General features: G+C 33.5%; 11 protein-coding genes, 1 long non-coding RNA gene and 2 other non-coding genes across 18 annotated transcripts; 8 read left to right on the top strand and 6 right to left on the bottom strand.

Annotated features, from left to right (window-relative positions):
• The first annotated feature begins 3,001 nt into the window (after window positions 1–3,001).
• On the top strand, window positions 3,002–9,145 carry LOC110608976 (delta-aminolevulinic acid dehydratase 1, chloroplastic). Its single transcript, XM_021748267.2, has 13 exons — window positions 3,002–3,160; window positions 3,287–3,619; window positions 4,751–4,862; window positions 4,979–5,052; window positions 5,770–5,838; window positions 5,938–6,021; window positions 6,117–6,186; window positions 6,670–6,725; window positions 7,152–7,273; window positions 7,448–7,519; window positions 7,619–7,700; window positions 7,781–7,858; window positions 8,757–9,145. Exons 2-13 carry the CDS (start codon window positions 3,308–3,310, stop codon window positions 8,922–8,924), a joined length of 1,299 nt encoding a protein of 432 aa, XP_021603959.1. The 5' UTR covers window positions 3,002–3,160; window positions 3,287–3,307; the 3' UTR covers window positions 8,925–9,145.
• A 264-nt stretch (window positions 9,146–9,409) lies between these two features.
• Window positions 9,410–15,321, bottom strand: LOC110608975 (IAA-amino acid hydrolase ILR1-like 6). The gene is made up of 5 exons (XM_021748266.2): window positions 14,714–15,321; window positions 13,750–13,875; window positions 10,418–10,732; window positions 10,181–10,309; window positions 9,410–10,067 (listed from the first exon to the last, which is right to left on the bottom strand). The coding sequence occupies exons 1-5, from the start codon at window positions 15,203–15,205 to the stop codon at window positions 9,702–9,704; spliced, it is 1,428 nt and encodes a 475-aa protein (XP_021603958.1). The 5' UTR covers window positions 15,206–15,321; the 3' UTR covers window positions 9,410–9,701.
• A 15,533-nt stretch (window positions 15,322–30,854) lies between these two features.
• Window positions 30,855–35,623, top strand: LOC110610038 (F-box protein 7). Its single transcript, XM_021749907.2, has 11 exons — window positions 30,855–31,060; window positions 31,470–31,556; window positions 31,665–31,777; window positions 32,241–32,357; window positions 32,441–32,537; window positions 33,028–33,101; window positions 34,063–34,116; window positions 34,223–34,324; window positions 34,511–34,569; window positions 34,836–35,031; window positions 35,341–35,623. Exons 1-11 carry the CDS (start codon window positions 31,051–31,053, stop codon window positions 35,398–35,400), a joined length of 969 nt encoding a protein of 322 aa, XP_021605599.1. The 5' UTR covers window positions 30,855–31,050; the 3' UTR covers window positions 35,401–35,623.
• Window positions 35,624–37,184: 1,561 nt separating this feature from the next.
• On the bottom strand, window positions 37,185–38,006 carry LOC110608480 (acetyltransferase At1g77540). The gene is made up of 2 exons (XM_021747720.1): window positions 37,689–38,006; window positions 37,185–37,505 (listed from the first exon to the last, which is right to left on the bottom strand). The coding sequence occupies exons 1-2, from the start codon at window positions 37,953–37,955 to the stop codon at window positions 37,401–37,403; spliced, it is 372 nt and encodes a 123-aa protein (XP_021603412.1). The 5' UTR covers window positions 37,956–38,006; the 3' UTR covers window positions 37,185–37,400.
• Window positions 38,007–39,280: 1,274 nt separating this feature from the next.
• Window positions 39,281–41,245, bottom strand: LOC110604151 (V-type proton ATPase subunit c4). Its single transcript, XM_021742269.2, has 3 exons — window positions 40,940–41,245; window positions 40,539–40,824; window positions 39,281–39,640 (listed from the first exon to the last, which is right to left on the bottom strand). The coding sequence occupies exons 1-3, from the start codon at window positions 41,016–41,018 to the stop codon at window positions 39,508–39,510; spliced, it is 498 nt and encodes a 165-aa protein (XP_021597961.1). The 5' UTR covers window positions 41,019–41,245; the 3' UTR covers window positions 39,281–39,507.
• A 2,400-nt stretch (window positions 41,246–43,645) lies between these two features.
• On the top strand, window positions 43,646–46,855 carry LOC110609975 (BTB/POZ domain-containing protein At1g21780). The gene is made up of 4 exons (XM_021749829.2): window positions 43,646–43,856; window positions 43,960–44,105; window positions 45,493–45,608; window positions 45,978–46,855. Exons 1-4 carry the CDS (start codon window positions 43,744–43,746, stop codon window positions 46,581–46,583), a joined length of 981 nt encoding a protein of 326 aa, XP_021605521.2. The 5' UTR covers window positions 43,646–43,743; the 3' UTR covers window positions 46,584–46,855.
• Window positions 46,856–46,990: 135 nt separating this feature from the next.
• Window positions 46,991–47,965, top strand: LOC110602958 (E3 ubiquitin-protein ligase RING1). Its single transcript, XM_021740581.2, has one exon. It carries the CDS (start codon window positions 47,227–47,229, stop codon window positions 47,905–47,907), a length of 681 nt encoding a protein of 226 aa, XP_021596273.1. The 5' UTR covers window positions 46,991–47,226; the 3' UTR covers window positions 47,908–47,965.
• A 1,313-nt stretch (window positions 47,966–49,278) lies between these two features.
• On the top strand, window positions 49,279–49,999 carry LOC110608529 (defensin Ec-AMP-D2). Its single transcript, XM_021747776.2, has 2 exons — window positions 49,279–49,489; window positions 49,651–49,999. Exons 1-2 carry the CDS (start codon window positions 49,426–49,428, stop codon window positions 49,818–49,820), a joined length of 234 nt encoding a protein of 77 aa, XP_021603468.1. The 5' UTR covers window positions 49,279–49,425; the 3' UTR covers window positions 49,821–49,999.
• Window positions 50,000–50,357: 358 nt separating this feature from the next.
• Window positions 50,358–51,274, top strand: LOC122723126. The gene has a single exon (XM_043954271.1). The coding sequence runs from the start codon at window positions 50,836–50,838 to the stop codon at window positions 51,163–51,165; it is 330 nt and encodes a 109-aa protein (XP_043810206.1). The 5' UTR covers window positions 50,358–50,835; the 3' UTR covers window positions 51,166–51,274.
• A 133-nt stretch (window positions 51,275–51,407) lies between these two features.
• Window positions 51,408–55,851, bottom strand: LOC110609367 (chlorophyllide a oxygenase, chloroplastic). 2 transcript variants are annotated; one of them, XM_021748896.2, is made up of 10 exons: window positions 55,699–55,826; window positions 55,436–55,516; window positions 54,895–55,131; window positions 54,554–54,658; window positions 54,012–54,287; window positions 53,561–53,708; window positions 53,255–53,439; window positions 53,034–53,146; window positions 52,575–52,869; window positions 51,408–52,033 (listed from the first exon to the last, which is right to left on the bottom strand). In XM_021748896.2, exons 1-10 carry the CDS (start codon window positions 55,774–55,776, stop codon window positions 51,863–51,865), a joined length of 1,689 nt encoding a protein of 562 aa, XP_021604588.1. In that variant the 5' UTR covers window positions 55,777–55,826; the 3' UTR covers window positions 51,408–51,862. The 2 variants fall into 2 exon arrangements, with proteins under 2 accessions (XP_021604588.1, XP_021604589.1); XM_021748897.2 differs by lacking the exon at window positions 55,436–55,516 and having other exon boundaries at window positions 55,699–55,851.
• A 1,320-nt stretch (window positions 55,852–57,171) lies between these two features.
• LOC110610006 lies at window positions 57,172–57,850 on the top strand. The gene is made up of 2 exons (XR_002487130.2): window positions 57,172–57,383; window positions 57,478–57,850. It is a non-coding gene; the product is annotated as an uncharacterized LOC110610006 (long non-coding RNA).
• Window positions 57,851–58,148: 298 nt separating this feature from the next.
• TRNAQ-UUG lies at window positions 58,149–58,220 on the bottom strand. The gene has a single exon. It is a non-coding gene; the product is annotated as a tRNA-Gln (tRNA).
• A 149-nt stretch (window positions 58,221–58,369) lies between these two features.
• On the top strand, window positions 58,370–58,454 carry TRNAM-CAU. The gene is given in 2 exon segments: window positions 58,370–58,407; window positions 58,419–58,454. It is a non-coding gene; the product is annotated as a tRNA-Met (tRNA).
• A 225-nt stretch (window positions 58,455–58,679) lies between these two features.
• On the bottom strand, window positions 58,680–63,325 carry LOC110610051 (filament-like plant protein). Of its 4 annotated transcripts, none has more exons than XM_021749919.2 (5): window positions 63,182–63,325; window positions 62,140–62,295; window positions 61,118–61,310; window positions 59,408–60,831; window positions 58,680–59,267 (listed from the first exon to the last, which is right to left on the bottom strand). In XM_021749919.2, the coding sequence occupies exons 2-5, from the start codon at window positions 62,248–62,250 to the stop codon at window positions 58,866–58,868; spliced, it is 2,130 nt and encodes a 709-aa protein (XP_021605611.1). In that variant the 5' UTR covers window positions 62,251–62,295; window positions 63,182–63,325; the 3' UTR covers window positions 58,680–58,865. The 4 variants fall into 4 exon arrangements, with proteins under 4 accessions (XP_021605611.1, XP_021605613.1, XP_021605614.1 ...); XM_021749921.2 differs by having other exon boundaries at window positions 62,924–63,233; XM_021749922.2 differs by lacking the exon at window positions 63,182–63,325 and adding an exon at window positions 62,415–63,175.
• Window positions 63,326–67,961: the final 4,636 nt, after the last annotated feature.

The raw sequence follows: 67,961 nt of genomic DNA, 5'->3' as shown, positions 1-67,961 counted from the left end.
CCTTTGTAGCTCCTTCACATATTCTTCTAAAATCTTATAACTATCTCTGTGACTGCCTTCATTTTGCAATCTAGCTCTTACTTTAGCTCTGTATAAATTTCATTCACTCACCTCAACTCCCCATTCTTTAACAAGTTCATGACGCATTAAGTCATAAGACATATCACCATCTACTGATAAGGCATCCATTAGTTTACCTGCAACCCACTTAGAATTTGCATTTGCATTTTTATTGCCCATTGCCCTAATACATGTATGATCACTTGCCATTGTTTTAATCATAAAGGTTCTACCATCTGGTATCACTGATGCATGTACTCTCCATGGACAACCAGCGGTGGCACATATAGCTGTAACCCTTTTCAAATCATTTTTTTTCCTTGTAATAACATAACCCCCCTTAATAGCATAATCTCGTAAAGCATTCCTAAAGGCAGAAGCATCAACAAAACATTGACCAATCTCAAATTGGATCTCACCTTCACCATTATATGTAATTGGATTATTGTAAAATCCATGCAAATGATCCTTCTGGTCTGGTGCATTGTCACCATCTGATGATGATGAATCTATTGAAGCTTCTGACTCTAAGTTGCTCAATCCATCACTATCCTTAGCAATATCCATTTCATCTAACTCAACTTCTGAATCTACACGACTATCACTACTTATCTCATCTAATTCATCAATTCCAACAATTTTTGTACAATCACTGCCATCAGAGGACTCAAATTGATATTCATTTTCACTCTCAGTCATTTCTGATTCTGTACATTTACCCTTGCCATTCTTAGTACCCTTAGTTATTCCACTGCCACTAGCATCAGCAGACTCCAAATTGTTTCTACTACCCTTACCCCTGCCCCTAGCTAAGCCCCTTCCTCTGCCTCTTACACTGAAATTGCCTCTCCCATTACCCCTGCCCCTAGCTAAGCCCCTTCCTCTGCCTTTTACACTTACACTAACTCTACCCTTACCCCTGCCCCTATTTTCATTTCTACCACTGCCCATGTTACAATTAGTGCCTCCATCCCCATCAACTAGTATTTCAGATTGAGCCGTCAAGGGTACCTCTACAAAGTCACTTGCAGGTGATTCAGATGTATTATTTTTATGAACAGTTTGATCTCCATCATTTCTTTCCTCCACAAATACAAAATCATCATAAACAGTCTTATTTATAAATTCATTTGCATCATTTTCAGAATTCCCCTCACTATCCTCAACTTCCAAAATAATCTTTTCTTTCTCCTTACTACTTTCACATTTTTCACTATTGCACTTTTCTTTTATCTCATATTGCTTTAACCAGAAGGGCTTGAAAGGTGGAGGTTCACTTTTCCTACCAGATTCTGTGTCCAAAGCAAACTTCAAGGGCCCATCAGCAATCACAGATAATGCATAATGTTTCTCATAGCAATTCATTTTTATCAGAGGATTATCAACATACTTTTCAAACAATTCCTTCACATCATCATCCCCTTTAACATGTATTCCACAACTAGAAATAATATCCATAAAGTCAGATTTAATCCTAAATGTCTTATGGCAATCTGATAATAGACTAAAGTATGAGTACATATCTGGGTTAATATTTCGCACAATGACAACCTCCTTCTCAAAGTGCAGGACCAATTCATATAATGAAGCCACCATTTATGTCAAATAACAAAAAAAAAACATTAATAATAAAACACAAATTGTAAAACAGGTAACCCTAATCCCTAAATCGTCAAAAACCTAATCATATCGTAAAACCCTAACCCTAATCCCTAAATCATAAAAATGCCCAACACCCTAAATCATAAAAAAACCCAAAACCCTAATATTTACTATATTCAACCAAGTAATTCATATATATATTACCTAAGATTAATCTTTATAAAATACGTGCCACGGCTTTGCCGAATAGAGATGAGGTTCGACAGATTGCCGAATAGAGATGAGGTTCGACAGATCTAGATGGGTCAGAGAAATGGAGCTCCACCTTCTGTTTCTTGTTTGCTTTGATAAATCGAATGGGAGAACATGTTAGAGCAAGTTAGAGAATTATATTAATGATGGGTATTTTAGTCTTTTAAATAAGACTAACGGTGATTTAACAGAAAATCTAACGGGAGGGACCAATCGCATAATTTTTAAAAATTACAGTGACTAAATTGAAGGTTTTTTAAAACAGAGGGACGAAAGGTTGTATTTTACTAAATCAGATGGACTAAATTGCAGTTTATCCTTAAATATTAATTAAAAATAATTTTTAATTATGATAAATTATCTTTTAATTTTTAAAGTTTACTAATAAATATATTTTAGTTTATATATTTTTAAATTAAATTATAAAATTTTATTTTATAATAAAATAGTTATTTTAATTATAATTCACTCTTATATTTTTTATAAATTAATTTTTAAATATTATCATTATTTATAAATAGATATTTATATTTTTTACAAATTAATTTTTTATGATTATTATTTTTTAATATATTATATTTGAAAATAAAATAATAAAATAAAAATTAAATTAAATTAAGAATCTTTAACACAATATATATTTAAATTCAGACTGAAGAATTATTTTTAATCTATTGTTTTCTTTTTCTATGGTATATTTTCTTTTATTTAATTAGGATAAAAGGAATTACAGATTTTAATTAATTTTTGTACATATAAAATATTAAAATTTTGGAATCAATTTATAAATATAAAAATTTATTAGTAATTATTATACATAATAACTCATTTATAAAAATTTAATGATTAATTTTAATTAAAAATATAAAATTTAAATTAAAGGATTATTTTATAAAAAAATTTTTGAGAATTAAATTTAAAAATAAAACCATTAACACTTAGAATAGGCTTACTCGCGCATTACATTAAAATGATAAAAGACCAAAAACAGCCCTTGATATTAAAAAGCTCTGTAGAGAAAGCTAATGGCTCTGTGGTCAGAATCGAGGGTAAAAGGGGCAAACGAATTCTACCTAAAACCTCACTTGCCCAGTTGTCCTTGTCAAAGTTGGCGGAGTTCCTCTGTCGACGTACTCATCAATCTCGGCTCTTTCTATTGGCTTCCCTTTCTACCCACATCAGATCGGATTTCAGATAGATAAGCCCCTTTCTCTCTCACTTGACCACGGCTTCTCTCCAATCCTAGGTATCGCTTCTTTTCATTTTCGATTCTCATCGTTTTCTCTATTTTCCTCAATTTTCCCGTGAAAATTCTTTTGATGAAATCATATGATTATCTTTTTATTGGTGACTCTCATTTTGTTTGATACAGACAATTTTTGGGATTATAGTTATGGCTTCGACAAAAACCTTCAGTGCTTCCTCTACTGTCCCTGCCATAAACGGTTTAGATTGCAATAACTACGTCGGTTTAAAGCCAGCAGTTAACAATTTGAGGTTTAATGGTTTTAAGAGCTCAGTCAAGGTGTTTCCTAAGCGTGCTTTGATCGTGAGGGCTAGTGAATCGCAGAGTGGGCCAATGAAGAAGTTGGGGCTCAGTGATGCAGAATGTGAAGCGGCCGTGGCGGCCGGAAATGTGCCTGAGGCGCCTTCTGTGCCTCCTAAGCCCGCTGCACCAGCTGGAACTCCTGTGGTTCCTTTGCTTGTGAGTGTCTGATTTTAATTCGTTTTTGTGCTTCACTATGGAATTTAGTCATTTGGTCAGTGGCAAAGTTTTAAGTATCTGTGACCATTGAGTTTTTCCCTTTTTGATGGGTGCTAAATATCAATCTTTTGTGTTATACATTCGTGTTTTCCTATTTTCTAGAGATAGATAGAATTCCTTTACCTTGTGTCTAGTCTTAGGATTTGATATTGCTAAAATTAAACTTCTTAATACATACGTTGTCTTTAATCGTATAGTTCATGATTTAGGTTAAGTAAAGAATGTGAACGAAAACCGGTTCTCTACCATTTCCATAAATTTCATATTCATTTATAAAGTAACTAATAAAATAATGGGCCTAGTAGAAATTTAAACTTAAATAATGTTTGAACCCTCATTTGAAATGAAACAGTCCGTTGCTTGTCCAAATAACTTTTGAACCCACTTTACACTTCATCCAAATTATTGAGTAGTTTCACCGTGAATATAACATTTTAATTTTTCGTACTCCGCCGATGTGGGATGTGTGAAGCAGCGCTTATGACGTTCTCATCGCAACTGAATCAGATATAATTGATATAATTGCGAAGTCAGGACCGAATCCTCGAGGATTGTGATTTGCTAGTATTGAGATTCGCTAGTACCTTGGACGGCTCCATTGTCTCACACGGGTAACCCTTTCTTCGCAGGTTCACCGGCTTGCACAATTTTTCTAATTCATGTGGCTTTGACACTGTTTTTAATTTTTCTGATCCAGCCGGCTCTGATATCAATTGAAACGGCCCGACCCAAATAACTTTTGGACCCACTTTTCACTTGGCAAAAAATGGTTAACCCAAGTTATTTAGTAATTTCGTGTTACCTATTATATACTATTTTAATTTTCCGTACTCCGTCGACGCGGGACGTGAAAAGCAGCTGAATATCACATGAAATCACAAGGAATCCTCATTATGTAATCTATTTTGGTGATGTGCTTGTGTTTACTGTGATGAACTTAGTCGAGTGTTAAAGTTATATTTATTAATGCCTAATGTTTGGATGGCCTAGTGATTCTATGCAAATTGCTTGTGCACTGCATACTGTGTGGACTTTTACCCTCACTTGGTTGGTAACCCTGGTTTGTATCAGCCACTCAGCAGGCGTCCTCGTCGTAATCGCAGTTCACCTGTGCTCAGAGCAGCATTCCAGGAAACTAATTTATCACCTTCAAATTTTGTCTACCCACTTTTTATTCATGAAGGTTGGCATTGACAAAGAAATTTGTTTTGCTCTTCTGGTCTTGTTCTCGTTAAAAAAGTTTCTTTCTTTAAGGGATTTTTTTGTATTCTTGCATGACATGCTCTTTAAGATTTTCAGGTGAGCAGGACACACCTATTGGAGCAATGCCTGGATGTTACAGGCTTGGATGGAGACATGGACTAGTGGAAGAGGTAGTCACCCCAGCTTAATTTTCTGGCATCATTCTCTGTTGAGAAAAAAAAAACTGTATATTTGTCTCACTAGATTATGTGCATGAGAGTTATTTAAAATTCTTTTTTGTGCTGTAAAGGGTTCTATTTGAGAATTGAAAATTTTAACTCAAACTCTTCACCATAGAAAATATATGACTTGGAAAAAGAAATGTATGATTTCCATCTTAAGTTAAAGGGCAAACTAGATGGTTTGACTTTCCTCTTGCCGTCCTAGTCGTTATCCATCTGGCTTTCACTTTTATGTGCTTACCTTAGCCGATTTGTAGATAAACTGACCGATAATGGTTGTAATCCATAATTGTTATATCTCAACTCTCAGTAGTCAGTACAGCTTATGCATTGAAATAAGTTCATATGGTTAGGAGCCAATGTAATATTGAATTCCTAGTGAACAACCCAATTCTGGCTATTTATTTTTATTTGTTATCTTGAATAGCATAGAGAAACTCCATGCCGTCCACTGCTTGTAGACACTTCTCTTTGAACTTACAACTTACAAGAAGTAAGACAAAATTGATTTGGGTTAACAAAAATACATTTGTTGTTGGATTTTTTTCCTTTGCTATAACTAGACAATGACAACCAAAACGAAACCTTTCAATGTTCTTTTTCATGCATCACAAGCATGACCTATTTAAATGCAGTGCAGTTTAACATAGGTAGCCTCTGATACAGGTAGCAAAGGCTAGGGAGGTTGGTGTTAATAGCATTGTGCTCTTCCCAAAAGTTCCAGATGCTCTGAAGGTATTCTTCTTGTTATGGTTTTCCTTTTATGGAACATCTGGAGTTGCTCTTTTTTTCTTCTCTATAGAATAATTTATGTGATTGGTTCTTCCGTGCTAGTCACCAACAGGAGATGAAGCATACAATGATAATGGTCTAGTCCCTCGAGCGATACGATTGTTGAAGGATAAATATCCCGATCTTGTAGGTCAAATGTTTCAATCTTTCAATTTTCTACCTTTGAGAGCAATTAAATTTTCAGGTTAGGATCCATGGATGATCTGTCTGCCTTTTTGTAGGTTATCTACACTGATGTTGCTCTAGATCCATATTCCTCTGATGGACATGATGGTATTGTCAGAGAAGATGGTATAATAGCTTTAACATTTCAATAGTCGATATTTGAAAGAAATTGTGAGAGTGTCTTATTTTGGAATTACCATGGTTAGTTGTTTAAAAGGCAAGAAAAATAAGATTTTTCAGAATGTAAATTTGGTATCTTACTATATACATATGGGTTTAACTTGCTTTGTACAAGGTGAGCTTCTTTCTTTCAGGTATAGTTGCATGAAGAAACTTAAATTTCAGATCAATGATCAGTCATTGTGAGGAATATTAAAAGTTAACTGTTAAATGTTTATCATTCTAGCTCTGGGTGCCTCCAGCAGTGCTGTGTTCTTGTTATATTATACTTTCATGCAATTGTGTACTGGTTGTTCTATTTTTATAGTGCCATCCTGGACAAGTGCTTGTCCCCATTTCATGGTTCATCGCATAATCTACTCAAAAGAAACCTCTCTTTTATGTGAATGTGAACTACGATTTCTGATTTCTGTACATGACACCTGGCAGGAGTTATAATGAATGATGAGACAGTGCATCAACTGTGTAAACAAGCTGTTTCTCAGGTAAAATTACATTAGAATTTGTCCATTATAATTCACCATTGTCAAATAATCAAGTATTTCTTGGGTGTTCTGAAGATATAGGTGGCTTCTCTTGAGGTTTTCTGATACATAATAGGTTGCATTGAGATTGGTAACAAAGTGCTCATTCCTCTTTTATTCTAACTTGAATAACTATACAAGTTGCACGCATTGTCTTTTGAGCCTTTTGAAGTTTCAATTGCATATAGCTTAAGCTTTTCCAAAGTTTCAATTGCGTATAGCTTAATCTTGACTCCTTAGATCTGGTAGGCCCCTGACATTAGAATCTTTGTTGGAAGTTTCTGGCATTTGTTATTGCATATTAGTGTCTTGCATATGCTATGAATTTGTTGCTTATGTGACTTAAATTATTCTTGGCACTGTTCATGCTGTAACTTCTATAAACAGGCTCGAGCTGGGGCAGATGTTGTTAGTCCTAGTGACATGATGGATGGTCGCGTTGGAGCAATTCGGACAGCTCTTGATGCAGAAGGCTTTCATCATGTTTCAATCATGTCCTACACAGCAAAGTAATTTCATGATATGATGAGCCCTCTCTTTTTCTGGCCTTTTTTACACAAAGCTCAGTGATTAAAAAATAACAATGAATTGTAGAAAAGCAATGTTGATAGGTACCTTCACGTTTCTTTTGGCTTCACCAGTGCAATGTAATGAAGTTACTGTTGTTGATATGTCAATTTCAGGTATGCTAGCTCATTTTACGGTCCATTCCGAGAAGCATTAGATTCAAATCCACGATTTGGAGACAAAAAGACGTATGTAGTTGACTGCAATAAAATGCATAATTTATTTTGTTACAAATAGGGGTGTTTCTGATGCTTACTTTCATACATTGATTTGGCTTCTAACAAAAGCTACCAGATGAATCCAGCAAATTTTAGAGAGGCTCTGATTGAGGCCCATGAAGATGAGTCTGAAGGAGCTGATATCCTTCTGGTTGGTATTACTTCCGTTGGAGCTTATCAATTAGTGGGAATCATCCTGTCTTACTGAAGTTGCTTTGGTTTGCATAATAGGTGAAACCAGGTCTTCCCTATTTGGATATCATAAGGCTTCTCAGAGAGAAGTCTCCTTTGCCAATTGCTGCATATCAGGTAACAAATTTTCACTGACTTAAAAACTTGATTCATGGTTCTCATTCTACATTCAAAGTTCATTCATTTTTTATCTGTTCTATATCTTATCTGAAGACTTAAATTTCTGCCTCATAAATTATTTCAGTTCCTATTGGTCTTAAATTTGTGTTGAACTATGAAGCTCATGCCACTGTTCATGTCTCCTCGGAAATGAGAAATTGGACTAGCATTTGATCTTGTATGCCTAAGGCGCACAATAAAATTTCTATTTTCTAGTTATGGAGCATGACTTAGTACCTTCTGCACACGTGCATTTGATCCCCATACAAAGCTAAGAGTTTGTTTGGCATTGTTGTTATAACTATTATTGAGAAAACAATTTCTTAAATAAATTGATATAATATTATACTAGATATATTTAGTCATAATAACACCAAAATAAATAAAAAAATTTCTTTTCCAGCGGCTTTTTTTCAACAGCATCTAAAATGCCTTTTTTTTCCTCAATCTCAATGCCAAATGGGGCTGTAAATGGAGAAAAAGAAACTGTACAGCTTACCCTAGTTTGGGATTATGGTTTAGTTGAGTTTTAGTCAGAAATGGGTAGAAAGACAAGTTTGCAAATGTAGCCATTTTGTCGTGTTACTGGTTATTCACCAAGCATAAGATTGGTTGACTGGTTGTCACTTGCCTGTATTAAATTTGAGTTGATAGGTAAAATAATAACAACTCCACTGTGAGGTAGAATCAAAAGATGGGACTGGTGCTTATACTTTGCAACCATTTGTTTGTTATGCTATATTGCTATTTTTTTTATTAACAACTAACACTATATACACTAGTCTACATCCATCTTGCTTTTGCTGTTATGTTGTCTGTTTTTCTAAGTTTTTCTCTTCTAATTTTACTAATCCAGGTGTCAGGTGAATACTCGATGATTAAGGCTGGGGGAGTTCTCAAAATGATTGACGAAGAAAGGGTGATGATGGAGTCCCTGATGTGTCTGCGACGGGCTGGTGCTGACATCATCCTAACGTATTTTGCTCTACAAGCTGCTAGATGTTTATGTGGTGAGAAGAGGTGAGTTGTGTATGCTAAATTAAGGGTTTGGTAGTTGTGGAGAACCCATATAGAATATCTTTTTTGTTACCCCATATTACGTTAGTATAAGGTTGGAATCTGAACTGACGTGCTTAGGAGGTCATTTTTTTCCCCTGCCCGTTGTTAGAAAGGACAAGGTGTATTCTTGAATAAAGTATGTACTTTTGTTTCTTAAATATATGCGGCAACAGTTTTGTACAAAAATCTCATATTCTTGATGGTCCTCCATTATTGTTGATCGTTCATGTTAACTATTATTCAGCATAGAACTGGGCACTGGCTTTGTATTCACAGTGCAAAGTTGCTTGGTCCTAAGCGATGTCGTTTTCACATGCAAGATAAAAATAATGTATATCAATTTGACCTTCTGTTGTCCCCTGCCCTTGTTCTTTTTATCCAAAAATTTACTTTTCGTTACTGAGAAAGTTGGCTTTCTGCGTTAGAAGTTAGTAATCAACAACGGGATGCTTAGAAAATGCTACAACTATATTTTGAACAAAGAAAATTAAGTAAAAGCTGATTACTATTGACCTGAAGAACACCTAAATGGAAATTGTAACTAGATCTAGCTAGCTCCAATCACCAATGGATGCCCTTCCATCTCTTCCATCCTTTACACTGGCAGGGAAACCCCCGATCCCCACCGCCCTAACTGGATTAAGACAAATTAAGAGGGCAGGAAAGAAATGAGATTGCAAATTTTCATGCTCTGTGACAATCGTCTAAATCCTCAGACGGCTAAATCCCACATTCTCCATCATTAGCCGTGCTCGATGAGGTATCTTTCTGCAATAGCTGCATGAGTTGCAGCGCCAATGGGGAGGACATCCTCATCTATCATAAAATAGGGAGAGTGGCCTGTGTGTGTTGAACCCAATGTCTCGTTCCTTATGCCAATGTAGTAGAAAGCTGCAGGAACAACTTGTGAGTAAAATGAGAAGTCCTCAGCGCCCATCATTGGTGGTACCACTCTGAAGTTAGTTGGACCTAACAAATCAATCGCCACTTTTCTCACGTGTCCATACATGTCATCGTCATTCACTGTCGGAGGATAGATTGTGTATTCCTGCTCAAAGAAGTCTACTGTTGCTGAGCACCTGAACACATTTGCCTGTTCTACAATCACCTGTGTTAGAGTCACAAGTAGATAAAGTTAAACAGGTCCTTTCTATTAACTTGCTATTTTCAATTTGCTAGGTCTTGAATGAATATGTGTGTATATATATATATATAATAAACCTCTTTTATTCTTCGAAGAAGCTGATAAAAGCTTGCGTTGGAGAAAGCCCTGAAGGTACCGCCAAGTGTAACAGTGTCTGGAATCATGTCAAGATTGTTGCCTCCATCCATTGTAGTAATAGACACGACCTGTACAGTGAAGTGGGAATCCGCACAATTAGGAAATTATTGGAAGGCCCAGAAAGCAGAAAGGGTAGAAAAATACTGTACTGGAAAGATAATTTAGTATATACACACTTGAGAGTCCAGTGGATTGGCTTCACGAGATACGATGCTTTGCAAGCTTATCACTGCAGCGGAGGCTGCCAAAATTGGGTCAACACAGCGGTGTGGGTTCTCAGCACCACCCTTTCTGCCACTAATTTCTGCTCTAAAGAAGCCGCAGCCTGCTAACAGAGGACCAGGCCTGGAACCAATGATGGCAGTAGGATGTTCATGGGAGACATGAACTGCAAATATAGCCTCCACATCCTCCAGAGCACCATCTCCTATCATTCTTTTTGCTCCATTTCCAGCTTCCTCCGCTGGCTGGAAGAGCAAAATTACAGTTCCCTGAGATAGCAAAAGTTCCAGGAAGAATGAGACAGAAAGCTTTATTCTTTAATTTCAGTGGTTCAAAAAAATGGTGGTCAGGTATATATTCTTTCCAGTATTTCTCTTCTAGAGTGATGGAACTGTCATTCTAATTCTGAAGCACAAAATTCAGTAAAACTAAGATCTGTGGCGGCATCATTAGAAACAGAAATCAATTTCTATTGATTTCCTTATTAAATTCAAGAATTGTAGATAGAATTAGCTTGCATTTCTATTATCAAAATCATTTAACTGCACTCTGAGGCAGCTGAATATAAAAATAACCAGAACCCAATTTTTGACCATTGACACAACACTCTAGAGTCGAGAGTCCAGAAAGTGGACATCTCTGATCACAGGCAACAGTTAAAAAAGTGACCTATTTTTCAGTCTGCAGCTTAATTATTTAAGGTACTTGTCTGATTAGCAGCTTCAAAAAGGCCTTTGATGGAACCAAGACAACCTATTTTAGTCACATGCTCTATTCTTTGTGATACAAATAATTTAAGCTGCAGCAGTACCAAGGACTTCTGAATTTAATATTAGATCAGTTAAAGCCGAACAACTTTTCCTTTCTAACGTGCAAAACCTTCCCGGTATATGAAAGTTTAACAGGCTTGTTCATTCTGTACTGTGTATAATTAATTTGAGGGGAGAAAAATCGAATCCTAATCAGCTGGGTATTTTCAAACATGTCTTCAATCCATATAATGCACTGATCCATTTCTGTTTTGACAGGTGGTTTCAAATTTTCAATCTCATAATAACCAACTTTATAATGTTCACTCTATTTTAATTGGTTTTTGTCGTTTAGTAATGCCATTATGATGTATTCTTAAATCAAAATCGATTCTTGGCCGGCCCATTCTCTTTATACGAAGATTCTTAACTAGATCAGTCCGTTTCCTTTCAAGAAAAGGATTAGTTAATAAATAACAATACTATACTTAATAAAATGTCTCCGAGCAGATGAATGATTGATAAATGCTTTTACAAGAAGAAATTCATTAATCAATAAAAACCAATAACAAATTGGAGTTAGTGGGCAACTACTAGATAGGTTCTCTTCCATTATTGCTCTATTTTCCCCTTTACATAGAGTCTACGGTTGAAAATGTGTGAGAAAGTTTCAAAGTTCACTAAATTCCAGAACAATTTCAGCCTACATGCAATTCCATAGACAATTATATCATACTGGTGTAATCGAACAGAACCGACCAAATTTTAATAAATTCAGTTTCGATTAAAAAATAAATTTAAAAATTTGAGTTTAAATTCGAGTTTAACTCGAGTTTTATTTATAAATTCAAATTCGATTTATAAAATAAATATTAAATTCGAGTTTAAATCGTAATAAACTCATTTATCACATTAACGAGTAAACTCAAACTCTATTTAAAATATTTGAATTTAAATTCATTTAAACTCAAATTTAAACTTATTTAGACTCGAATTTAAACTCGATTATAGTATAAACAAGTTAAATATAATTCAAATTTATTTAAATTATAAATAAATTTAAATTAAAAATAAAAGTTAAATTTTAAGATAATTAAGAAACTTTTAAATTAAATTTTTTTATTGAATTGAAATCTCTAAAACTCAAAACTAATGAAAAAGAATATAAAAATATTATTTTTTTATAGAGAATGCACAATTTTTCATGTCTCTCCAACTTTCGACGTGAGATTGGTGTTGTTCGCGAGTCTGTTCACGAGTCAGTTCGCGAGCCTGCTCGAGCTTGTTTGCGAGCCTGTTCATGAGTCAGTTCGCAAGTCTGTTCACGAGTCAGTTCGCAAGTCTGTTCACGAGTCAATTCGCGAGCCTGTTCATGAACTTAAAAATGAGCTGAATACTGTTAAACTCAAGCTTAACTCGTTTATTAAACGAGTCTCCTTCGGGAATCTGTTCACGAGTCAGTTCGCGAGCTTATGTATGAATTTAAAAATGAGCCGAACTCGAGAGCTTAAACGAAACGAGCTGAATACTGTTAAGTTCAATCTTTGCTCGGTTATTAAACGAGTCTAAAAAGTGAGTTCGAACTCGGCTTGTTTAGAAAACGAGCCGAATCTAATGAACTTTTATTGAGCGAATTTCGAATAGTTCACGAATAGTTTGGTTAGTTTACACCCTAGTCATACAATATTATAAAATAATATATACCAAAACTGCTTTAATATGTATAGGTATACTCAAAATAAAATTCTTATTTAATTAGAGCAAGTCATCTAAAAAATTTTTAATTTTCATAAATTAATATATTCCATTTATTTTATTTTGCTCAGATATTTCCATAAAAATAAATAAGTTATTTTTTAAGAAATAAATTTTTTAAACAATAAAAAATTTAAACCAAATAAGGTTAAAGATCCGGACGAAATCAAGCAATCCTTGATCATTAGAAGAGATCAAGTTCTTAGAGCAAGAAATTAAACCCCTGATTGATACATCAGGGTAACATTTCACAAATTCAGGATACAACAGATAAGCCGGTTACAGAAACCTTAAAACCAATCAAATTACTGTGTAATTAAACCAGACAAGTAGAAGTGCACCTAACGCCACTGTGGTTATTTTACATTGAGATTGTCTTGTAGCTAAATCAATTCAATACAGGCATTTATTATGCTGAACAAAACAAATGTTGTGATATCATTTTTAGAACTAGAATAAGAGCACGTGAAAATGCCTTTTTCCCCTTGTGTGTGTTTGTGTGGATGTGATGATTTCACGGTACAAAAGATAATGCTCCAAAGTTGAAAAAAAAAGGAAGAAGAATCCGATAATGCTCAGGTTAATGGGTTCTTCATAAATATGGACAAGCAAAAGAAAGAGATGATGGAAGTGTTGTTGGGCTCAAGACCACAAAATTTAGAAAGAGCTTCTCTTGCATGAGGTAGAAAATAAAGGCTTTGTATTGCAAAAGAAAAAAAAAAAGTGGGTAGATGCTTAATTAGTAGAAGATTTGTTTAAAGATTAGAGATAAGAGATGAAACCTTCAAGAGATGCTCTCGAGTCTTCAAGATCTTGGCAGCTCCAATCAGCATTGCGACATGAGCATCATGCCCACAAGCATGCATTTTGCCTGCAACTTTGCTTTTATGCTCCCATTCTACAGCTTCCTGAAATTAAATTAACCCACCACTTTTGGTCAATTGTTGGCCACATCTAAACCAATTCCTTACAATGTGAGGCAGAGAAAGTCTAAAGGAAATCTCAATCCATTAAAGAAATTGTGAATGGAGGCCTACTGTCAGAGAATCTAGATGGATATATATTCAATTTTGTAGTTATTCTGATTCAATTTTGTAGTTATTCTGATTTGATCTTAATCGGATACGAGAATATTCTCATAATTTATGACTACTGTCTGTTAGAGAATCTACATGGATACTTGTTCGATTTTATAGTTATTTTGAGTCGATCTTAATCGAATAAGAGAATATTCTTATAATTATATAAGATATGAAATTAGATACAAAATTCATAAAATTATTAAATACAATTTATTTATTTCTTGTTAAGACTAAAAAAAGATTTTTAGAAAGGATATGTTATTAAAACAGTTTTTTAATGAAAAAAAATCTCATTGTTGATTGATCAATCAAGATTAAAATTTAGTACTAAACACACAGAGAGACAAGTTAATTGAACCTAATGAACATCATAACATAGGAGAATCATTCTCAGCAAAAGACTTCAAGCACTGAGAAGGGTCCTTTGTTTTACATTTTTCCAATTTTACTTCCAAAAGATAAAGAAAGAACAATAAATTATAACCAAGAAAATCCCAAGAAAAAAGAAAATCCAGCCTTTTAAAAGCTTCTTCCAGGTCCCAACCATGAAGCACATGTACACATGCATTCTTAAATCACACACATGGCGTGACATACCTATATATGTACACATATACGTACAACGAAGAAGAAGAAGAAGAGTAAAATCAATGGAAATACGAACCTGAATGGGGAGCGCATCCATGTCAGCTCTGATGGCCACAAAAGGAGGCCTGCCGGTACCGATCCAAGCCCGAATACCCGTTTTAGCCAAAGGATACTTATATCCAATCTCCATCTTATCCAACTCGTTTCTAACTAACTGACTCGTCTTCACCTCCTCGAAAGCAAGCTCAGGGTTCTCGTGAATCTTCCTCCTCACACTCTTCAACCAGCTCACCGTCTCCGGCCTCCGAGCCAGGCTCAGAATCGCTTCCGAACAGGCCTTAGTCCAAACCTCACATCCACTAGAAGGCTTTCGCTGCCTGAAAGCTGATTGATTCTTGAGCGAATTCAAAGACTTGGGATTCAAGGAAGTTACAGCATCAAAAAAGGAAGAAGAGAACTCATTTTCAGAAGATGAAGAAGAAGAAGAACAAGAGGATGATAATAAAATGAAATTATCTGAAAAAACAAGCGAGAATATCAGAAATAAGAGATACGAATGAGAAATCATCTTGACAGAGAAGAAGATAGGGAGACAGAGAGAGAAAAGAGGAGTAAGAGAAGAAGGAGACGGTGAGGGAGTAATGAAGGCGGAGAATTAGAGCACGTGGGGATAAAGATAGACGAAATACAGCGCCTGGGAGAATAAATGGACGTGAGATGTAAATTTTATTTAAAAATTGATTTTGGGCGTCGAATCGCAACCGAGGGGGTCCGCCACCTTCAGGATCCGTTTTGAATGGGACGGATTGACTCTCTCCCTCTTTTCTTCTCTCTTCTCCATCGATTTTTTTTCTTCATTATTCATTGTTACTAATTTAATTAAATCTAACAAAATGTGAATAGACAATCAAACTTGTAAGAAAATATTGAATTTGAATCTTCTTATTTATCTGTCTTAAAATACTTATTTTTACAGTAAAAAAATATATTTCCATCATTGTATCAATTTTTGTATCTTTTTCATATAAAAAAATATCAAATCAATAAAAAAGTATTGGTTTCTTTTTTCCATTTTATTAAATATTTTTTTAAGAAAAAAAAGAAAAAGAAGGGTAGAGTGCCAGTTTATACCACTAAAATCCTGATGCGACAATTTCTTGGGTCGTTTTCACCAAGCTTTTGAAATTCAAATGTGTGTGAATTCATAAATTTTAGATATTGGACAATGTATAAAAAAAAATTATAAAAAAGGAAAAAAATTAAATAAATTTTCTCAATTCAGTTATGAGATTTATTTCCTTTAAAGAGATTAATTGTGAAATTTATTTATTTTAAGTGAGGGAATTATTGAAAGAAATATGACTATTTACATATATATATTTTTTGAAAATATCCAAACTGATATAGTTATGTTAACAAAATTAATTAGTTTTGTATAAATTATTTTATATATAAATTTTTTTAAATGGATTTATAAATATTTTTTATAAAATAAATTAGTTAAGTTATACCATTTTCCTTATAAAATATTATAAATTAATTATATTCAGAAATAGGGAGGGTTCTAAAATTTCACCGCGGCAATTTATATATTTTTTTAAATAGAAATTAAGAGAGTAAAATTTATAATTTTTTAAATATATTCAGATGTGTTTATTTAATACTGTTTATAATTTAAATACTTTAGTCTAATAATTATTTTAAATAAATTTATATTAATTGATTTTCACAATATAAAATTCATTTTTCAACTCTTATATTTGGGTAGGAAATATGATGAAATGGGAGCCACAGTGGAGCAGCGACTTTTCACAGATTGTACTCTGGATTAATCTAAGCACGTCCGGAGATAAAAAGAAAATCTAATATATAAATAATAAAAATAATTAATTTAATTTATAAGATATTTATTTATAATATTTATACTATATATAAAATAGAAAAAGAAAAATAATAGAATTTCTTATAATGCAGTTAAACTTTTAAATTATTTATAAATTAATTAATTTAATTATTTAAGTAATTGATAATTTTATTATTTACAGTTTAATTTTTAAAATAAATTATAATTGTAATTTTAAATTAATTTTAGTTAATAAGATTAAATTTTTTAAATAAGAATATATATTAAATTATAGTTTTATTATTTTAAATTAATTTTAGAATTTATTAAGAAAATCTAAAGTAAAGATCTAAATTAAATTAAATACTATTAAAATAATTTTAAAATAAAAATTATCAAAATAATGTATTTAAATATTAGATAAATATTAAAAAATTAAAATAATAAATTTATATTTTTTTATTATAATTCTTATTTATAAGAATAAATATTTATATTTAATTTAAAAATAATGAATAATTTAATTTAATTTAAATTTTATTATTAATTTATCAAATATAAAAAAATTCAGTTGAATTCTACTATATTTAAATTAATTCTTAGATTGAATTATAAATAAAATTAAATTTTTTTCTTAAAAGAATCACATATCAAATATTAAATGAGGGCTAAGTGAATTCTGATAAATTGAAATCTTAAATAGCCGAAATAAAAATAAAAATTTGGGATTAATTGATTATATCAGACAAAAGAAGGAAATTACTCATGGTAATCTTCAGTACTTATTTTTTTATAAAATTTTATTTTGAAGTAAAATAACAAAATAGTCTTTATTCGATAATAAAATTATTTAGAGTTTAACTTTAAATAAAAAAAATTAAATTTATTAATAAATTGTCAAACTTATTCAAATATATAGATAATTCTTGATACAATAGAGTTTAATTTAAATATGATAGTAATTTAAGTAATCAATTCAATTAATTTTTTAAATTAATAATAAATTATATTTCTAACCAATAAAAATTAAAATAATAGATATTTTGAATAAATCTATCATCTTCCTGTTTCCATTTTTATATAATTGAGGAAAATTCAGGGTGTAAAAAAGATATAAAATGGGAGCCGCGGAGATGGAGGCAGAGGTAGTGGCGGTCTCGCCGGCTCGGTGATTTGTGATGACCCTCAGCAGTCGTGGTCTACTGGTCTTTCACGTGCTGACCCCAAGGTCATAACTGGTTGAATTTTGTATGTTCTAAAGTTTTGTTTTATTTTTTCCTTTCGTATTTTATAATTTGAAAAAGTCTAATTTATTTTTTCCTTTCTTGTTTTCTTTTGATTTCGATTTATTTTTTAAATTTAAACTTTTAGCAAGTCTTCTGGACCCTTCTAAACCTTATTAATGCAATTCATTTGCATTGTTAAAAAAAAAAAAAAAATCTCTCTCCTAAAGATTTAGCTATCCACTTATATCATCAAGCTTATGTGGCAATTTTATTTAAGATAATTTGTATTATAATTTTGATATTTAATAAAGAATAAAACATCATTCCTATTTTTCTTAAAAAAATAAATTAATTTTTATATTTTATTTTGTTAGTAAAGTATACTATGATTGTAATTATTGAATCAAAAATTTTATAAAAAATAAACATAAATAAAATTTAAGAAATTATATTGTTTTAACTCAAGTAATTTTTATATAAATTAGAATATTTTTTTTAAATAAAAATTAAAAATTAAAAAAATAAAATCGATATCTTTTAAATTTATTTATATATATTTATTATCAAGACTAAATTTATAAATACATACAAATTTAAAATATATATTATTAAAATTATATTTAATTTCATAATTAATTTTAAAATAATAGATTAATATTTGATGCGTGTAGAATCAACTTGATGTAGATAAGAAATTATGTTTTCCTCTATACGTGCGGCGCTAATTTCTTTTATGTCCTCTGTGGTTCTTCTTAGTCCTTATCTTCCCTTTTCTGTTTTTTTTCCTCCAATCGTCTTTTTCTTCGTTTTTGAATGTAATGCTTTGAATTTTCAAATGATTTTGGAAAAAATAAATCAATTATTTTAACTTTATAATGTTAAGTTGTTTTAATGATCATGAAGTCTCGAGACTCAAATTAAAATTAAAATAAAATTTATTTTGAAAAATAATTTTTATAATTAAATATTATTTTCAAAATTATTATTAACATATGATTTGAGATTAATGAGCAGTATTGTTTCACTTCCAAGGAAGATTACGAATGGGACAGGAGACAATGACACATAATAAAATGATGAAACATCAACTTCAAGAAGTGGGCTTCTTCTCTTTTTATTTTTTTATGGATGTTATTTTGCTCTCAAGTAGTCATTTGAATGCATACGGCTCTCACTAACAAGGAGGCTATGTTTGACTGACGTTCTAAATTTAAAAAAAAAAAATGAAAAAATTAGGAATTTTAACTAAAATATATATTTTTAAATTAATTTTAATAATTTAAAGTAATACATTTTCAAAAAAATCAATTAACAGGAATGCAAGATAAAATGCAAATAAAGGTAGTTGCAAAAGGGATGGGATAGGTGATGGGTTACGTGTCCTTTCTTGGAGACAGACGTGGTTGATTGATTGGTTGTTAGATTTAACACAGTTTTGCACCACCATCTTCTGCTTCATGGTATGTCTTGTTTGATGACCTCTCTCTCTCTCTAACCCCACCGCTGGAATTGAATGCACGTGATTATTTTTATATGAGGAAACTTTTATTTAAATCGCTTTCATTCTTCCTTTCATTAAAAAATTAAAAAACGAGAAATTTTTTTTAAAATTTAATTTTACTCTTAAATAAATTTTATTATTTAATTTTTAAATATTATTATTATTAATAAATTAATTTTTATATTTTTAAAAATTTATTAAAATATATTTATTTTTTTAAATTTATAATAATATTTTTTTTCATTAATAAAATATTTTTTATTTAAAAAAAATAAAAAATAATTTAATTTTTATTATATTTTTAATGATAAAAATAAATGAAATAACTATTTTATTGATAAAAAAATATAAAAATATTTTAATAAAATTTTTAAAATTAATAAAATAATTTATTAATAACTATAATATATAATAATTAAATAATAAATTTCTCTTATTATTAACGAGTCTTTCATTCTTGTCGATGAAAAGGAGTTTGGAATGAAAAAAAACTTCAATTATCATTCGAGTAATAAATAAAGTCAGTTCGTTGATATCTATTTTTTTATTTGATTATATATATTAAATCGCTTGCAAGTAATTTAGATAAATAGATTTTAGTGTGTTAAAGAGTTGGAATTTTACTTTCAAATAAACTTTTTAATAAATTGATTTAAATTTATAGAGAAAATTTTAAATATACATAAAATTTATAAATTTTTTATTTTTTATTCAATTCTAATTTTAGTGATTCAAATGTATATAATAAATTATAAATATATCTAAATTATAATTAAATTAAAAAAATCAATAGAGAATTAATATGAATGGATTGATTCAATCAATTGGCTTGTCATATCTTACATGTTTAGAAAATCTACTTCATTTTTTGTCCCCATAAAAAATATACATAGAACATTTCTTTAACTTTTTTTTTGGCCATCCATTTTTTTTCCTTTTTTTAATTAATTTATTAACTAATTATAGTTGTGAACGATAATTTATATTAATACTATTAAAATCTGTTATTTTTTTACCATTTAAATGAAAATATAAACTTGATGCATGACCCATATGACCCACGTCGTACGATAGCTAATTATTGAAAATGTCACGATCTACCGACCTATTTAAATTTTATATCGAGTGGAGGTCACAAAATAGTTAAAAGGTGATATGGATTTAGAGATTTATTAAAGTAAATTAAGTTTAAGGATTTATTTCTTTTAACTTTAGAAATTTATTCGTTAAAAATTAAATTAGGAATTTTTCAAATGAGTTACAAGTGTTTAGTTAATCACTCAATTATCGTTATATAAAGCTAACGACGTTAAATCCATACGAGTATGACACATATCTTTGATTAAAATTAATTTTTTATTATTTAAAATTCAAAATTAAAAGCTAATAATAATAATAATAATATCCTGATTTTATTTTCTTTACAAATTTCCGTAAAGTTATATATTCATTAATTCTCTGGAAGAATGTTTTCCACATGTCATTTGGCCATCTTGCTCTGTTAGGCTATATTCGATTCAAATCATTATAAACAATTGACAGATGTTAACAGCTATGTCGGTCTCAATTTTCAGTGGTATAGTTACAATTTCAAATTAATTTATTAATATATTCCATATTTTAAAAATTAATCTAAACTTATATTTAATAAATATTTTAAGATTAGAATTCACAACCAAAAAAATCTCAACTTAATTAGATCATGTATAAATTACATTCAAATATAATTTTTGATAATTGGAATTAATTTAAAATAAAAAAATAATTATTACAGTAAAGCGTTTTTTAATCTTCATATAAATTGGAATCGATTAAAATAATGTTTTCTTTATTACAGTAGAGCGTTTTTTTCGGTTGATGTTTCAACATTTGAATTATTTCAATGCTCGAAACATAATTTGAGACATTCATAACTTTCCATGTGCTAAATAAATAAATAAAATAATTAATTATTATTTTTAAAGTAATTTTTATTAAGAAAAGTCATATTCAGATCTTATTGAATGAGATGGAGATATTAGAAGCTCATCCATTGAATATAATATAACAATAAACGTAGTGCTTTCCATAGGATACTGTGCAGAAACAGAAGAGAGAGGAAGAAAATCAGAACTTTTATTTAAAATCAGAAAATGACGTTATGTCAGTTCTGGAAGCATCGCTTCCTGTTTATACCAAATTGAATCACACGCACAACATGTGCATACAAATAACTCAACCTAAACAAAACGACGCAGTTTAGATAACCAATCAATTACAACCAGTAAAACGACATAGCATAGCTTTTAACACCCCCTCCTCAAGTTGAAGCTGGGAGAGGCAGAAGATTCAACTTGCTGGTTAATGTGCTATGGCGGGAGGCTGGTAGGGCCTTGGTGAATAAGTCAGCCAGCTGTTCTTCAGTAGTGACATGGTGAGGTAATATAAATCCCCGTTGAAGTTGATCTCTCACCAGGTGGCAATCTATCTCGATATGCTTTGTGCGCTCATGGAAAACCGGATTGGCAGCAATGTGGATGGCAGCTTTGCTATCACAGTGCAGTGGAATGGGCAATTGGATGTGAACCTGCAAATCCTGCAAAATATAGCTAATCCAGAGGAGTTCACACACAGTGTTAGCCATTGCACGATACTCAGCCTCAGCTGAGGACTTAGAAACAGTAGGCTGTTTCTTTGTTTTCCAAGAGACAAGACAAGGGCCCAAGTATATGCAATATCCAGATAATGATTTTCTGGAATAAGTGCAAGCTGCCCAATCAGAGTCACAGTAGGCAGTCAGTGATAAATCAGTACTTACAGGAAAATAAAGCCCCTGATGTAAAGAGCCCTTAAGATAGCGAAGCACATGTAAAGCAGCCTCCCAATGAGGCTTTCGGGGCATGCTCATAAATTGACTCAAGTGTTGCACAGCATAACATATGTCAGGCCTTGTGAGATTAACATAAAGAAGCCTCCCAATCAGTCTTCTATATAAATCAGGTTTATCAAAAACCTCTCCTGAATCAGGAGATAAATGCAATCCTTGAGGTAAAGGACAAGAGGCAGGTTTACAATGAAACATCCCTGCATCTTTTAATATGTCTGAAATATACTTAGTCTGACTGAGCAAAGTTGCTTGAGAGGATCTAGCAACCTCCAGACCCAAAAAATATTTCAGGGGTCCCAAATCCTTGATAGTAAATTTTGAATCTAAAGCAAGTTTGCATTCAGTAATGGCATCAATGGAGTTTCCAGTCAAAATAACATCATCAACATATATAAGTAATATCAAAGTTAAAACACCAGTGTGCTGTGTAAAAAGACAATGATCATGGGGGGACTGCACAAAGCCTAAACCCTTCAGAAAAGTGGTAAATTCAATGTTCCACTGTCTGGAGGCTTGTTTAAGCCCATATAAGGACCGTTTAAGCAAGCAAACTTGCCCTGGCTGAGCTTTGTGATACCCTTGGGGAGGTGTCATGTACACCTCTTCATCAAGATTACCATGCAAAAAAGCATTATTTATATCCAATTGAAAAATAGGCCACTGTTTGGAGGTAGCAAGAGCAATCAAAATTCTTACAGTTGTAAGTTTGGCCACAGGGGAAAATCTATCCTTATAATCCAACCCCTCAATCTGGTTGTAGCCCTTGGCCACCAGCCGGGCCTTATATCTCTCTATATCCCCATTTGACTTGAATTTCACTTTATAGACCCATTTACAGCCTATTGCTTTCTTACCCTTAGGTAAATTAGTGAGCACCCAAGTGCTGTTATTTTCCAGGGCCTGAAGCTCTTGCTTCATGGCTTCTACCCAATGTGCATCCTTAGATGCTTGATTATAAGTAGAAGGTTCAGAAACCTTGTTGACATTGCAAATATAAGATTGATGTATAGGATGGAAGGTCATAAAGGATATTTGCTGGGAATCAACATAGTCATGCATCCAGACAGGGGCTTGTCTATGCCTTTGTGTCCTTCTAACTGAAGGATGTTTCTGTAGGTCATCACTGGTGTGACCAGAAGGAGAGGATTCAACAACAGGATAATCATTCTCAATCACAGGAATAGGAAGCACATGATTTTCAATCTGATTGCTATCGTGGAAGGGAAAAATATTTTCATGAAAGATAACATCCCTACTAATAAAGAAGGTTTTATCATTGATGTTGTAAAGCTTATAGGCTTTGTGTGTGCTGGCATAGCCTATCATCACAGCCTTAATGGCTCTTTCTTGAAATTTATCCTTCTGAATTCCCACAGAAGTAGCAAAACACAAGCAACCAAACTTTCTCAAGTGAGAATAGTCAGGTGGGGTCCCATAGAGCCTCTCATAAGGCGTGGACCAGCCAAAATGCTCCATAGGCATTCTGTTAATGAGGTAGGTGGCAGTTAAAATGCATTCTGACCAAAAATGAATAGGGGCTTGTGATTGTATTTTCAAAGCTCTAGCAGTGTCAAGTATGTGTCTGTGTTTCCTCTCTACAACTCCATTCTGTTGTGGAGTGTAGGGGCAGGATCTTTGGTGCTTAATTCCCTTGCTCATAAGCAGAGAACTATAATCATGGCTTAGAAACTCCCTTCCATTGTCACTTCTAATGACTTTAATGGTAGTATTAAACTGATTTTCTACCATGTGTATAAAGTTTCTAGTCAAGCTAAAGGCCTGACTCTTTAAGTGCATCATGAAGGTCCATACAGCCCTACTATAGTCATCAACAATGGTGAGGAAGAACTTAGCTCCAGTGATAGAGCTAGTCTTATATGGCCCCCATATGTCAATATGGACCAACTCAAAAGGTTTTGAGGCTAAAGTGTGGCTTCTGGGAAAAGGTAATCTGGCTTGTTTAGCTAAGGGGCAAACAGGACAGCATTTCATAGCCTCATTACTGATGTTCATGCCTTTAACATGTTTGAGCTTACCTACTGATGCATGCCCTAGTCTATCATGCATGTCATTCATGGTCACTACATGCTTATGTGTCTGCTCAAGTTGCATGGAATGTTCTTTATTCAAATCCATTTGGGAGAAAGTGCTATTTACAAAGCTGTGAAGATCAGCATTAGAGTTCATGATTTCAAACAAACAATTCCTTACATCAGAATGAGAAAAGCTCATTTGGTTCAGCCTGAAGAGGCCTCTTTGTTTCTTGCCTATGGCCACCACCTTCTTATTCAGTGGGTCCTGTATAAGACAATAATCCTTCCACATTACTATACAGTAGCCATGGCTATTCATTAATTGACCAACAGAAATCAAGTTATATTGAAAGTGTGGAACGTAAAGAACATCATCTAAAATCAATTTTCCAAAGAGATTTAGCTTTCCAGATTGAGTAACTTGAGTTGTTTTCCCATCTGGAAAGCACACACAGATGTGCTTGTGTAGTGGATGTAAGGTGGTGAACAGATTGCTGTCTGAACACATGTGATTTGTGGCTCCAGTGTCAAGGATCCAATTAGATTCATTTTGCATATATGCATTGCAAGTGTTATAGATAGTAGACTTACCTGCAAAGTCCATGAAATGTGCCTCAGATCCATGAGATGTGCTTGGGGCAAGAGTTCCTTTCCCTTTTACAAGCTGGGAGACTTCTTGTTTTAAAGAGCTCAGCATGGATGTCAATTCATGTATTTTACCTGATGTGTCCAGGTATTCCAGAGGATTATCCTCTTCTGACTTGTTGCCCTCAAAAGCAGCCATAATTCTGGTGCTTCTATTTCCTTTGAAAGATTGGGTTCCTGCCTTGTTCTTACCCTTGAACCAGTCAGGATACCCAATCAGCTTAAAACACCCTTCTCGAGTGTGACCATCCATGTTGCAGAAGGTGCAGTGGCCCTTCTTGACCTCAGACCTCTTTGGTCTGGACAGATTCTGAGCTTGAGCCTTATTTAATAAGGCAAGAGATTCTGAATTGTCATTCATTGCTCCCAGAATCTCCCTTTGAGACTCAAATTTTACAACCATGGAGTATGCCTTGTTTACTGTAGGTAAAGGGTCCATTCCCAATACCTGATCTCTCACAGACCCAAAGGCCTCATTCAAGCCCATTAGGAATTGCATGAGCCTATTCCTGTTTGTTATTTCAGCTATGTCCCTAGAGGCTCCACAGGTGCAGGTTGGAAGAGGTTCTACTGACCCAAGTTCATCCCACAACCTCTTCAGCTTAGTGAAGTAGACAGAGACAGACTGGTTTTCTTGGGAGATGAGAGACATTTTCCTGTGTAACTCATAGATCATAGGACCATTGCACTCTCCAAATCTCTCACAGATCTCTTGCCAGAGATCTCTGGCAGAGGCGGTGTATATGAAACCATCGACTAACTCCTTAGATATGGAGTTGAGAATCCAAGATGTGACCATGAAGTCACATCTTTTCCATTGTTCATAACCTTCACTGTCTTTACTAGGTGCCGAAGTAGTGCCTTCGACAAAACCTAATTTCATCTTGGCTCCTAAGGCTATTCTAATGGCCCTACTCCAAGATCTGAAATTAGTTCCTACAAGAGGTGCGGAAACGAGACTCATACCTGGATGGTCGGATGTTTGAAGGCTCAGTGGGTCTCCCATCCCTGCACTCGCGATCTGCAATTTTTCTGGAGCTCCAGTCCCTTTCTGTTCCTTGCTGTTACTCGCCATGACCAGATCTATCGAAAGAACCAAGGATCTCTCCTATGCAACCGGCGACGCGCCGGCGTGAGTTAGGAACCGTGCTCTGATACCATGTGCAGAAACAGAAGAGAGAGGAAGAAAATCAGAACTTTTATTTAAAATCAGAAAATGACGTTATGTCAGTTCTGGAAGCATCGCTTCCTGTTTATACCAAATTGAATCACACGCACAACATGTGCATACAAATAACTCAACCTAAACAAAACGACGCAGTTTAGATAACCAATCAATTACAACCAGTAAAACGACATAGCATAGCTTTTAACAGATACTAGCTAGGGCAATAGGGCATATGATTGAGATGGGTAGCAGCTTCACATTGAATTTTCTCATTCTGACCTTTCCTTCAAGGAAAAATTACTATATAATTATTGTGATACACGAAAGTGGAAAAATTAATTATTTTATCTATTTTTTTAAAAAATATATTTTAAAAAATATTTATAATATACATTTTTATGGGACAAAAAAATGATATTCTAATTATTATATAAAAATTAATAATTTTATGTATATTTTTGTTAATAAAATAAATTAATATATTATTTTATTAGTTATTTTATATATCTATTTCCTTTAATCTTTGTTTTCATTTTTTCGAAAGTTATTTTTCTTGCTTTCTACTTTTGGTTAGATTTTTCTTCCCTCTTGCTTGAAGTTTTGTCTTCTAGCTATGTGTGGGACATTAAATTTCTTCTATGGATTATTAAAGTTGATAAAATATGCTACAAGAACAGCAATCCATGTCGGAAATTTATATTTTAATAAATTTTGAAAAATAAAAAAAATTATTCCTGATGCATGAAGCTGATCCTTATCCTATTATATTGGATTTTTTTTTTTACTATTCTATAATTTATTTAAAAGAGAAAACAATATAATTTTTTCATTTTAATATTTTTATTTGAATTTAATTAAAGTTTTAAGTTTAAAAATAAGTTAAATATCATTGAAATAAAACTAATATGCGCTTGACTATTAAAATATTAATTCAGTAAATGTTATATTTGCTAACTATATTTTTTATTTATTGCCAATTAAATTAGATAATTATTTTTTTATTTTATATAAAAATTTATAAGAAAATAATTAAATTTCATATAAAATTTTTTATTTTAAATGGTGAGTTAAATATTTTTTAAAAAATTTATATTAAAATATAATTAAGGATTAAAATATGATTAAGCCAAATTGTCAACTCATTATAATCTCTGTTTTAATCATGTGTTATTATTATTGCTGAGTCACATGATAACTTATAATAAATTATTTCTAATGCTTGCGTGCGTGTATATTGCAGGGATAAAACTGTAATTTAGCTTAGCTATTCTTATCTTAAAGGATGGTGAGAAATATTTATTTTAGTTTTTGACAGAGATGAAAGCCTACCTGACTGGGGGAGTGATGGGATAGTGTAGGGCCCTTTGCATAGCATAGCCTTGTGCGATAATTGATTAATGGAATGTCCAGTGACCCACCAAAGTCTTTTTTTCTCTTTTTTTTTTAGATGAGCATGATGCAATTACTACATCAGAAAAAAAAGCTTATTTATTTAATAAAAATTACTATCAGCTTCTTTATTTTTTAGAAAATTTATTAATTTATTTTCAATTTTTATATATTTTATAAAATTAAATTTTTTAATTTTTATCAAATAAAGTGTTAGCTATTTGATAAATTACTGGTAATAAATAGTTGATTATAATTGATAATTAATATATTTCATATGTTTTATAAATTATTTTTAATTATTATTAAAATGTAAAATAGTTAATAAAATTATATATCAATTTATTATATTAATGGGATAAATATAAAAGTATTAATTTATTATATAACATATTTAATAACTAAAAATAATTTTTTAAAATATAAATATTTCATGCATAATATAATATAATTATAAATATTATAATTTTAAAAAAATAAATATCATAACAAGTTTAATTATTATTTATTACATTATTTATTTATTATATTTTATAATTTTAAATAATTTTTTAAAAAATGATATGATCTAAACAAAAATTAAAATTAAAATAACTATCGGATAATATAACTAATAATATAAATAATTTAATATAACTAATAATTTTTAAATAAAATCAGAAAGAGTTGAATTTTTAAAAAATATATAAAAATTTTAAAATAAAATAAATAAATAAATTTTATAAAAATCCAACCACTTATAATAATTTATGCTAATGAAGCCCTCCAGGTACAGGGCATGCTAAATGGTTATAGGGGACCATCCTTTAGGAGTCACTGTAGTCTTGTAGGCCACTGTCCTTATTTTCACATATAGCTATCAGCTGAAAGAGTATGATATTGACCCCTTCAAAAGGAGGCTTAAATTTTTGCATGTGAGGCTAACTTCTCCAATTTCATTAATATATTAATTCAATTATTTTATTAATTTATTCTAAATGATAGTGTTATTCAATTGTGGAGTAAAAATTATTGTGTTTGAAATTAGACCCTTTTTATTTTTAGTGGATTTAAATGTTGTAATTTATATTTATATACATCTCTATTTTTTTTTAAGGATAAATTATATTTTAGTATTTAAATTATACAATAATTAATAAATTAATTTTTATATTTTTAAAATTAAACACTTAAATTTATTTATTTTCATTCCATTTAAATAAACAGTTTTTTCATCTATTTCTCTATTGGTTCAAAGATTAAATACCGATTAAATCTTTAAAAATTATTTTTATTTTTATAATATATTTATTACACCATGAGTATAAAAGAAATTTTTACATCGAAAAACTCAAATCCACTTTATTCCTTTTTCATTTTCTCCTTCGAAAAACTCAAATCCTCTTTGTTTTTTTCTCATTCTCTCCTTCGAAAATGAATAGCAAGTTGATAGATGTCTATTTCAAAAGGTTCTATGGCATTTTATGATGTGAGGTTATAAAATATTAACTTTAGATGCTAAAGACGGTTTGGATTTGTATTTTAAAATATGTAGATAATTTAAATAAGTAGAGACAATATTTGTGGTATCTTTCATACTTGGTGTAACCCTCTAAATACGATAGCAAATGTTAACTCAGGTGAGAGAATAACTAATTTGATAGTTTTGTTTTAAGAGATAAAGAATGAGGTGAAGAGAGTGAAGAAAAATTACAAATTTGTGTTATAAAATCTTGAGATGATTGAATGTGTATTAGAAAATTTAAAAATTTTATTGTTAATTTGTATAGTTTTATTGCTTGTAATAGCAAAAATAATATAGTTGTATGAAGTGTTTGAATGAATGAAAATATTTATTTTATAATATTTGTTTTGAATCTAAAATATAGAAGGAATTAAAAATAATAAAAATTTTAAAAAAACTGTAGATTTTAAATTTAAGGACTGATTTATTTTAATATACAAAAATTGAAGCATTTAAGTGTTTATAATTTATTAAATTTTATATTCAGAAAATTTGTGAAATGACAGTAAAACAAAAAATTTCAAATTATTTTATTTTTGTGTATGAAAAGAAAAGTGTTAATATTATATATTTAGTTTTATTTTATATTAAAAAAATAAAAATAATGAAATTTTTAAGAAAATTATAAATTTTAAATTTAAAGACTAATCTGTTTAATATATAAAATTAAGGATTTAAGTATTTATAATTACTTAAATTTTATACTTAGAAAATTTGAGAAATAGAGTAAGAGAATTTCAAATTGTTTTATATTTATATATAAAAAGAAAAAAAGTTAATATTATATATTTAATTTGATTTGATATTAAAAAAATTGAAAATAGTGAAAATTTTGAGAAAATTATAAATTTTGAATAAAAAGATTAATCTATTTTAATGTGTAAAGACTTGAGAATAAACTCGAGAATAAAAAATGAAATAGAAAAATTTAAATTTTTAAATGTAAAAATTTATTATATATATATTTTGTATGGTGTAATAAAGATATCGTAAAAAAGAAAAATAATTTTCAGAAGTTTGACCAATCATTTATTTTTGAACTAATTGAGAAATGAGTGGGGAATCGGTGTATTTGAATATAATAAAAATAACAATATTTTATTTTAAAAATATAAATTTTGATCCATTAATTATGATATAATTTAGAGATTAAATTATAATTAATCCTTAAAAATTCTTACTGGGCGAGTTCTCTATTTGAGTCCGACAACGACTCGACTCCCAATGGATGCTCCGATACCAGAAGGTCTAGCACTAAAAAGAGAACTAACATGTGAAGCATCATGCAGCAGAACCAGCTACAGTTAGCAACTCTCTTTTGTTCCACAGCATGGCAATGCAAGTTGTGAACTTGTAGGCCCATATATCAATAAATGATTGGCCAGCAGCAGCCCCCCTCTCCTGGTTTTGTCAAAAATAACTCCACTTGGGCACTTGCGTAACAACTCATGCAGCGAACTGTGCACAAAACATATCTATTGCACGTGAAAAACTATTAATCAGGTTTAAGTTCTAATAAGATAATTCTCGCAGGTCTCACCCTTTACCGGATCATCTTTAAAATCGGATTGTATTGAATCTAAACTTCAAATTTATTCATTTCAAAGAGATGGGTGTCAGTGCTCAATCAACCAATCATCAAAAATGCATATCAGGTTGGTCAGTTTATTAAAAAATTTTGGATTCACTACAAATGAAATAACTTGGATTGGGCCAGTTTCCTCCAAACCGACCAAGGAACAGCACTACTAGTATTCAGAGTTCGGTTTGATTAATTCTGCTGATTTTTGGGTGGGTTGGTGCAAGAGATGAGGATCCAGATCTGTTATGTTGTTGGGCTTTAGGTTCTCTAATAAGCTGGCTGAATATTTGGGCTCTAAACTAGTAGACTGCGCGAGTCTTTTGCTGTTGGGCTTATAAAAATTTGTCCTTTTTAATGAATTTTCCCCTTTTTATGGTCACAATTGAAAACGTCAAAAATAGTGTCGTTTTACATATCATGTCCAAAGACCCATGGTTCGTTAATCGACGGTCGGTTAGTAGTTCCAGCAGTAGCCAGGCGGTGCCCTTTGATAAGCTCGCTTGTATACTAACGAACCTTTTCCTTTCCATTTTTCTCTTCTTCCTTCCTCGTTTTCTCTTTCTTTCCCTCTCGAATTTTACCGAGAAAATCGGAAGGAGAGGTAGAAGCTTTTATTTGTCTCAAACAGGAAAGAAGCAGGCCTATCCATCATCGACATGGCTTCAGGTAATCTGACTCTGCCATGATTTCATTTTCCCTTTGCCCACGTAATTTTCGGTTTCGTATAATTGAAAGTTGTGAATAGATACAATATTTTATTTTTTGTCTTAATCAACAAGGTGTGGTTGGTCGGTTAATGGAAGTACATGATCGAGCTGAGATATATATATAAGGAAAATCAAATTTCGATTAGTGTATAGCTAATGCAGATTTCTTGAATTTGATCCTTTTTTTTTTCTTAAAGAAAATTTTCAAGTGTTTTAGATTATATGGAATTTTATAAATTGACGCTTTAGTTTATGATTTGCTACGTTCTCTAGCAATCCAAACAACTGCAATGGTTTTTTTTTAAAATTTAATTATCCTGATCATATTTGTTTCTTCCGCTTTCTCCCCCCCCCCAAATAATCTGTAGATTTTACTTTTCAAGTTCCTGCTGAGCTCGAGACAGCTTTGCAATTGAAGACCGTCCAGTACTTAGTTACACAAAGGCCATGGCTCGGTAATGCCCAATGTCACTGCATTTTTATTTTTGTTTTGAAAAGTTAGGGTTTGGCTTTGTTTTGTGTGGTTTTTATGATTTTAATTGTTTCCAAGGTTTGTTTTGCAGATCTCTATGGAGTTAACATTCGACCTGTTGCACCATATGGGAGTGCAAGTAGAAGACAGAATAATGATCCTGCTTTGATACACCGTTGCTTGCCAGATGAGCTGCTCTTGGAGGTATCTCATGCTGATGATGTTTTTTTCCTTTAAATGCATTTCACATGGTAATGAGACATGCTTTGATCTATTTGGTAATTACTGCCATATCCAATAAGTTGCACTCAGTTGGCTCACACTTGATATGAAGCTTTACTTGAAGGATACGTCGCCAATGGTGGTTATTTCAAAGTAAAAGAAAGATTTGAATTTTTAAATTTGCTGATCAGATTCCAATAACAGTTTTGCAATGTATTTAGGCAATGTGAGGTATAGAATAAGAAAAGGGGAGATGATTCTCATGAGTCAGATTCTGGCAATTCAGCTGGATTACTTTTAGTTTGGTTCTACAACATAATGGAATGTGATAAAGAAAGCAATATAAGTTAAAAACACAGAAGTTATCTAACCAAAACCCCCCAGGCTTTTCCCAATAGTAGAAGAGGAGTTAGAGCTGATATCCATAATGTATGTTCATATGCAGGTCTTTTCCCGAATGAATCCATATGATTTAGGAAGGGCTGCTTGTGTATGTCGAAAATGGAGATATACTCTTCGTAATCCTGCATTCTGGCGTACTGCTTGCTTAAAGGCTTGGCAAGTAAGTTTCAAATTGGTAGGATTCTTGTGAACTGCTTTACTCTTTTCATATCCAATTTTGAATATGGTTTCTATTTTATGCAGCTATCTGGAGTGGTTGAAAACTATAAGATTTTACAATCAAAATATGAGAGCTCGTGGAGGAGAATGTGGCTTTTAAGACCAAGAGTCCGTACTGATGGTATTTTCTAATTTTATATTGCACGGATCTTGTTCTTCTTAATGACAAATTAAGAACTTACTATTTCATCTGGATTTACTGATCTTTGTAATGTTTTATTCAACTTATTCTTTCTTCTGTGTTGTGTTTTATGTCCTTGAACTTAATTTGCTGTTCTAATGCTTCTGGAATGGATTTTATTTGCTTTATTTAGTTCCAAGCCAAGCAATGACATTTGTCAGAAGGAATTGACAGAAAGAGACAATTAGAAGACAACAAAAAAAAATCCTTGAAGTTAAAAAGGAAAAAAAAACTTTGTTATGTATAAGCAGCAGCAACTGTGCTTGAAACTTCTTGGCAAAATAATAAAAAGAGAGCCTTTTAGGATATGAACAGAAATCCGCCTGGGAAATTCTGTATTTTTTCCTTGAATTTTTTAACATCGGTTCTCGTTCTTTTTTGTTTTGGGATCTACAAACAGTACAAACGTGTTCCTGTCTTTTGGTGTCAGGTCTCTATGTGAGCAGGAACACCTATATTCGTGCTGGTGTGAGAGAGTGGAATGTCACCAATCCAGTTCATTTGGTATGATTGTGTCCTATTGAAGGGTTCTTGTTAATTTGTTTTTCATGCTTGAAAAGTCTTGTCCATGCATGGAGAACCGTAAGCAATAAAATTAGGCCATAAGGTTACAATGAAACATAGCTTTCATAGAGAAAGGAAAGTTAAAAATCTTTGAAATTTTGTATGAATTTCTACTGGAAACTAGGGTTGAATGAATATGGAAAGCCCATTTTAATCTTCTAACTCAAGGGAATCATCTTTGATTTATATTGTGAAATTATAAGTAGAGTGGCTAATGTATTCTTCCATACATGTCAATCATTTAGATTTATTGTTTTCTCTTCAGCCTTAATTCTATCTACTTATGATGATACATCAGCCTTTTTCCAAAAAGCTTACAGATTTATTTTTTTAATTATAGTTTTTTAGGCTACATTGCTTATGCTTTTAATTGAATCATAACATTATATATATATATATATATATATTTACTTTCAATTTTCTTCCTAGTATGAAATCAGATACAGCTAAAATTTCTTTGTGAGTCTTTCCATATTATTATGGTATATTCCTCTTGGCTATTGTTGAGAATGATTTTATTCTGAATGTAGATTAATGTACTCTGCATACTTCCTTTGCACTGTAATTCATTGCATTGTCCTTTTATAGGCTAGTATTTGCATGAGATATTGACTGCTCTATTTAAAATATTCTCAGTAGCAACATGATTGCATTTTTCTTTTGCACTGGGCATAAGAATGAGATTTGTAGTACACACAGAACACAAAAATGTGTTTCCAAGAAAATGTGGTTTCATTAAATATTATTTTATGTTCAGGCTTGTTGCATGTCTAATTGCTTTGTGGCAATAGGACTTCTTCAGAGAAACAAAAGAGAAGTTCTCTTTTTGAGATTTATCCATTCATGTGTTGTTTAATTACAATGCAGCCCTGATTCTTCTGCCTGCCTGTTTTTCTTGCAGGTTTGCTACTATCGTTACATTAGATTCTTCCCATCTGGCAGGTTTCTTTATAAAGTAACAATCTACATGGGCTTAACTACATTGATTTCAGATACATAGATAATGTGAATGTCACCTTTCTTTCTCCGACCTTTTTAATCTGTTATTTTGCTACGTATAGACTACTTCTCATACGGTGAAGGATGTTGTGAAATGCATGAATCTCCGGGCATCTAAAGCTGATGATGTTTTTAGTGGCCGTTACACATTGACCGATGACAAGGTACAGTTCTTTACTAGATTGCAATTATTTTGTTTGCGTTATGCAAATTTTCAATATGCTCTTATGCGTTTAGAGTTTTCATTAGTAGAATTAAATTAGGTATCCAACGCATTGCTTGTTTTGTTTCCTTCTTTATTGGTCAATGTGCATTTTGAAGGTCTTCATTCTTTACACATTTATTCTCAGGTTGAAGCTTCTTTCCTGTACCCTGGACTGCGCCCAACTCTATGGAAAGTCTGTCTAAGGTATTGGACATGCTAACCCGAATAATTTTTCTTTTTCTCTTTCTCTATATCACTTAAGTTGATGGTAACTTGAAAGTTTATTGTTTATTAAGCTTATTAAATGTTTGTGAATGGGAAAGCACATGAATTACCCTTGACTAACTGAAAATGTACTGTTGTAACTCATATCGTTATCTGACGGGGTTTCTTATTCCTTCCACTCTCCCCTTTCCCTTCTCTCACCTTTTCTGTTATTGATCCCAATTTGGCTGATCATCTGCTTTTAGGTTAAGAGGAACAACTGCAGGGGCTAACAATCGGATGGATATACTCTCACTTGTTACAAGTAAAGTTGATAGCAATGGGGTCAGTGGGCCTGAGGAGGACATCATTGGAGAAGTTGAGGACTGGCAAGAGGATGAGATTTCTCGCACATCACACAAGAGGGGACTTGCACCTTTTGCATTTGTTCCATTTGAAGAGGTACTTATTGCATTCTCAAGTTCATATCTTTTTCTCTTGTTGCCTTGATGCAACTGTATTAAGAAATAGCAGGTTGAATCTAGTCTATTCTTCTTCTTAATTTTTTGTTTCGTTGCATAAACTGCATCTCAGATGATAAATGATACATGGTCAGAACCATTTATTTTTGTTAATTCTTCTCCTGCAGTCACCATCATGGACACCTATTCACAGAAAAATTAGTAGATCTCTTTTTTCACACTATTCTAGATTTTCAATATTTAATTAAACTAATTTGTGGGAACAATTGGCGTCTTTTGTGTCGCGCAGGTGGAAACATCAGTTCTGAACCTGCCTGTAGAAAAGATGGATTATTATGTTCCTGGCTAGCACCTGGATCTTCATTTTTGTACATATATATTAACACTTGATTACATGTATGATATTTGATGCATTCCGTTTTATTTTGGCTTTTATCGTTTTGCCTTCAATCGGATGTGTTTGCTCGAGTGCCTTCTGATGTAAAATCTGTTGTTACCGTGTTCTTCTGAACAATCAGGATTTTATTTTATTTGGTTAGGAAATATTTAAAAACATGGTGCAGTTTAGTGTCTCTTTGCATTATTTTTATTATTGAAATAAATTTCCTATCCATTGTAACTTCCGTAAATTTTCTGATTCCATTGCTTTTTATTCTTTGAAAAAATGCATATATGTTCTTTCTTTTATAGAGTAATGACAGTGAGGGTAATAGCCATTAGCCAATATCATGTTGTCAATAGGGCTTCTCACACTTGAATTATATTTAGATTTATTGCTCCACGCCACATGGGAGATGGCCCATATAATCATAATTTTAAGGGTAAATTACTATGGGTTGTTAGATTTTAGTAAGATTAACTACTACTTAGTAATTTTTAGAGTCGATTAACATGTTCTCGTCTTTTTGAAATAGAACTGTCATGTTAGTCGTCTTTTCAAAATAGGACTGTCATGTTAGTCAATTTTTAAGATCGTCAGTCAAATGAAAGAGATATATAAAAATTATAAAAATAACCTCAAAACACCACAGTACCTCGCCTCTTCTTCTTCACATCTGTTTCTTCCCTTTTCTCTCTCAATTCCTTTTTTTTTTTAGTGATTTGCTGTAATCAATGGCCTTTGAGGAGTTAGCTCCGAGCAGGTAATTCTAGTTAAATAGATGTTCAACCATTCTGGTACGTTCAATTCGGATTGGATTTGAAAATTCTAATATTATATCTCTGAGTATCCAAAAAAACTGTTCAAATTTGACTCTTCTCATATTGTCGAAAATTTAACTCTTCTCCGATTGTCGAAGTCTTCATTAGTCATCGGAGGTAAAAGTAAGAGCAATCAGTCCCCTTACCCTTAAAATTGGGCCATTCGATCTCCCCTTAAAAGGAGAAAATTAATCAATATTTTTATTAATTTTGAAATTTCATGTAGAAAAAAAAATTATATAATTCCATATGGCAATATAGTGGACTTCTTTTTAATTCTCTGGTTCATGAGGTTTTCTGCGCTTTTATCTTTTTCTTTTGATAATGATCTGGTAGCCTCCCTTCCGATTGTGGTGCTTTTTATTCTTTTCTATCGATAATGATCTGGTAGCCTCCCTTCTGATTGTGGTCTCAAGCGGCAGCGGAACGGCAACAGAGAGCCTCCGCATGTACAAGCTAGAGTTTCAAGGTTCCTTGGATTGGGCGTTTGTCTTTTTAGACTTAGACTTTTATCTTGGGTCTTTTAATAGTTTTTTAAACCTAAAACCCGATTACTTTAGTTTGAACGTTTGTAATAGTAGTCTGTTTAGCCTTTTCAATATAACCATATCTTCGGGAAAAAAAAAAAAACTATGTTTAATTAATTAATTGTTATTATTGTTAACTGTAAAAAAATTCCTAATCATATAATGAAATTTTTTTTTTTAGTATAATAGGCTGGGGCATGTTTTTAAATCTGTCAGTGAAATCAATGTATAAAAACAGAAAGTGCCAGTTACATTGATCCATATGCACTTCTCTCAAATTAAATTTTAAAAATGGATAAACTTGCACCAATCTTGAAAATATGGGCTATTGAATGAAAATTGAAGAATTATTAAATCATCTGAACCTGCAAATGTTTGACTGTGAATGCTTAGAGGCCAACATACGTAGCAAAATTATGGCTGTAAATTGATATAACAAATAGGAAAGCACATGAATTTTGATGAATATAAGAGAAAATGCAGCATAAACATAGTAAATACCGCAAGTAAAGCAGAGCAGAGGAATAATTCTTCTGCTGATGGGTAACTATCCGGAAATAAGCAGAAAACAGGAACAACTTAAAGCTGAAATAAGATAATTTTACAATCACATTTCAATTGCTTACATATTTGATCTAACATCTTCTGAAGTTGCTTCTGTATTTGATTTGAGATCTTCTGAATACACAACAGAATTCCACGATGGGTTCCGTGGAAGGAATGTGTCCTGCCATAAATCAATTGCACTTGGAAGTTTAGGATTTTACACAATTCAGGTAAACAACTCTTCTCGTCATCATAGATCCAAATATAAAGGAACCCCCAAATCAAATAGGACGGACCAGAGAGAGCAGAAATTAAACAAACCCAGAAAGAAAAATGAGAAAATAGAAGAGAAAAGGGGACTTGCCGAGACGTAGGAGCAGGTAGGGACAATGGAAATGGAGTGGGACTTGGCGTGATTAAGAGCAGCAACGCAAAGGTGAGAAGCCATACCTAATCCTCTCTTTGAACGAGGGACATAGGTATGCACTAAATCCATCACTTTTCCATCGTTTCTGAGCACATACTCGATGTAGGCTTCCTTGTCTTCTGTTTCAAATCTGCGTTGGTTTTCGTTCCACACGATCTTCGGCGCCTCAGCTTGTGCTGCTGCTGCTGCCCCTGCTGTTGCCATCTTTCGTTGTTCCTCCCTAACTTCCTCTCTGCTCCCTTCCACATTCTATCATCGCTATTTAAAGGGTTAAAAAAAGATATTTCTGGTCAACTGTGGGTCGATTTGATTAGTAGAATTGTTATATCCAAGTGGGTCAATTTGAATCGTTGATAAAGTAAGTTCAATATTATTCTTCCTAATATAGTGTTTTTTTCAATTCTGTAATTAAAATTATATAAAATTTAATTAAATTTAAGATCAAATGAATTTCACTGTTTAATGTGATATGATTTAAACGATATAATTCAATTAAATGTCTGTTTGATTTAATTTTAAAATTAAAATTTATTTACTCTAAAATTTTAAATTATATTAAAAATAATATATATATAAATCTTCTAACAATAATAAACTCAAAATAAATAATATGAAAATTATATTTGTGTATATTTTTGTATAAAAACTTTTTTATTTTATTCAATCAATTCAAAAAAGTGAAGATTGAAAGTAGGTGGCCGATTATTTAGTAATATATATTATTTTTATTTAATATTTATAAATAATATAGAATATGAAAAATATAATTATGTATTAATATAATTTTTAATCATTCATTTTATAATCATTAATATTTTTAATAATTTATTTAATTAACTAGTAAATAAATAATAATTGAGATAAAAAGTTTTATTAGAAACATTTTAATTTACAAAACATATTATTTAAATTTTATAAAATTCATTTTAAATTTCATCAAAATTGAAAGAAATAATTTTAGTTATAACTAATTTTTAAATTTTTTTAAAACCAAACACACAAAACAAACATGAAATCTAAAATATGTGACTTTAAAATATAAACACTCGGGAACTCAAATTTCATACGAAAGGGACATCCACCAGACGTGCTTGAAGAGTGACCAATGTATCGTGGTTGTTAAGGTCTAGTCAAAAGCAAGCAATTGACGGATGCTTCAAACTTTTCATAATGGATCATTTCATTTTAATCTACCACTCTGCAACAACTTCTCCAATTCTGTGGAAAGGTAACCTTCTTTTTTATTTAACATATTAAATTGATTTTTCTTTTTTTCTTATCTGCAATTACATTTATTTTGTTGCTGTTAATAATTTAATATTAAATTTAGTAACATTTAAAATCTGTTGAGTAGCACTGAGAAAAACATTTTTATACACATAAAAATTATACAGTATAAAAACAGTTAAATAATAATTAGATATGAAGTGTTCATCCTTCAGAAAAAAAAAAAAAAATCTCATCAAAAAAGAAGAAGGAAATCAGTACACAGTGGGAGCTAGCTTGTAAATATGAAGAGAAGGGCGATATAAACAGACACAACATGAACCATCATATGTTCCATTAAGAGTCATCGTCTTAAATAGAATATTTCCATAATACTCTGGATCGATCCTACATATACAAGAGCTGAGCTATTTAAGCAAATGGAGTAGAACAATCTAAAGCAGAATCCCAACAGCTTCTAGTCATCCCATGCTACAAATTCAAATGCTTAACTGAATAGGTGATATTAAGAATCACACACCAATCATTTCTACTCTGCACGAGATTGGCCAGCTCGAGATGAGAGAATGATTCCAACAATAAGACCGTAGAGAGCAAGTGCTTCAGCAAAGATAAGGATGAGAATCATTCCTACGAACAGCTTCGGTTGCTGTGCATTAGCCCTATAAAATGTATGGACAAGAAGGAGGAGGAAAATTTTTGTATCATTTAACAGATAATATCATTTAATCAAAAGCAGAATCCAAACAGCTCATAGTCATACCAATCAATTCAAATGCTCAAGGCAATCCACATATACAGCATATATTGAATTAATGGAGAGTTGCAGCATATGAAAAACAAGTGGAACAACAGGGATTTCAATCAAAATATATCCAGAAGAAAACTTTCATGATAGGCATTTGGTAACCTGAAACTTTTGAACCAAAGGTGAACACAATAGGCTCAAGGGATGTCAAGATTACTATTTAAACTTCTATCCAGTATGCTATCATGGCCAACAAAGCTGTTCCCATTAAATCCAAAATCCAAATACAAAAGTCAGAAAACCGAAATAGACTCTATTGCTAACATAATATCAATCTTTCTTACTTCACTGTTAACAGGTGGATGGATGCAAAGGCAAGCTAAAATTTGATCCCAATACTGGCAAGGAACCATATGAAACTGAGTTCTCCAGAAGAAACTTCAAATCCAAAACTATGTTCACAATTTAAATGAAAATGTAGATCCCCAGAGATCATCAGTCTCAACGGATCAGACTATGAACACAATACAGGATCAAAATGGATCCCTCTTCAGAAACGATGAAAACACATCAAGTTCTAGTCAAAGCTCCAAAGGGTGACAATGAGGGTAAATTTGCATCTACCCTAAACAACACATATGGTCAAACTCCTTCAGCAATCAATTTTAAAAGTTTACTCCTTTGATGATCCACAGAGAGGCAAATAGGAACTAATTTATCCACATTATATTCAATCAAACTACATATAAACAAAACAATAATCCAAAAATGTCATCTAAAAAAAATTAACAAAGGAAAATTTGAAAGATTACCGGACTCCAGCATCACCGACGATCCCAATTGCCATACCGGCAGATAAACCAGCAAGCCCACAAGCAAGACCAGAGGACAAGTGAGCATACCCATCAAAAAGATAATAAGATTTAGCCTTGGGATTAATACCAGTACTAATAATAACAGCTATAATTAAACCGTAAATCCCCAAAACTCCAGCCATAACTACTGGAACTATCGACTTCATTACGAGCTCGGGTCGCATCACTCCCATGGAAGCCACACCCACCCCACTCTTTGCAGTCCCATAAGCCGCACCCATGCCTGCACACCCACATATCAACAATACCCATCAGTTTTTTCCCCAGAAACAATCCAGAAATTAAATACAAAAAAAAAAAATTGAATGAAATAAATCGAAAGGGGAGAGATTACGTACAAGAAAAGACGAGAGCTGCGGCGGCTCCGAGGAAGCCGAAAAAAGGAGCAGTCTCATCGCCGCTGAAACCCGAAGACATTATTGGATTGGGTATTTGGTAACGGAGACGAGAGAACAACAGCTCTAATCCTATGCTCGATCTTCGTTGTCCAGTTTCTATATCTGGTTTTCACACAGTAGCAAAGATCGGATCAGCGAAGCGTGACATGATTAACGTGATTGATTATTCGTTCATCGCTAGCAAAAAGGGAAACAAATTGGGTAGAAATTCTGTGCCGTACGGCGTCGTTTATCTCGCACATGTTTACCGAGTGAAACTTTCAATATACTAGAAAAAAAAAACCCTAAATATTGAGTCCCCCAATCTAACATGTTTTCCATTTTTTTTAAATCTAAATTACCTCAAAACTTTTAATCTAAACTCAGTTTAACAATTGTATAAAAAAAACTATTTTTTATTTAGATAAATTAAAAAATTTAATTTCATAATTTTAATTAAATTTTATGGATATCTTAATTTAGTTTAAAAATAAAAAAGATTAAATTTCTTTTTAAATAAATTGAATCGAAATTTAAATTTTCTATAATGATGAAAATATGCAACAATGGAGAAATCATGAATCCAATTTTTATTATAATAAAAATTAACCAAATAATATTTATATCAATAAAAATATTTATTATTAAATTATCTTTTATATACATATATTACAATAAACATAACGATTAGATTTCATAATTTTTTAATTTTAGTTTCATTTTTAAGAATTTTTATTTTAAAAAAAATTAGATTGGATCAAGTAAAGTATTTCCTTTTTTTTTTTTTATCACAAGTAAAATATTTCTTAAATCTTTAAAATTAATATGGTGAGCTACTACAAGCTTATTATCGTATAAAAATAAATTGATTATCATTTATATCAAATTTTTATTATAAAATTTATATAATTATTTATTAAAAAATTTAGTTTAACTTGCAATAAAATCCCGATATAAATCATTTAAATGTTAATAATTTTTTTTTATAATAAAATTTAATCAATTATAATGCAAATGTTAATAGATTTATTTAATCAATTTTAATTTAAATGAAATATTAAAATAATTAAATAATTAAATTAAAATTTTTAAATAATAATAAAATTATAATTAATAAAATAGTGTAAGAAGTTTCAAAATCTTCACCTTTCCCACTTTTATATCTGATATAGAAAATTTAGCTATAGTTAAATCTTAAAAAGTATTATCATATGCTGTTATTTTTAAGAAAAAAATTAAAAATTTATTTTTAAATTTTAATTATTAATATATATTTGTGTATAATCGTGACTTTGAGAAATACATTGATATTCTAATGATAAATTGAGAGAAAAAAATTATATTACTATTTAGAAGTTAGTATAAAAATTTCATGTCAATTATCTCAAGATCTTTTACATTTTATTATTAATTTAATTTATAATTAAAAATATATAATGATATTCTTTGATTCAAAATATAGGGTTTACAAAGAGTGTGCATAAATTTAATCCGAAAGGATCACCTTTCTCTTTTTTTATTATTTTTTTATTCTCTAGTTATGCATAACCGCTTTTCTGTTACAGTGCCATCTGTTTCTGTCACTCAGATCTATACGTACAGACGGATCAGAACACTCCTTTATGCTAAACGACCATTTAATTTCTTCCGATGTGCATGGTAACAGGACTGCGAAGTGATTGAACTTATTTCTTTTACCTTTTGCTACGTCACTGAACTAAACTTTCATCGGATAGATCCGCAAGTCCGATCCACTTCACATTACAGGACCGGATCGTGAGTTGTTGGGCCGATCTAATTGTGCGTAGTCTAATAAATTTTAGACTTATATATTTTTTTTAGAGTCTTATTTTATTCGAAGGTCCAATTTTATAATAAAGTGTGAGAAATCTGACGATTATTTTAAATAAATTAAATATTAATTAATTTTTAAAAAATTACTATAAAAAAAATAATTAATACAAGAATCATAAACTAATATTTATTTCTCTTGTATAGTCTAGCTTTCCCATAATAGAAAGCACATCATTTATCCACGAATTTCATATTTCTAATTCTTTATTTTTAAAAAGATATATATTTTATTTTTCAATCGTGACTTATAATTAGTCTATAATGCTGACATCAAATTAAATGATTATTTAAAAAAAGTCGGCTGTGCTTTAGTGAATAAAAAGAAAAAGAAAAACATCAACCACCCTACTATAACTGCTAATGAAAACGAAATACATATTATTATTTTTTTTTATATTTATGGAAAGTTTATGAATATGAAGAAATTAACAAAAAAATATTTTTTTAAATAAAAAATAACAAAAATACTTAGTCAATAAAGATTGTAAAAGTATAATATGGTTAGTAATGGGAGGATAATATTCCCTTGTCAATTTTTTCAGAAGTATGTTGTTCCTTCCTATACAAAATTTTAACAACGGATTCACTAATTAATTTTTAATTTTTAAAAATATATTAAAAATTATTAATATTTTAAAAAATTTATTAATTTTAATTATTAAATATTTTATTATTAAATTTTTATGAGTAGATTGAAGCAGGAGAATTACATGTTTTTAAAAAAAGATAAAATAGAGAGAAAAGTTTAAAAAATAAAGTATCCTATACGGAAAAAATTGTTCCTTTCATGTTCGGATTTATTTATGTGTACAATAAACGAAGAAAAATGCTTGCTTTTTTCCTACAATTACACTTCCAGAGTCTCCTGTCTTTCAAAAGCTCCAGACCGATTTAGCGAGAGAGAGAGAGAGATGGCAGATGCAAAAGTGGAGACGATCTCTAGGCTAGCCCAATGGAGGATCGAGAACTTTGGTCCTTGCTCTTACAAAAAGTCTGATGCTTTTAAGGTCGGAATCTGGAACTGGTATGGTTGCTGATTTTATGACCCATATAACTCACTACTGAGTTACCCATGTTTATTTTAAGATTTTTATCTGGTAATTTTTTTTTCTTTTTTGTCTTGGTAGGCACTTGTCTGTGGAGAAGAATCGGTATCTGTATATTCGTTTGTTTCCAGAGGCATCTCGAACTTCCAAAGAGCAGCCTCCTATTGCTAGATTTGTTCTTCGTGTTTCTAATGCTGGTGCTAATCGCAGGCCCTATACCTCTCCTGGTGTGATTTCTTCTTCTCTTACTTGTAATTTTGGTGTTTGTTGTGCTAGTCTATTTTTAATTTTTAAGGTACGAAAGATCTTTTTTTTGGCCCCTTCTTCTGATGGTGTCTGTGGTCTCAGTTAGAGATTATGTGGGGACTTGTGATTGTAAGTTCTGCTTGTTTTGATGGATGAAACTTGAGATAGAAGCTTTTTTTTTTTTTTCCTGATGGGTGATCATGTAAATTGTTTACAATGTTATTAGTTAGCACAGAACAAATTTATGCTCTTGGTTGTCTGGGATGCACCTGAAATTCTGTTCAAATGTGATTCTAAGTTTTTCTTTTCTCTGAATTTTTCTTTATAAAGTTGCGTATACGTTTCAGGCTCTTTAGAAGAAAGACACATACAGAGGGAAGCCTCTTGATGATCATTATCACGTGTTTTTTTTTTTTTTTTCATGCCCACATCACAAACCCTTTCATTTGGCATGATTCGTTTTGAAAGAAATGAATTCTTGCAAAATCATGCAAGAATTCAACTTCCTTTAAAATGAAAATTTTTTAAGTTAAAAAGTATTGAGTTCTTGCATTCTAAACAAGAAGTTTGAAAGAAAAGAATTTAATTCTTGTAAAAGATTCCAAACAAGGGCAAAAATAAATGAGCTAAAGGATTGTTCTGCATATTCTATGGGTGATATGTAGATGGGGAAATAGTTTAAATCTTTCATATGGTAGTCAGGGTGTTGTTTTTTCAATTGGTTGGAAGAAAAAGGAATCCTACTGAGTGGTGATCCTGCAGTACACTGCCGACTTTTGCTAGGAATGTAGCTGTTGTTGGTAACAATTTATTGCTTTTCTAAACAATTGATTGGCGTCTTTCAATTGTTAATTAGGCCTTTGCTGTTCTCTTTTTTCCCCTCTAGTTTTTGATGAAGATATGGAAGTCCTTGGTATTTCTTTTTTATATTTTTCTATATTTTTTATATAGAATAGCTGGGACGAAAGGATTTGAACCTCGAAATAGCAGGACCAATTGCCTTACCGCTTGGCCACACACCATTTATATTTTCTATTCAACATTGATAAAAACTAATATTGGGATAGGTTCTTTGTTTGTTTCTGAGAAAATCAGTGTTCGATTATTATGTATATTTTAAATTGATATGGGAAAGTTCTATTCTATCATCAGCCATTTTTTTGATAACTCCTCTATTTTCATGGCAGCACAGTGCACATGAAAATTAGTGACACATTGTGTTAAAATAAAACTGATGTAATAAAAATCTTTATATCACCTGCTTGGTGCTTCCAATAAGTAGTGAATTTCCATTTGGTATTGGGGAGCTTGTGGTTGATTTGAGTGCAGCAGTTATGAATATGTTTATTTAACACTCTCATCATGCAGTTCATGAGAGATTGCTGCGGACCTCTGATGACTTTGTCTGGCCGGTCGATTCCAATTTTCATGGCCGCTTCATTATTGATGTCGAGTTTCTGGATCTCAAAGTCTGCCCTCTGAATGTGAGCTCCTTTATATCATCACGTTTAATGTAATGTGGTGTCAGTTTGCAGAATGCCTTCTTTAATTTCTAATTTTTTCTGCTTTTATGTCTAATCGCTTTGTAGTGTTTGTTTAGGGATACTTACAGGGGCCTAATTGAAGTTGAAATGGAAAAAAATACTTGGCAATAAGTGTAAATTTAACATTGTTCCTCTTCATGTAAAGCAGAATCTAGAATGAAACATGCACATCTAACGAGTAAATTTAATATAATGGTAGTGACATTATACACGATTACACACATTTCTGAGAGTGTAAATTAGTTGAAGCACTAGATATTTGACCTCCTTATTGCTTACCCTTTTGACCTATTCTTGCCAAGAAAACAGGGCGGCGAAGCCAGTTCTGTATGGCCTAATGAAGGTATGATGCAATCTGTTTCAACCCAAAACACGCTTCGATGTCTCTCTCGCATGCTGGATGAGGCCATCCATGCTGATGTTACGATCCACACTGCTGATGGCACTATAAGAGCACATAAAGCTGTTCTTTCTGCAAGTTCACCTGTTTTCCAGAGCATGTTCCACCATGATCTCAAGGAAAAGGAGTCCTCTACGATCTACATAGAAGACATGTCAATGGAGTCTTGCACGGCCCTTCTAAGTTACTTGTATGGAACCATTAAACAACAGGATTTCTGGAAGCACCGGTTGGCGTTGCTTGGGTCTGCAAACAAATATGATATTGCAGACCTTAAAAATGCGTGCGAGGAGAGCCTTTTGGAAGACATTAATTCTGGAAATGTCCTCGAGAGGCTGCAAGAAGCCTGGCTTTACCAGTTAGACAAGCTGAAGAAAGGATGCTTGACTTACTTATTTGATTTTGGCAAGATTTATGATGTTAGAGAAGAAATCAACAACTTTTTCAGACAAGCTGATAGGGAACTGATGCTGGAAATGTTCCAGGAAGTGCTGACAGTTTGGAAACCTGTATAATTTACCTTGTGAAGTCACCTTTATGGAAGTACTTAATTTTAAGTTGTCCATTATGTAAATTTCTTCTCCTGTTATGGTCTTAAGCGAATGTCAGGCATTCCAAGTGTTTACATTTATGTCTGAGCAGCGGTATTCAGGATGTGAAGTTTCGTTTATGCAGTAGTAACTAATGCAGAACTCTGGGTTTGATCTTAAAAGATCAAGTAATGTACTTGTTGATAATCCGAAGACATGGCTCAATATCTGATACGCGCATAGGGGATTATTTTTTCTACAAGTTTATCCTAGGTTTCACATCATTATCTATCTACCAAATGAGATCACCTGCTATCAGAAGCAAAATGAATGCCACGTCGTCAGAGAGTTCATTCTGGTGGGGATAACAAAATAAGAATCCTTCTTCTAAACGATAATTGATTCATTCTGTTTTTGCTCGTTAAAACACTGAATTAAAATTAAAATAAATTCTTTTCCTTGCAGGTTTAAGTATATTAATTAGGTCGGTTTATCTGAAAAATAAACGATATTGTTTCCTACTAGGATACTAATTTTACTCTTATCATCACCTTTCAAGAAACCCAGTTGCCAACAACTTCAATAACTCCATCAGCCCTAGCCAAAAATTTATCTACTCCACTGCGCTATGGCATCCATCTACCAGTACTACATGTGGCAAGATTCCTCCGCCAACGCCCACCATTCTTTGCCAGACAATTCCGCAGGCCCTACCGCTACTGATAGCGACACAATCGATATCCATCTCCACTTCCACCATCTTCTTGAAATACATTACCCTGAGAACACTTCAATTCCCTTGGCCACAACCCACATATCATACCCTTTTCCACGCAACCTATTCTTGTCCCAAGACTCTCGCTCAGCTGCTGTAGACGCTCTTCTTTCCACCATCGGTGCATCAAGAGACTTCATTGAATCTGTCACTCCTGATGTTTCCTCGTTCGCTTTCGACATGGTTACTCTTCCATGCAACAGCAAGGTTAAGGTACTGACCATGGGTTTGGCTATCTTTGTTGTTACCCCTTACGATGATCGACAAGAGATAGATCGTGCTTTAAGCGAAATAATGCAAGAAAATCCAAGGTTTGAGCCTGCGAGTAAATCTTGCATTGAGGGTTTAAAGAGGGTTAAGCTTGTTGGCGATTCGACGATGATGGAGAAATGCATGATATGTTTGGAGAAAGAAATGGTTGGTCAGGAGGTTATTTGCTTGCCTTGTGGGCATATTTTCCATGGAGATTGTATCGTTAGGTGGCTAGAAACTAGCCATTTGTGCCCTTTATGCAGGTTTTCGATGAACTTGTGATGATTGGCCAAAGCTAATTGCTAAACACCAACACAAAAACTCAAACTTACTATCTTAAGGCACTGTTCATCATACTGATTTCTTTAGCTGCAGTTTGATATTCGTACTTTAGCAATTTTGTCCATTAAGCACCTTACTATTTAATAATGACTTACTAAATATCTACATTTCAGAAAAAATATTATTTTTAAATAAAATTATTTTTAAACATAATTTTAGGTGGATTGTGTTTAAAGTTTATTAAGTTTTGATTAAAGTTGAAAAGTATGCTTTAGTCTTTAGATATTTTAATAGTTTTTTGTGAAATGTTAAAAGAAAAAACAATTTATAATCTATAATCTAATGACTCTAAAGTCTAAATAATGACCAGTATGAGTTTCTTATAATCTTAAGGGAAAACTTTAGTTTTGTCACTGCAAAATTTTTAACAATGTCGTGGATCCCTTAGTTTTGGAATGTTTAACCTGTAGAGAGGCTCTTCTCTTGGCCTCTTCTCATAATTATCTAGACATTATTGTTAAAGGAGACATCTCAACGGTGGTTCAATCCATTGTTGATCATATTAATTCATTACTATTAAAGGGTTGATTAAGGACATTCATGAACTTTTAAAATCTCTCAGATCGATTTCCTTCGATCATGTTAAGAGAGGGACAATCAAGTTCTATATGATGTTAATTTTCTTTGTAACCAGTATATTCAAATGAGTTTTGTATTTGGCCTTTTGCCTAGTAGATTTCATTTCGGCAAAAATAAGTTTGAGTTTCTGACTTGATGAAAGGCTACCTTTTAGAAATTAATAAACTATTAAATAAAGGGCGATTAGCCCCCCACAGTGGAATCACGCTTTTACTCAAACAAATTTTTGCACGGCATTCCTTGCTTTTGTGGCTTTGTTCGTCTTCTCACCTTTTTTTCTTGTATAAATATTAAATTAATGGAGTTAACTTTTTGTGTAAAAATTAAATATTTTTCTTATCGTGCTACTTAACTAGAAATCCTTAACTAGAAATCCTAAAAGACGCTGTAAATCTGCTCCCCTTCATCATACGCCCTGGTCATGTGGTGCCTTGTGCAGAACACTTCGGGCAGGTTATCACACAGTGGCCGCATGTTTTGGACAGTGAGAGCACACCTTGCCACCGTTGATGCCGCATCAACACATAGAGACTCAGGTTTATGTGAATTTGATTCTTTAATTACTTATTAGATTTTACTATTAATGGGTTCCATCTGTCAAACCAATCAATATAACTTTCGAAAACATATAATGTGAAAGCACTACTGCGGGTTTTCTTTTTCATTGCTTTTTCTCTTCTTTTCTTTTCTTTTCTTTTCTGTAAATCCCTCTGCTTTTATCTGGAATAATCGAAGGAAACATTATGATCTGTCCTATATACCTCCATTATCAAAAAGCAAACTCGGTACACCTCTATATATAGCTCCTCATATGGATGCTCTCAGTGCACTCACTGGCTATAGTAGCCTTCTTTCTCTCTCTCTCTGTGTGTGTGTGAGATGAAGACTCCAGTCCGCCTATTCTCGGCTGTTCTCTTCCTCCTCTTGCTGCTTGTGGCCACTGGTATATATCCTCTCCACTCATTACATCTATGCATATACATGTATAAACAAAATAAACAACCATCCGCTGTAAAACAATAGCTAGTATTGTTTGATTAGCAAAATCTCCCCACAAAGTTTACTGACATAAATTCTATATTGTTTGTTTGATGGGTTGAGCAGAGATGGGGCCAATGGTTGCTGAGGCCAGGATATGCGAGTCTCAGAGCCATCGGTTCAAGGGTGTATGCGTGAGGAAGAGCAACTGTGCTGCTATTTGTCAAACAGAAGGCTTCCATGGAGGACACTGCCGAGGGCTGCGCCGTCGATGCTTCTGCACTAAGCATTGTTAGTTGACGCATCACCACAGTTTGTCTATGTGAAGAGACAATCGTGGGTTGTCCTCTTCATGTAGGATTTTATGTGCTTGAGAATAAGATTATGGTGGTTCTGTTGTCTTATGTGATCTTTATTTTGTGTAAATTTGATGTCTACTTTACTTCCTTAATAAGATTATTATTATTACTATTCAGACCATAATCTTAGGCTTTTGTTCAAAAGCACCCATATGTAATTATGATCACTTAACTTCTTCTTCCTAATTTGGCAACAATCCTCCTAGATCCTCAGAAAAGTTATTAGTAGCATAAACACTTTTGACTTGCCAAAAAGAAAAAAAAAAATTCAAATAAATCCCTAATTTTTCAACAAGAGAAAAGAAATTTAAATAATAAAAATCTTTATTTTATTTTTTATTTATTATTAAAATAATAATCATAATGATAAATTTATAATTTTATTTATTTTCTACTCCATTTCTAAATTGAAGAAAATTTCCACTCTTATTTTTTTATTCTCAATTTTTCTTCATTCTAAATAAAATAAAAATATTCTTTTCCCTCCTCTTATTTTTCCCTAATTTAAACATAGGTAACCGCTGCTTGAAACAAATTACTTTCGATCAATATAATTTAATCAATTTTAATTTTTAATCCATTTTAATTCTGTTTATAAACGGTTCAAATTATGATTTTGGTCTCGATTCCGCAACGGTTCAAACCATGTGGCACTCTCTGGTGCTGTTATCAGTCGTATTAGTTACGATTCAAGTTCAGAGCCACAGGAGACCCTTAACTGTTAACTCTGACCCTTTAACCTGATTCAGAATTGATTTTAGTCACTAAACCATTGACTTGGATCGATTTCAGATTTAACCCGGGCCCTTCTAATCAACTCAATTTAGCCGTAGAACCAGAAGTCCAGAACCGTCCAGTCCCCTAAGCCTCCACCGCCTCGGCGCCTCCTGTTTTAGTAAAGCGAATCGAGCAACAAAATCCCAACCCAGTAACATACAGAAGACGAAAAAAAATGTTTTTCTTCTTCGTTGGAGGAGTAGAGCAGCAGGTGCGCCAGGTCCTTAAATCAGGTGTCGGAAGGTGCATAAACTGCGGCTCCATGGCTGATCTAGTGGAGTACGAAAAGGTCCTCAAGCTCTTCTTTGTTCCTGTATGGAAGTGGCCCGGTAAGGAGCCCGCTGTGTATTGCAACAATTGTAATCTCATGTTTCCTCGATCGTTTCCTCTCCCACCTCCAAAGACTCATCCATCAGTCGTTTCGGAGAGTTTGCGCTGCCATCTCTGTAACCGGGTTGTGGAGCCTGAGTTCAGGTTCTGTCCTTTTTGTGGGTCTTCTCTGTAGTTAGAATTTTGGTTTTAGGAAGATTGGCGTTTCGATTTGTAATCAAAGTGTTTGCTTTACTAGTAATCAAGCAAGTACATGTCATTAAAATGAAGAAATTTCCCGAGAATGTGTTATATTAATTTTTGTTTTCCATTAATGTTGAAGATGGAATTTGTCTCTGATGATTCCTTACATTTGGGGAGTGAATTGTATCAAAGAAAAGATGTAAAGAGGAGGAGGAGAAGAAACAAGTTGGGAACTTTTGGAAATTTCGTCTTCATTAGATATAATGTTTGCTATGATTCCATCTTTCAAACACCAGCATCCTCAACGTCGCTGGAAAACAATCATCATGACTTCATTGGAATTAAAGGAGATCAGGGAAAAAAGGTGGAAAATTTATCTAACTGTACACAATGGCAGTGCACATTACTGTACACACAACTAATAATGGCAGTGTACAGTTCCTTCTTATCTTGCAATGACTTGTATGCACAGACAATGTCTTCTCTGCCTCAGATCAATCAACAGTTTTCGCCACAAGGGTGCCTTTGACGATGTTCTATCAGAGACCAAAAGCTGAACTGCATAACATTATCTAGCAGTGCTCCATTATTTGCAATCCTGATTCAGAATCTTTACGTTGGATAAAGAGGGGTTGATACTTGAAATGCATCCAGAGAAGTTAAATTCATCAGAGGCTTTCTGTTTCCTTTTACGTTGATTTGCTGAAAGGTAATTGCTTTGCTCCTCTTTCCACAGCATCTCTCCATAGTCTGTATCTTACCCCTAGCTTATCATAAGAAACTGGTAAATTCCACACATTTGCCCCATTGATCATTCGCTCCTGCTGCCCAACTACAAGCCGCAGATCTTCATTTAGTACCTGTTTCATACAGTCAGAAGTATTGAGTCCTAAGAAGCATGGGGCGAAAAATGCTAATTTGTCAATGCCCACAAGGGGAAAATGGTGACCCTTCTTTCTAGTCATCCAGCTAACTTATAGTTTGATAAGCTTAAGCCACAAAATCAACACACAGATGAAAAGCAACCTTCACCAGCAAGCCAACTTCAAGTGAATAATCATTTATCCTCACCCTCAAAGGGGGTTCTCAATCAGCTCATCCCAGACTCTTGGCCTAAGGCTTGTGTTTCTAAGAAACATGGCACCTAAGTGCTGGAATTTCTATAAGGATTCACCATCTAGGATACCAGAGGCATCCTTCAGAAGAAACTCATTGCCAGCAACTGGCAAGCACGGCCTTTCTGGTTGGAAAGATGATTATTGATAATATCAACAAATAAATTTCCATACCTTGACATAGCTGGATGAGACGTTGAATTAATGTCATGCACCAAAAGTTAAAACTACTCCTAATGTCAAACATAAACATAAATGCATAGGTCCATTTAAACATTTTTGTTACCTGCTCAGCAAAATGTCTCCATAGATATTGCATGAAAGGAATGTGTTTTAGCACAGGAGCAAAATCGAGAGACATCCTGTATAATAACCTAGTCTTATTTCTTGATGAAGGCATGCATACATGAAGTTGGTGAAGGTGAGTTGCACATTGCCTAGTACTTTTCCCCTCTAGCTTTCCAGGCTTTGAGATCCCGATGGTTGATAACACCATACAAGGTGGTCGGAATTCCATATCTATTGGATAGGGGTCCCAGTATCCTTCAAGTCCAGATGCAGGCGTTAAAAACTTCACCAAGCTGAGAATTTTGGTCACAAGCAAAAGAATAGACATTTTTGTCAGCAATACTCGTTCCAACAGAAAGTTTAGCATCTTGAAACTATAAAATAACATAAAATAAAATAAAATGCTTGTACTTCAGAAATGATAATTATTTTCAACAATTAAATTAAAGGAGCAAACCTAGGAACACTCCAGCCCTTTGCAAAGGTAGATGTGTGAGTAAAAGGGGCATGTGCAAGATCTAACAGGTTATCCAAAAGTAGCCCATGTTCCACTGGAAGTTCCATGACAATCTGCCATATGAAAGGACACAGCAATATTTGAAATGACGAGCTGCTTTCTAAAAATTCATTCAAACATTCACAAAAAGGTCAAAAGAATCCAAGTGCATCTGAACGTACCTCAGCATGGATTACAAAACCTGGAGGAGGCTGTAATGAAGGAAGTGTTGCTGGTGGAGGGTCGCTACCAGGCCAAACCCATATCATCCCTTCTTTCTCAAAACATGGCAACGACTTTATCTTCACATTAAGTAGTCGTGTCGATGGCATCTTCTCACATTTTCCATCTATTGTGTATTCCCACCCTGATATTTCACCAATTTTTCAAGAATCACTAATCTATCCTTTCTAGCCATACTTAAGTGAGCCACAGTATACAAATGTAGAACATAATATTCAAAATTAGTTCCTTCATTTCTTACTGACCATGGTAAGGACATTGGATCCGACCCTCATTTACTGAACCAAGGTGAAGAGGGCAGGCTCTATGTGCACATGAGTTCTGGACACATCCAGGTTTCCCATCTTTCCCACGAAAGATAACCCATGGTTCCTCAAAGCAATCAATCGGAACCTAAAACAGAGGTAAAATGACTTGTAAGCAGAGATCCAAAAATGGTTAAGGTGCTTAAGCTCGGTAAGATTTCAAAGGGAAAGAATCCCCCTCCACCTCCCAAAAATAATATTTGCCACATACATCATCAAAAACAGGGTTTATGCTGCCTTATACTGCATTCATTTTATTTTATTTTATTTTATTTTATGTGCATTGACTGGAATTTTAATCTGTGATGACACTAGATGGTGTGATTGCTGTCAGGAAAATAAGAATTTGAATATAAAGCATGAATCACAAATACTTGAAAGAGTATCTTACCATGGTATCATCCTTTAGATCGGTAGAGAATGCAACAGGGTACCAGAAATTCTTAAGGTGGGAACTGTAAGGTTGAACTGGACCTGAAACATTCAAGCTTTTCTGTGGCAATCTCCCTTTCATGGTATCCAGAGGTTGAGTAGAAGTACTAGGAAAAGAGGATGTTTGGTCAGACTCCGTTGTGCTTCTATCTTGTAACAGCCTATCATTAACCAATGCTTCCATGTGCGCTAGTTTATCCAAGGCAGTAGCAACCCTTGCTTCAGATATATGAACCTGTTGTTATTCATGAGTCAGACATCATAATGTTGATGAAATTGTAGAGGAACAGAAAGTACATCATTCATTTGAATGATAAACAAGTAAAAAATTTTCTTCACAATATATTGATGAACAGATGTCTCATTGGATTTATAATATACATCCAATCTAATTAAATCTATGAAATTAATTAATGATTAACCTTTGCTCATTTGGTCTATGCACATTATTTAAGTTTTTTTTTTTGGCTCAACTTTCTGTTCTACAGATAATCTGCACACCTGTTCATGAGCTCGGTTTAATTCTTCTTGCAACCCAGCAAGCTCCTTCCTCAAGGTGCCAATAGACTTGTAATCGCGAGCTAGAGGGTTTAGAACTTCCACAACCTGCAGTCATATTTCGCAAAGTGAGAATTCAACTTACAAATAATACACCCACAAAAATTGCAAAAGACAATGTCAGATTCTAAGGTGAAGTGTAAAACAATTTTGGGGGAGGCTCAAAAGAACAAACACATATTAATTACAGTATCAATAAATCAAGCAAAATCACCTCCTATATTGCCCAATAAATAATCTATCATAGCCATGAACAACAGCATATGAAGTAAAAAATACAAGACCTTTTCATGGAGGAGCATAATGGTAAGAACATCTTGTCGAGCTCGCCAATCACAGTACTGAATGTCATATCTAGCCACTTCGAGTGCTTGATTTACATCCAAGAATTTCCCTTTACATTGTGGCATCTTAGATCTCGGATCCTCAACATCAAAGATGTTATCCCATACACTCTTCTTATCCTGCAGCCCACCTTCCTCCCCAAATACTGCTAACACCCGAAACCCACCCCTAACTCCCTGAAAATACACAAATAAATTACAATCCAAGCTACATAAGCAGCTAGAATTTAGCAGTTTTAGCATGAATCTAAATATCCGCAAAGATGATAACTAATACAGCCATATTGACTTGCAATATGCATCTTATACAAGTTAGAACCAATCTAGAAAATCAATCGGCCTAAATAAATGTTATGTTCCTCCAGATTAGCCATTATTAATGTAAGTTTAAGATGAGAATAAACTATAAGAGATTCATTTTTAGATTTGGTACCAGTCCACCACAGGCTGAGGAACTATTCTACTGACAATCATCAATTACCTTAGCCAAACTGTTTTCTGAGGATGCTAACAAGCGGCCATTTAAGTTGCAGCAGTTAAACTCCATTAAAAATCCCTTGTCCTAGAATCATACTTTTTCCATTAATTTTAGCAGATACCCAAATAAAATTCTCACAGAAAAATACGAAAAGAACGCATCTTTGGGCCTGAATACCCAAACTCGAGCTAAAATGTAACAAACAAACAAATCGCGATCGAAATTTCCAGTGAGATTATCAAATAAAAAAACGAAAAAAGGGGTACCTTTTTAGTATTGAGCTTAGATGATCTACACAAAGAAATGGGCAGAGAGAGCGCTGCAGCAGTAGCAACAGTGTTCATGGCGTTTGAAAATCTGCAGTCCAGAACTGGAGAGAGAGCTAGAGAGGGGAAAAAAATAACAAAAAAAATAAGGCAATTTTAGTGAGAGAGATTTATTCGTTGATAAGAGGTTGGTGTTTCGCGCGATCTCCGCTTTCCTGCCATGGGTTGCCACGTGGCAAGCGTGGACTCCATGGCGTAAAACGTGGCACCTCCAGCTTCCACAGCCTTTCACTACAGATCTTTTGAATCTAGCAAAGGTGTGGGACCCTTCTATCTTGCCAGTTGCCACCTCGGATTCTGAAGATATATTTCTCTATCCCTTTGTGCTATATGTTTTGTCTTCGATTGCTTTGTCATGGATTTTCAAAAGACGTGTAGGGTTTTGGGTTAGGATTGTGTGAGGTAGGTGTTAGATTTATTGAGTATGCATAAAAAATTCTTATCTGTTCGTTTAATCTCGTGATTTGATTGGTTGTATTGGATGGGTCTACTAATGAATTGAGATTTGTTTTTTTTCTTCAAAGGAATTGGGGTTTTGAGGACAATTCTCTTGGTCTAGACGATTTTGGAATATTTTCTGTATGATTAAATTTCAATTTAAAAATAACAAATTAATATTTATTTTTGAAAATTGTAATTTCATTTTATAAAGATTTCTGAAGTTTAATTTATGATTCATCTAACCAATTGATTTTAATATGAAAATTGGAAAAAAAAAATTAATGTCCTATATTATTTCTATACTCATGATTAGTTACGGATTCAACCTTTTTAAAAAGAATCTAGAAATAAAGATTCTATATTGAATTTAATTTTTAAAATAAAATAAACTTAAAAAATTAGACATTATTTTTAAAAATTTAGATTTAAGCCATTTAATGTTTATATATACTTAACTAATCAGCTAAAAGACATAATTATTAGTTAAAAAGTAAATATTCTCTTCTTTTTACGGTCACAAAGAGAGTAGGACTTTTTTAAACAAAATTATATATATCTTTGAAAAAAAGAAATTAATTAGGTATTTATAGGTTTTGGTATATGATCTTTAGGTAATAATTATATATTTTAAATTTAATGATTATACGAAAATAATATATGTTTATATTAATTAATAAGTTATACAAATAATTTTGCAAAAGGTACTCATTCTGTCATATTCAATTTAAAAGCTTACGCTATTTTTTCCAATTTATGTTAGTCTCCTGATAGACTTATGAATGGGCAAACTATATGGTAAGAATAAAAAACTAATTAAATTTTGATTTTTTGTTATAACTTTAAATTAATTTTACATTTCATGAGTTCAATTTCGTCAATAAAATTATTTTTCATCTTAAATTTGTATTTAAATATTTTTAATTTATAATTAAAATAATATATAATTTTCTTTCTGCCTATCTCTGTCTGTGTGCAGGACAGAGACGACTATTCCAGTGGCGAGGACCAGTCATAATCAATACGACAAGAGCGAGGGAGCTTTCTTCTGAGCCACTATGATTCTGTGGTTCGTCTCACTTTGGTTCGAGATACTACACGAAAACCGCAGAGAGCTTCTTTGGATCATTGCTGGAACTTGCTTTTTCCGGATAGCCAACTGGGCCGCCGTTCAATTTTCATCTCCGGTGACCCGCCATTTGTTCTTACTACTGTTCCTTTACTCCACTCTACCATCACCTCTGTTTCAGGTTCTTAATTCTTTCTTCTCTATTTTATCAGGACCAATATTGCATACTCAAGCAAACAAATGCAGGTCAGATAGCCAAATGCCTTGAAGGTGTTCGAGATTTTGTGGTAGTTAGCACTGCCAGTGTAATAGTGAAGGTTGAATATGAAAGCTGTTTAAAAGGATGGTTCTCCTGGGTTGCTTGTTGTATAATTTAGGATGGGGGATGTGTATGCACGAAGTTCAGAGATGAAAATCGTAAGCTTGGTGGCTGATAGATAGGGAGAAGAGATATACAAAAGCAAATCAATGTTCAAATCTTACAGTTGAGATTTAAGGGGAATTGGTAGTTTTTGAACTCTGGTGAAAATTTTGGAAGGTCTTGAAAGTAAATGAAGATTTTACAATCAAGAATGTTTAGCCATCTCCAAGTTTGCTCAACCCTAAAACTTTTGCTGTGGCAAAAATGTTTTTTTTTTTTCTGAGATTTGTTGTTATTGATTTGGTATCTATAACTTGAAATTAATTGCTGGAATTTCAAAATTATTAGACCATCTTTTCTGGAGGAATCGTAGCCAGTGGTAGACTATTGGGAACGGATGTGAGAACAGCAATTGATAATAATGCAGAAGGCATTTGATATCGAATTTAATTTAAAATTGGTCCAATCTGATTAGATTACATATCGTCACTAATCGAATAAGTAAAATTAAAAAATTAAAAAAGGTCCCACCGGGAGTCGAACCCAGGTCGCTGGATTCAAAGTCCAGAGTGCTAACCACTACACCATGGAACCATTTCTGTTAAATGGCAGGGTTTATCTTTCATGAACGTACGGGTTAGGAGAATACAAAACTTAATTAACCACAAGTTGATTCAAATGTGTAACTTCCACTCAGTGAGTCAATGTTTCTAATAATTTTATTTGATCCAAGTTAACGGCAAGGGGTGGTGGCGCAGTTGGCTAGCGCGTAGGTCTCATAGCTACTGAGTTATCCTGAGGTCGAGAGTTCGAGCCTCTCTCACCCCATTTAAGTTTTTTTTCACTCCTACGCTGGTCTGCCACACAAACATCCAAAAACACAGCTCAAATGACGATTCTCTTTTTGAATTCAGTGCAGGCCCATTTCCTCGAAAATAGATTTACAGCTCTTTCTTTAACCGGTGAAATAAGCATTATGCTGGTCAAGATTCAAGATGCCAGAATGGAACTCAAATCAGCTCATCTTAAACACAAACAGAAGCCAATGGAATGTTTGACTACAAACTACACAACCATAGCATTTGAAATTTGCTTGAATTCATTGTAGTATTCCTAAACATGATTGATGAACAAGCTGCTGATTAAATAGCATATAATCAACATCCAATAAATTCCTTGTTTTTACAATAAATCATCAATATAGTTCATTTTTCTTCTTTTCTGCTGGCCTGATCCTTGCTAAATTTCTAGTTGTATGCCATTCTTGCTTCTAGAGAAAAATTTTGCGAAACCATTTCGGTTCTTGTCAGAACTGCTGTGGTTTGATGTGGCTGATGAAGTTGACAATGATGAAGATGGGGGTGAGTGCCCTTCATTTTTATTAACTAAAGGGCAAGAATTCTCACTGGCTATTCTTGAAGAGCTGGAATCCCTTTTAGGTGATAATGTGTCACTGCAATGATCTTTCCAAGATTCTCCACTAGCTCTATGCATCAGTAATCCTCCTGCATTGAACTCTGGTAGGCTTGCAGTGTCGATTAAGAAGTCCTCTAGGGTTGCTAGAGATCTCAGCTGCTTTCCTAGAGATGCTATTGTTTTCTGGCATTCAGCAAGTCTCCCAGCTGCTACAGCTAGGTCCTCCTGTCAGATAAGTTTCACATTCATTACATCTGGAACATATGTTGCCTTATTCTGGCCCATGTAATGTCGATAAATGCATGATAGATGACAATGGAACAATGAACATGTAATGCAGAAAATGGCAGTGATTAAATGTTAACCTGCTTTATCTTCAGTTCACTATTTGAGCTTGCCAATTTCTGGCGTTCAACTTCCTTGTTCTTTTCGGATAGCTCTCCTTCCAATGCCCGGCACTTGACTGCAATTCCTGCTGACAGATCCTTCTCCTTTTGAATCACTGCTTCTAGTGAGTTAACCTTTGAAGCCATGGTCCGAGCATCTACTTCTACATTTACAAGTTGTGATTCAATTTGCTGCTTTGATTCATTTGCAATTGATAACTCTTGTTGCAGTGCTTCCAACTTTAGTTCAGCTTCCTTCAGCTGTATTTGAAATTCTTCATTCTTTTCCTGACACACAGTGAGAACCATCTCCAATTCATTTCTCTCTACTTGTGACTTCTCTAGCATTTCTTCTGATTCAACTTTTTCTGCTTCCATCTTTTGTATCTTCTCCTCCAATTTGACCTTTTCTACTTCCATCTTTTGTAGTTTCTCTTCCAGTTCAACTTTTTCTACTTCCATCTTCTGTAGTTTCTCTTCCAATTCAGCTGTTTGATGAACCATACTTTCAAGTTCAGCTCTTAATGAGCTTTCTACATCAATGGATTTTTCTGCAACCGCTTTTGTTTCAGGATGATGACTTTCCCTTTCAGTCTCTGGCAAAGCAGCCAGTCGTTCCATTTCAAGAAAATCATCCATGAGATCTATTTCAATTGCCGAGGATGGGAGACTTCTTTTAACACTTTTTTCATTCTTGAATTGATCAAGCTCAGCAATCAATGCAGATGCCCATGAGTCTGCGCAACTTGCCTCACATCTGTAAGGTTCCGAACAACTCATTTTGCGAGTTTCCAGCTCCACAGCATTAAGCCTCTCCCCACTATCTGATTGACTATCAGTGAGAGAGTCAACATAAAATGAAGATGCAGTAGAAGTTTTATGATCATTAAGTGGTGTTGATTTGCAACCAATGGCTTTTACCCTACGGCATTCAGCTTCAAGCTTTGCCATTTTCTTTATGCTCTCCAAGTGTTGCTTGCTTGCTGTTTCAGCTGCTTGGGTACTCAAGTCCCTTTCAATTGTTCTGACTTCTAACTCCTCAGATAGAGATAGGAGCTCAAGCTTCAGGGAAGCATTATCTTTCTCCAAATATTCGAGCTTATAGCATAGTTCCGGATCAATTTGAGGCAGAGATTCTAACTCAGCAGCTTCTGCTTTTCTCTTCAGCTCAAGAAGCTGGTTCTCAAGTTCAGATTTTGTGGATTCCCATTCAAGTGTTTTTCTTACCACGGCTTCATGGACCTTTTCTTCGTGCTCCTCTCTTGCCTGTCTCAGCTGCCTAACACATTCCTTGAGGGCACCATCAAGATGGCTCACCCTATCTTCCAATGAAGAGTTCTGCTGAATGGCAGCTTCAAGTTGTTTCTTTAGTGCAGCTACTTCATTTTCAGCCTTTTCCCAGCCTAAAATTTTATCAAGGAAATTGCCACATATATGAGTTCAAAATTTAAAAAAGAAAAATTGCCATAATTAATATTGAAGAAAACTCATGATATAGATGTCAAGAGGAAGTGAACTCTTAACTCCATTCCAAAATAAAAAAACTATCTTAGAGAAAATAGAGTTACGACAATTCCTGTGCAATTGCTTCTTGTGAAAAAATGGAGATACCTTCTTATAGTTCATCACGAAAATTCACAAAGAAAGTAATAGAAAATCTGTCCTCAACATTAGTATCTAACTAAATACCTGCAACAGCTTCCTCAGCAACTTTGGAGTGCTGCTTTACCAAGTCGTCTTTGGCACTAACATTCACAAGGGCAGCTGATAACCTTTCTGTTAAAATCTTAACACTATCATTGACATCTTCATTCCTGACATAAGCTTTTGATGTGACTTCAGGAGATTGATTATCAGTATTTGGAGATGCCTTTGAGGCGTCCTGATTCAATAATGGAAAATGGATGAAATCAACAAACCAACAAAGCCAAGGTTTGCAATTAACAAGATGAACCATAATTGTCCTTAGTGAAGAAAGGAAAGAAAAACAAAAACCACTCCATTTGACGATAAGAAACACAGGAAGAAGCATAGCATGTTCTCAGCTAATCATATATACCCAATCAATGACCACCATTGATAATGTGATGTCCAAAGTCTGGCAAGAATTTCTTATGGCCAAGGCAACCATTTCAAAGGAAAATTTGAATCTCTCATTTTAGAAATACATCTTTCAAGGAGAGTCTTCACTAGCTTAAAGTATATAACTGCTCTTTTCTTAATTTAGTTGTCTCATTTACCTGGATAAAAAGAGTTGGTACCTATGCAGTGAAGGAATTATCAATGTGTGAGAGAACTACAGTGGTTTTCTAACTTTATCCCGAAGAAATATAAGGCTTATCACCATGAAGAGCTCAGTTTTATTGGTTCTGAAACACATAGTGTTTGTGAGTCATATTATCTGATGCCTACTCCATGTATCTATCAAAACACATCAACTCCGTCTTCAAACTCGAGTAGCCAACAAAGAAATTTCTTGAGTTATCTACAATTCATTCAAAAGGAAGTATTTCAAATATGAAGCTTGTTTAATAACCAAGACCATTGATATTGTGTGAAGCAAAAGTTAGATGTCAAATTCAACAATCTCTAAAAGTTTTAGTGAAAGATTAAAAGCTTGTATAAGAGACTCGTAGAAAACAAACAGCATAGCTAAAAGACAATCCTAATTCTGGGTACAGTGGGCGAGTTCTTGTGTAATAGCCACCTACTTGCTCATCGGAGAATCTCTCAGAATGTGAAGATAGTGATCCTGAACTCTCGGTTTCACCAGGGCTCCTCTCGGAAGACTTCTTCTTCCATAGCCATTTCCTCTTTTCCATCACAAAATCTTGGAGTCAAGCTTTATCTCATCAATGAATATTTATCTGCAAATAATTGCGAAGCATTAAAATGACGTAACCATAAACACACGCACTGTCTCTCACAGAGCATGAGAGTGGATATCCAGAAACAAATTTCTAGTGAATATTGAGGTTGCAGCAACCTTAATAACCAGAACTAGTTATCCTCAACAAACTCAAACACTAAACGGAAAGATGACTTGTCTTGTCATTTTATCAGAGCTTTGCTTCAAATTCACCCCATAACCAACCCAACTACAACAACAAAAGATCAGACAGTTTTAACTGCCCGACTAGCGCAAGATAAACGGAAAAAAGAATAAAAAAAGGGAGAGATTTTTAGCTCCAGCAACACCCATCAATCGAAGTGAAACGATTTGAACAACATTAGACAGTGAATAAAGAAACCCATAACGTTAATCACAACAAGGGAGCAACCCAACAATTAAAACCGTTCAAATCTCCCCCACGAAGAGAGATGCCTCCAAGTAGAGAACCTCAAATCAGTACCAATGAAACAGTGGCTATTTCCAAAATAAGGGACAAGGAACTAGGAAGTCCTCAAATCTCAACAAAGGGGATCCGAAATATAAGAAACTAGTCAAACCAAAAACCTGTACAGTTTATAGGAACAAAGACTCAGATCAAATACCTTTGCAATGACGCAGAAGCAACTCACGAAATTAAATTGGAACCAGGAAAGTTAAACATGGGAAACAAAAATGGGTTAAAGATTGCAGAACCAGTGAAACCCAATAAATTTTCAAAAACAAAAACTTATTTTAAGAAAAAACCCAGAAAAAAATCTGCGGAATGTCAGAAGAAATATAAATATCCAGATAGACCAACAACTGCTAAAGAAGGTAACAGATGATGTGGGTTTCTATTTCTTGTTTTCTAGCCATATTACCTTCCGCTTTTTCTCTTTGAATATTTAAAAAAGAAAGCAGATGAGAAGAGCATGTGATTGTGAATATGGAGCTGTGAAGTGAAGATGTGAGAATGAGTGACTGAGCAAGCAAGCAAGCAAATGAGAGGCCTAAAAAAACCAACTTTTCAGCTTTTTGGGTAAAAAAAAGTACTTTTTTTAATCCATTTTGTTTTATTATCACTGATTTTGAATTGGGTCTCTCTTATTCCCGCCCATTGATGAGGAACTCTGGAGCAAATGACAGATACAGAAACAGAGATACAGTTAAAAGGAGAGTAATGGAGCTCAATCACAAATATATAATATACATTTTTTTTTCAAAAAGTTGCATAGTTCATAGACGCTCTCTGTCTTTGAAATTTGAGTCCTTTTTCTTTATTTTCTTTTCTTTTTTAATTCAAGTGTTGTGTGCTTGTCTCTGTCAAAGGTGGAGGAATCCTATAATCCAATCCAACTGCACATTTCCTGTCATCTCTTGCTTCTGTTGATATGTGATCTCTTGAGATCTGTGCCCTTAGTTATAGATCGGACGTTTGGGATTTCACGATGTACTAGGAAGGCTTTCGGTGTAGTTTACATGCTGTGATACTAAAATTTCCACTAATAAAATACTTCAAATTTATTTTATAAAGCAACATATACAGTAATGGCCATTACTTGTAAAACTTTATTTGCTTCAAATTTTTTATTTTTTTAAAATTATTTATTAAAAATAATTTATTTTATTTTAAAAAAGTAACATTTTTAAATTTTTAAAAAATTAGAAAAAAATTCTCAATCAAATGAATTAACTTCTTAAAAACTTAAAATTTCTTAATTTATTTAATCCAAACCAAACAAAACCTAAGTTTTGTTATCCTGCACCCTCTAATTTTATTTATTGTACTTGGATTCCTCCTGGAAAACGCTTCAGGACAGCATTGGTTCTCATATTTTTGGATTTTCAAAATGCCAACGAGCTGTTTGTGGGAAGACTTGGCTCAGCTTGGAATTGCTCTATCTTCAATTGGAGAAATCATATCAGAGAAGGTAGCTCTAGAATTCCCCACAATGAAATCGAGCCCCTCGTCGAACGTTTTCTTTTTCGTTGCTGCTTTGAATCCTGAAACTGCCCAAATTTATTAAAATTAAGGGTAAATTGTAATTTAATCTCTCTGATTTAGTGAAATGCAACATTTTGTCCCTCTGTTTTAAAAAATCTTCAATTTAATCACTGTGATTTTTAAAAACTATGACATTAGTCCCTCCCATTAGATTTTCAGTTAAATCACCGTTAATTTTAGTTAAAAAAACTAAAATACCCATTCTCTCTCCTTTTCTTCTTCTTCTTCTTCTCCTTTTCTTCTTCTTCTTCTTCTTCTCTTTTCCGATCTCCTCCTTTTTCTTCTTCTTCTTCTTCTCTTTTCCGATCTCCTCCTTCTTCTTCTTCTTCTCTTTTCTGATCTCCTTCTTCTTCTTCTTCTTCTTCCCGATCTTCTTCTTCCAGATAAGCATGGTGTAAATAAGCAAGGCCTTGTGCTGCTTCCAGAATGATTCGGTACCTCACTTCCCATTCCAAGCAACCTCCACTTCTTTCATGGAGGAGACTGCCTAGGCTTCCATTTGGCATATAATTGTACATAAGCAATCTTGTGTTTCAATTCCAACAGCAACCCAAGAATCTGACAATGTTCTTGTGTCGGATAGAACCTAGGGTTTTTACTTCAGTGGAGAAGGAATCCCGAACTCCCCTAATGTCTAACCTGTCATTTTGAGAGTCTTTCTCTACAACCATTGTTGTTGGCCACAGCTTCTTAACTGCAATTGTAATACCCGGCTAGACTCCGGTATCGGAATTCCTACCGTCCGGTGGAATTTGGATGTCAGAAATCTCTAGAAGGGTAAAAGCATGTTTTCATAAAATATTTTAAAGCATTTCATGGTTTTAAGTATGAAAATTAAATGAGTTTTGCATGAGAAGTCTTTGGAGGAAAACCCAGGTTCGGCCGTCGAAAGTCAAGTTCGGCCGCCGAACATGCATGCGTTTTGGAGGCACGTTAGGCCCCCGAAAGCCTGAGTGAGGAAAGTGCAGGTTCGGCCGCCGAACATTGCATGGATGCGGAGGCACATTCGGCCCCCGAACGTGGCCTGGCCAGCCACTATAAAAGGGTCCCTTAGCCGAAAACGGGCGAGTTTTTCTCCCCATTTCGGCCAAGGTGAGCTCTCCGCCATCTTTGCTCAATCTTGAGCTTTTCCTTCCTTTTTCCATGATCTTTACAAGTTTATAACTTTGGTTTTGAAGATCTTTGAGCTTAGAACGAGTTTTGGAGCTTGGAGACCAAAAGTTGGAACTTCTCCCATCTCCAAGTTTAGATCTCCTCAACCCTCGATCTTCAAGAGGTAAGAGCCGATCTTAAGCTCAATGCATGTTTTAAGTAAGTTTTAAGTGATTTTATGGGGTAGAATGGCATGTATAGGGTTGTATGAGTTTTTAAGCAAATGTTAGGTTTTATGTGATTTTTGAACAATGTGGCATGTTTGAGTATGCTTGAAGTGTTGTAGTTGGGGTATTTGTTTGTTTGAGGCCCCTAGGAGCTTGTATGCATGTTTTGGTTGAGGTTATGTATGATTTGAGAGTTTGGAGGCAAAAATGCTTAAGGGAGCCAAAGTTTCTGCCCTTTGGCAGAAACCAGGTTCGGCAGCCGAAGGGAGTTTCGGCCGCCGAACATGGCTTGAGAGGCAGCTTTAGGCTGCCGAAGCTTGCCCCCGAAAGTTGGAGTTTTGGCTCTGTCCGAGACTTTCGGCCGCCGAAGGTGCCGCCGAACCTACCTGAGTTTCGTCTCTGTCCAGGACTTTCGGCCGCCGAAGGTGCCGCCGAAAGTGCCCTGTTCAGCCACTTCATGCATATCTCTATGTGATATTTTCAGGATGTTTTAGGAGGTTTTTGGGGGTATGTTTAGAGTTATGTTCTTGTTGTTTGGTGCCTCATTTGAGTCCACCTGTGTAGGTTCGGACCCGAGGAACCGAGACCCCCGGTTGTGAGATAGTCGTTCAGAGTTCGTTGTTAAGCTTCAGTCACCAGGTGAGAGGAACAACCCCTTAAGTTTTAAAGTAAAGTAAATAAATAAATGAATGAATCATAAAGCATTGCCCATGCATCATTATGCCATGCAATATTTCAGGATGTTTGCACTAGAATTCACGAATATGCTGCATTGCATAAATTGATGTTGATGTGGATGGTTGTTGGGTGATCCATAGTCCTCTGATGTTATGTTATGATGAGATGTTATGGGAGACCAGCGAGGCCCATTCTACGCCCCTGGCACTATGTAAGAGGAAGACCAGCGAGGCCCATTCTACGCCCCTGGCGCTTTGGAATGTTATGTTATGTAAGAGAAAGACCAGTGAGGCCCATTCTACGCCCCTGGCATTTGGAGATGTTGAGGACTAATGGTGACAATACCATCCTTTATGTGATTAGCTGTGATGTGTTGCATTTCACGAAAGCATGAATAAGAAAAGAAAGAAAAAAAAAATAAAATGAATAATAATATACCTAAAAATGGAGGAATTATAATAACAATAAAATGAATAATAATATACCTAAAAATGGAGGAATTAAAGCACATGTTTTTAGTTTCTGCTCACTGGGCTTTATAGCTCACCCCTCTCCCCTAACCCCAGTCTTGCAGGTGCATAGTAGATAGAGAAGTCAGCAGAGTAAGAGAAGTTTATGTAATAGCTTAGCTGTGGACATGGTTTGTTGGTAATGTAAAAGTATGAGATGTAATGTAATGTAAGTTTGATAATGTGCTTGACTAGAGTCTGTTGTATTCCCTGTACACATGGTTTTGTATGAGATATAATGTTTTTATGATGCCTATGTAATCCAAGCCTATGTTATGTTATGTTTGTGCATGCACAGGCTAGGCTTGGTAAAGAAATGTTTGAAGGAAAGAAAAGTTTTCAATTTTTATGAATGTTGTTGACCATGTATGGGATTAAACAGGTTCACAGGATGTATGTTTGGCTTGCTACGGGTTCTGGCGGCCTTAAGCCGACCTGAATCCTAGCGCCGGTAACGGTCCGGTTTCCGGGTCGTTACAGAGTGGTATCAGAGCCCTAGGTTCATATGGTCGGACCTAGAGTGTCGGGCTCATAGATGTGATAGAAAGTCAAGCACAATAGGAAATCATGTCCACTAGGATAGGATGTAGAGTCCTGTCGAGAATGAAAGTATGATATGCCATGAGATATGCTATGTATATGATGTGGGTTCATGTGTTTCCACATGAACCATTGGATGCTAATGTTTTGTTATCTGTGCTGTTTTTCAGTAAACAGAATGCGAGGAACTCGTCGATCAGCTAGATTGACTAGAGTACCATCGGAGGATGAGGGCACGAGCGCCCGTCCTCCAGCATTGCCAAGGGCAATGTCAAGTAGGTCCAACAGGGACAGAGCAGTGGGAGACCCTAGAAGATCTCTGGATCTGGGTAGAAACAGATCAGTAAGAGGAACGGTTCAAGGAGGCAGGTCAGTGGATGTGGGAGAAGAGATGGATGTGGACCAGAGGAGGGATGGTAGTCTTGGTGTGAGCATGCCAGAAGAGGGCATGGGTGAGTCTCAGGGAGGCACTCAGGCCTCGGGGTTTGTTCCACCACCCCAGTACCCACCTTTTTCACCATACCCCGGGTATTCGATGGGAGGTACATCGGATTACCCCAGTTTTAATCCTTACCCTTCTCATATGCCATACCCACCTTTCTACCCACAG

The sequence above is a fragment of the Manihot esculenta genome, chromosome 2 (assembly GCF_001659605.2).
Source record: "Manihot esculenta cultivar AM560-2 chromosome 2, M.esculenta_v8, whole genome shotgun sequence".
NCBI classification, from domain to species: Eukaryota; Viridiplantae; Streptophyta; class Magnoliopsida; order Malpighiales; family Euphorbiaceae; genus Manihot; species Manihot esculenta.
The sequence above is the reverse complement of the archived record's forward strand: the minus strand, read 5'-3'. Positions and strand labels throughout refer to the sequence as shown.

Bases quoted from the DNA above. Each gene is read 5' to 3' on its own strand.
- LOC110609975 (XM_021749829.2), top strand. From the start codon at position 43,744: ATGGCAGATGCAAAAGTGGAGACGATCTCTAGGCTAGCCCAATGGAGG. The intron at 43,857-43,959 runs GTATGGTTGCTG...TTGTCTTGGTAG, and splicing joins AAGGTCGGAATCTGGAACTG to GCACTTGTCTGTGGAGAAGA. The intron at 45,609-45,977 runs GTGAGCTCCTTT...CCAAGAAAACAG, and splicing joins TCAAAGTCTGCCCTCTGAAT to GGCGGCGAAGCCAGTTCTGT.
- LOC110609367 (XM_021748896.2), bottom strand. From the start codon at position 55,776: ATGAACACTGTTGCTACTGCTGCAGCGCTCTCTCTGCCCATTTCTTTG. The intron at 55,132-55,435 runs GTAATTGATGAT...GTGTATTTTCAG, and splicing joins CAGAAAACAGTTTGGCTAAG to GGAGTTAGGGGTGGGTTTCG. The intron at 52,870-53,033 runs GTTTGCTCCTTT...CAAAATTCTCAG, and splicing joins AAGGGCTGGAGTGTTCCTAG to CTTGGTGAAGTTTTTAACGC.
- LOC110608976 (XM_021748267.2), top strand. From the start codon at position 3,308: ATGGCTTCGACAAAAACCTTCAGTGCTTCCTCTACTGTCCCTGCCATA. The intron at 3,620-4,750 runs GTGAGTGTCTGA...GGTTTGTATCAG, and splicing joins CTCCTGTGGTTCCTTTGCTT to CCACTCAGCAGGCGTCCTCG. The intron at 7,859-8,756 runs GTAACAAATTTT...TTACTAATCCAG, and splicing joins TGCCAATTGCTGCATATCAG to GTGTCAGGTGAATACTCGAT.
- LOC110610051 (XM_021749919.2), bottom strand. From the start codon at position 62,250: ATGGAAAAGAGGAAATGGCTATGGAAGAAGAAGTCTTCCGAGAGGAGC. The intron at 61,311-62,139 runs GTAGGTGGCTAT...TTATTGAATCAG, and splicing joins AGAGATTCTCCGATGAGCAA to GACGCCTCAAAGGCATCTCC. The intron at 59,268-59,407 runs GTTAACATTTAA...CTTATCTGACAG, and splicing joins GTGAACTGAAGATAAAGCAG to GAGGACCTAGCTGTAGCAGC.
- LOC110602958 (XM_021740581.2), top strand. From the start codon at position 47,227: ATGGCATCCATCTACCAGTACTACATGTGGCAAGATTCCTCCGCCAAC.
- LOC110610038 (XM_021749907.2), top strand. The intron at 32,358-32,440 runs GTAAGTTTCAAA...TATTTTATGCAG, and splicing joins CTTGCTTAAAGGCTTGGCAA to CTATCTGGAGTGGTTGAAAA. The intron at 34,117-34,222 runs GTAACAATCTAC...TGCTACGTATAG, and splicing joins CTGGCAGGTTTCTTTATAAA to ACTACTTCTCATACGGTGAA.
- LOC110604151 (XM_021742269.2), bottom strand. From the start codon at position 41,018: ATGTCTTCGGGTTTCAGCGGCGATGAGACTGCTCCTTTTTTCGGCTTC. The intron at 40,825-40,939 runs GTACGTAATCTC...GTGGGTGTGCAG, and splicing joins CGCAGCTCTCGTCTTTTCTT to GCATGGGTGCGGCTTATGGG. The intron at 39,641-40,538 runs GTAATCTTTCAA...TACATTTTATAG, and splicing joins GTCGGTGATGCTGGAGTCCG to GGCTAATGCACAGCAACCGA.
- LOC110608975 (XM_021748266.2), bottom strand. From the start codon at position 15,205: ATGATTTCTCATTCGTATCTCTTATTTCTGATATTCTCGCTTGTTTTT. The intron at 10,310-10,417 runs GTGTGTATATAC...TTCACTGTACAG, and splicing joins CCAATCCACTGGACTCTCAA to GTCGTGTCTATTACTACAAT. The intron at 10,068-10,180 runs GTTTATTATATA...ACTCTAACACAG, and splicing joins TTCTTCGAAGAATAAAAGAG to GTGATTGTAGAACAGGCAAA.
- LOC110608529 (XM_021747776.2), top strand. From the start codon at position 49,426: ATGAAGACTCCAGTCCGCCTATTCTCGGCTGTTCTCTTCCTCCTCTTG. The intron at 49,490-49,650 runs GTATATATCCTC...TGGGTTGAGCAG, and splicing joins CTTGCTGCTTGTGGCCACTG to AGATGGGGCCAATGGTTGCT.
- LOC110608480 (XM_021747720.1), bottom strand. From the start codon at position 37,955: ATGGCAACAGCAGGGGCAGCAGCAGCAGCACAAGCTGAGGCGCCGAAG. The intron at 37,506-37,688 runs GCAAGTCCCCTT...GATTTATGGCAG, and splicing joins CTACCTGCTCCTACGTCTCG to GACACATTCCTTCCACGGAA.
- LOC122723126 (XM_043954271.1), top strand. From the start codon at position 50,836: ATGTTTTTCTTCTTCGTTGGAGGAGTAGAGCAGCAGGTGCGCCAGGTC.